A 72,089-nucleotide genomic window follows, 5' to 3' on the forward strand; every position below is an offset into this window, starting at 1 on the left:
CAGGGCGCCTTCCCGCGGCAGCCGAGGTCCTGCTGTCGCTGCGGGGCCGGGCGCTGGCGGCCCCGTGTGGCTGCGGCACCGCAGCCTCCGCAAAGCCGCCCCGGGCGCTGCGGCGCCGCGGGGAGCGGCCGCCGCCCGACGGCAAACCGGGACAGGCGGCCCCGCCCCGCCCCGCCGGGACTACACTTCCCGTCGAGCCCTGCGCCGCGGTAGCGCCGTCCTCCCAGCAGGCCGCGCGGCTCCGCGCGCTGCCATTGGTCGGATTCGAAAAGAAGCCGCGGCCGGAGCGGAGCGCGAGCCCAGCAGCGGCCGGGGCCGGGCGGGTGAGCGGGGCCGGGGCGCGGGGCCGGGGCCCGGGCCCGGGCCCGGGGCCGGGGCCGGGCGGGTGAGCGAGCGGGGCCGGGGCGGGTGAGCGGGGCCGGGGCCGGGGCCGGTGAGCGGGGCCGGGGCCGGTGAGCGGGGCCGGGGCGGGTGAGCGGGGCCGGGGCCGGGCGGGTGAGTGAGTGAGCGAGCGGGGCCGGGCCGGGCCGTGGGGCCGTGTGCCTTCGCCGGAGAGGGGTCGCGGTGGCAGTGGCGCGGGGGCCGTGGAGCTGTGAAGCGGCCTGGGTGGTCTCTGTGGCGGCGGCGCGGAGGCCGCTCCGTCCCCCGGCTCACCCCGCTGCCGTGCCGGTTACGCGGGAGGGGCTGTGGCGTGTGAGCAGTTCTCGGTGGGGCCTGCAGGGCCTGGGTAGCTCCCGCCCAGGGCTGTGCTGCTGCCGAAGCCTCGCTGGTTGTGCCCGTAAGAACGGGCGAATAGCGCAAAGCCTGGAAGTGAAAGGTTGATACCTGCGGAGAAGAAAGTTTTATTTATTTTTTTTTAGGTGTTAGGCTATTGCTCTAGCTTTTATGTAAGCTGCCAGCCTTACTGTGTGGTTTGGAGCTCTTTCTACCTTTTGGTGTGCTGCCTGACAGCACCACGGGCTGGGTGTGAGCTGTGGCCGTGCTTTGCTGTGTAGGTCTCTGGGGATCCCCTTCTTTGAGGGGGTCTACAGCTCTAAATTCTATCGCCACGGTTAGCCGGCTTACAGTAACCCATCCCGGGACACGAGTGCCTTTTGGTGCCTGCAGCTGGGCAAGGCAGTTGTTCACATGTAAATAACTGCAGTATTGTCAGGGCTGTGGGACTCAACGTGGGGGCAGATAAACAGTCTGCACCTTGGGCTTGGCACCCTGTAAGGGCTTGAACCTCGCTGTTCTGACCGCTGGGCTCTGCGAACGCTTACAGCTCTGGCTTTTGTGCACAGCTTAATGTTTGCCTTGTGCTTCTTAAGGAAAAAGGTACAGAATGAGAGCATAATCTTGACAAATCACACTTTAAGCGTAGATTTAAAGCAATTAAAATGCCAGTCATCTAATTAATTTGTTTCCTGTAAAGGACTGGTAAGAGTTTTGCAGTGTGCCTTTGTGTAGCTCATGAATAAGACTTCCAGATCGCGATAGCACAGGTATGTTTCTTTCCAACGGTAGCTTATTCACAGGTTAGTCTTTGTTCAGGCCATGATGATATTTCAGGCCAAGTTTTTGCTGGTTTTCATATAGATGATAGGCCAAAAATAAGTTAGATTAGAAGAAACATTAGATTAGAAAGTAAACATTGGTGCTTAGTTTATGTACAGCTTTATCTCATTTGCAGCCTGGTGGTGTTTGTCTAACTGCTTAAAGTTGTGTCTGGCTTTTACAGCCTACATAGGAAGACTGAGCTCTTAAGTGTTTTGACACTGGAATGCAGACACCTCTCGGGTTTTATGCTGGGAGAGATTGAAATGGGACTGCATTATAGGCAGAAAACCACTCTTCCTGAGCAAAAGAGTTTTGAACCAATCCTACTCTGCCCATTCCTTTACTGAACACTGCATGGTCTCCATTAGTATTTAGTAAAACAATTTATATGCTTTGCTGTAGCCTAGGCATGGCAATGTATGTTATATATGTAAACTATATTATATGTTATATTATCAAAGGGCACAAAACAGTTTTATTTTATCTTGCAGGATGGAACCGATTTTGGATAATGAGAAGTTCTATAGACCATCCTATATTGCTAGCATTGAGCCATCTCCAAGAGCAGGACCAGTAAGTGTGGAAGATATTAAAACAGATCTCTCCTCTGAATTTTCTTTGGTTTCTTCAGGCTCGGACACAAGCCAGGTAAGAAAACTTTACTGTTTAGATATTATTTTTTTAAATACAAGCCTAATCCTTTCATAGGTAGGAATAGCCAGAATTTTACTGAGAAGATGAAAAGCTTCTTTGTTGTTTTTTTAGGATTTAGACTAAGTTGTGTGGCAGTACATTGATGCCTTATTGGGCACATCAGTTTTCTCTGAATGAGGCTGATTGCCAGTTTATAGAATGTTTCTTCTGGCCTGAATGCAGTGTTTGCATAAATGTGCTGCAAGATTAATTTGCCACAGCATGCTTCTGCAGGGGCTGAAGTACTTGTCAAAGCTGATCTAGTGAAGTAGTTTTAATTCCCATATTATCAAATAAATCTGTTCAAAACAGCCTGATCCAATAAAACTGGTTTCATGTGCTAATTATCAAGAAAATAACCAAATTTCTAACTGGTTTTTTTTTTGGTGTTTTTTTTTTTTTAAGAGGAGCAGTTTGGAGTCTAAGGGACACATACAAGTTTGCCTGCGTATCAGGCCATTTACATCGTTGGAAAGAGAAAATGGATCACAGGTGTGACACTCAGTTTAAAAATACTTAAAATATGTTTTGTGGGGGTTTTTTGTTTGTTTTTTTCTGTAAGCTGAGCTCTTTATAGTCTCTTCATGCCTGTATTGCTTGTTTCCTTTTAATAGGACTGTGTTTCACTGGAAGACTCAACAAATATTGTACTGAAGCCCCCCCAACACTATTTGAGTCGACTAAGTGAAAAAACTTCAGGACCAATGTTACAGAAGTTCACTTTTTCACAAGTAAATGAGTTGTCTTTAAATGTTTGTAACTTATTTCTGGTACAGGTTATTTTAACTTACATTCTTAATGCCATCCAAACTGTATTTTTTAACTTCATAGTCTTTAAGACTATAAACTAACAGAATTTAAAAGATTCTTTAAAACTCTCAAGTAATAACTCAACGTATAACTATTTCTTGGTAATACTCAGGTGTTTGGACCTGAAACAACCCAAGAAGAATTCTTTGAAGGTACCATGAAGCAACCAGTGCAAGATTTCCTAGATGGATATAATCGTCTAGTTTTTACATATGGTGTAACAAATGCTGGGAAAACTTACACTTTCCAAGGTAAAAGTAGAAATGAGTTCTTCTTGCAAGCACTTCTTTTTTTTTTTGGTCAAGCTTCTAGCAGAAACAGGATAACTTTTTCCTTCCTTTGAAATGTACTCTCTATCCATTTGCTTCTCTAATAGTTTTTGAAAATCTCCTTCCTTAATGCATGTAACTACCAGCAGACAGTCACAACCTGAGGTTAAGCTAAACACATAGTCATATGACTTTGTAAGGCTCTATAACTTCAACCATGTCTGTGTGATCTTTCTATTTTTCTCAAAGTATCTCATACCCCAGGAGTGAGGGGAAGTTGGAAAAAATGCATATTTTGTATAACAGATTTTGAAAACTGTAGGTCACTGCTACACCAGACTAGCATTTTCTGGAGTTTTATTATTATTATAAAGGTTATATGCACAAATAAGAAATATTTGAGTGCTTCAATTATTATAGGCAGAAAATAAACGTGAAACACATTTGATTATTTTCATGTATTTCTATCTTGGCTTGCGTTCCCAAGTTTAACAATATCCTAGGAAGCTTTGTCTCCTGGTGTACTATTTCTGTTCTGTTAAAACTCCATATCCTTTCTGGTCAGAAGATGTCATTCTTCAGCTATTTTTCAAAGCATTTTAACAAGTGAGATGATTTGATTCACATTGAAGCAGTTTCTCCTATAATGAAATGGCAGATCTGGATGCAATACCAGTTATTTTTTACAAAGAAATAGTAGAAGGACAATGAGTTGTGTGTCACTTGAAACTGATCTTCATTGAAGTGACATTATTTTCTAAGCAGTCTTCTGTTAGTTGGGTTGTAATTAAAGACTACTGCCAGTACTTCTAAGTTATCGTTTGTCTGGGGCAAGAATGGGATGTTCTTTTCTCTCCTAATAAATAAAGGTAAATCACAAAAACCCAACAATTCCTCATGTGTGCAGTCCCTTATGCTTGACTAGTTTGGGGTTTATTGTATGGGGTTTCAAGAGCTTTTGATTGACACTTTTTAGACTAGAAGCTTTTTCATGGTATTATACTTTTAGGACTTTGATAAAAATTGGCAGGGTGGAATGTTGCCTGCTGGGTACCAGGATTTACTCTTCTGTTTTTGCACTTTAACATTACATGAGAACCTGTATTCAGTCAATGGCAAAGGACCTAAGTGAAGGGTGAAGCAGGTTTATAGGACTTTTCCTCATTCAGCAGAGACTATTCCTTTGTTCATGTTAGGTTATATTACAACTGGCATTGCAATAAACAAAAACTTGTTAGAGAGAAGTTGAGGAGAAACAAATGTAATGCAAGAGTACTGGAGTTTAATGTGGTATTTGGCTTCTAGCCAGGGGTCTGAGTGCCAACGAAATTTTATGTAAGTTCTGACTTAGGTGATGCAGCTAGTGCTATTCCATCTGACTCAAAAGCAGGAGAAATTATCAGCCTGAGACAGGACAGTAGTTCCTCTTCCACATTTCCCTTTTCTCTGGTTTAGAAATCAAATATAGGTAACAGCTTTTTAAACTTGCATTTTTATCCAGAAAGATAAAGTGTGCACTGAGACTGATTTGACTCTTTGTCTTTTAGGTACAAAAGTAGTATATTCTGAGAAAAGGGTCTGGGATAGGGAAAAGAGTGAGTCTTTGCAAGGCTTCTAGAAAGTGTTGTGGAGATTCTGTGGAATTAGTACAGGACTGCAGCCAAGAGATCATTCATGAGTTTTATTTCAAGATTACTTCCTTGAGAAAGTGAAGGCAGTTTATGAAATATAGTTGAAAAATTGCAAGTCTTTATCAAATGTCTGTTGGTCGTGGGTGGTTTTTGTTTTGCTTTCCCTTAAGGTTAAGATTATGCAAAATACTCCAGTAGTTATTTTGTTATACTCCTTACTGATACAGAGCATGAACTGTTCCTGAAAGCCAAATACTTTTCATAACTCTCTAATGATATTTCTGTTACCTTGAGAATAAAAAGAAAACTCCACTGCTTCATGCTGTAAGTTGTCTTCAAACTCTTCGTGTATGCCTTGAGATTTATATTATCCTTCTGTCCTCATTTATCTGTATATCTTGCAATAACTGGATTTTTCTTTTGTATGTTCTTTCAGGGACAGAAGATGATGTTGGTATTCTGCCAAGGACTATGGATATGTTGTTTAAAAGTATTCAAGGAAAGCTGTACACAGCAATGGACCTCAAACCCTATAGGTGTAGAGATTATATAAAGCTGACTGACAACCAAGTGAAAGAAGAAACTGCTATTAAAAATTCATTACTTCGTCTAATAAAAGAGGTAGAGGAGCACTTTTTATATTGATGAGTACATGCATCTTTAGATAGCTCCACGCTCTTCATTTGCAGTGGGAAGAGACTGGCTGTATTTAACTGTGAGTGTGTCTATTTGTTGGCAGCCAACCATTCAGATTCGCAGTAAACTGAGCAATAGAGCTGATGACCCCTGTTCCTGGGAATTTTTGTCTTGTGGCTCAATACTTCATGGGCATGTAAACTAAGCTTTTTTGTTTTTCTTGTAGCTTGGACACTTGATAATTATCCTCTATTACATTATAGACTATTTACATTCAGTTCTTATCTGTGGGAATGCTAGTAGCTCTGATCCTTTAAAGAACGTACTTTCAGGATACTTGGAAGAAATTAATAGTTTTGAGGTTGTTGCCCTTTCAGTTGGACAAATATTCTTAAACGAAGCAAAAATTTGTTTGACGCAGCAGAGCTATAAAGCTAGTGGACTTAACAATTTGAATTAAAGATGAGTTTCTGCTGGGCTTTTTTCTTACATTTCACTGTTGAGCAGTCCAGAAGTACGCTCCAGTTTTAGGAGCTGACTGAAATTCTAAAGCTGTTTAGTCCAATTACAGTTAGGGGAATTTTTACTTTATATTACCATACGTTTTTCTTGATGTCTTCTAATTTGTAAATGAGTGGAATAATGCAGAATAAAACTGAGCATATATGAGGATTTGGCACTAAAAGGTACTTTTTTTTTTTTACAAAAAGACTTAAGCATTTCCCTTGTGGTATGCTAAGTTATAATAACTAGTGTTGAAAAGCAAAAAGAATGTATGTATCTGTTGCCTTGGTTTTTATCTATTGGTTGACTGGGCTTCAGTGTGGAAGGTAGGTGGCAGCAAAATTCTGTGACTTCACTTCAGAAGCACAGGAGTAAGTTGAATCTAGCTCTGTCAGCCTTCAGAAGGGACTTCAGAAAAACCTTTCATGTGTGTTTGAATGCACCTTCTAGTCTCTGAAATTGTTTATAAAAACAACACTTAAACTTACGAATTTGCTGTCAAAGTTTGCATCTGCTGCAAGAGGTTTGTATGAGTTTTTTATATGTGTAAAACCTAATACTTAAAATTTTTATTTGTAAAATTTATTATGAAATGTACCCTTGACAGAATACTAAAGAAACTTGAACTGAACCACAACTGGTTTTTTATTTCATATTAGTTCTCTTAAGCATACTTATTTCAGTAGATGGATTTCATTTCTTTAGGCACTTCAACTTGTAGTTCTTTGTCTGAAAAAACCTAACTAACCAAAACCAGGAAGAGAGTGTATGTATGAAACTCCAAAGCTCTAGCTATAGTTAGTTGGTTTACTTTTTTTTTGTAGCAAAAGAAAATTGTCTTTCTCTTAGTAAAGCTTGGGCTTTATTTCAACTCTATCATTTATTTCAAACATGTATTGGGAAGCAGCAAGTTGCTCATTTTAGTTTTTAAGTGAATGAGTGTTCTACATTTACCTCTTATTTCTAAGCATTAGCCAAGTAAGCTGGAAAAAATATGAAATCCAATATTAGCAAAATACCATTAGTAAAATAATTCAGAGTCCCCTGGATTTACAAGGTTAAGACTAATGTTTAAACTGCAACTGGAGTCCTGAAATCATACTCTTGAATCACCCTGTTCATGTGAGGTGTTCCTACCCCTCTTGTTTTCTGTGGCTAGACTGTTTCCAAGTCAGCAAGCTGAAATGCTATATACTGATGTGAGGGAAGAGTGTGAGGTAAGAAGAGCCCTGTCAATAGCAGTGTACAGGTGCTCTAGACCTGGTGTGCACCCAGGGTCTTTCCATTGGCATATTGCACCCATGCTGTATTCCCATCTAGTAATACAATAGAGCTGTTAGAAATAACTTGTACTGTCAACAGTGTATTTTAAAGTTTGTTTTCTTTTGCAGGTAGACAACCAGATTGTCCATAGGGACAAAGCACCTATGGATTCTAAGGGTATGTTTTATATAAAAGTTTTGCAGTTAAAGCTGGCAGATAAGGCTTCTTAAGGTCAATAACTGACTTCTGGTATATGCTAATAAAATGAGTTCTTGACAATTTTATATGCCTCTAAATTGGATAGTGAGCAAATAATCTGGGCAGAAAACACAATGATAAAATGGTTAGAAGAATATCTGAACAGGCATTAAATGAGCTGAAGTTCTAGCAAAGAAAAGTAGTACCACTTATGCTGTGGGTCCTAGTGGTATCCTGACAGGCTTTTAGAGTATCTCTATGTAATTATATAAACTTCATTCTAGCATTTAAAAAACTACCTAGATACTAGTTTTACTTCAGAAAGTCAAAATGAAGTGTCTTGTCAGTTTAGTTTAAAGATGCTGAAGAGATTTGACTAATTCTAACCAAGCTTTATGTGGTTGGTAAAATTTAAAAGTGGAAAAGGAAGCAGTACAGTAGGTGTCTCTTGAAAATATGCAAGTTAAGCATATGAGTTCCAGATATTTAAGAAATGGGGTGGGAACTTAAATGGATTTTTTGAATGGATTTTAGATTTTGAGTGTTTTTTAGAAGGTTTGCTATATCAATTTTTATTTATTAATTTTTTTATTAATCTCACTTTACTGGGTTTATATTGGTTTGTAATATTTTGTACTTGGCAGATTTGGAAGACATCTCAAAAGACTTGGAACAATCTATCACAACTGCAAGAAATTATATCAAGTTTTCTGTCTGGGTTTCATTTTTTGAGATTTACAATGAATGTTTTTATGATCTACTGATTCCTATATCAAATGACAAGAAAAGAAAAACGCTACGCCTTGCTCAAGACATCAAGGGATGTTCTTTTGTAAAAGGTGAATAGAATACCTTGCAAATTGTCAAATTTAATTTGAAAAGTTGGTCTACATGTAATGATGTTTAGATTAGAAAACTCAATAACAAAATTATTACAATCTACATACATAGAAGTATCCTTACTTTTAATTCAGTTTTGTCTTTTCTCTTGACTGGAACTGCTAAAAGCCTCTGCACTCCACTGCCTTGATATTTCTTTGAAACGGCAGAAATATTGGAAACAAATGACAAATTTTTTAGGCGTTTGGTTTTTTCTTCTTAAAAAAAGAGGTCACTAGTTCTTAACAGTATTTACAATTGGCTCAACAGTTTTCTAGGTTTTTGTTTCTGGGATTTTTTCAGTATTCTCTGTAGTGAAGCAGACCTTAGACATATGGTCATCATATTGCAGGCAAAATTCTTCTGATTTTTTTCAGTTAAGTTGATGGTCCTGAAAGATATCCATATGACTTCCCCTTCCTCCCTTCCCCCCCTCAACTGTAGTAGAAACTGAAGAAGCTGTTCTTTGTTTTAGTATTTAGAAGGCAGAATTCCATCTTGCTGAATATGACTATAGGGATTTCTACTCATACTAGACCTGACTTTTTTGACTTGCCTGTGCTCAGGCTAAGGTTGCTCACTTAATTTGAATGGAACATATTTAATGTGCAAATAGAGTGATGAAATGATGTGATGCACTTGCCTTCCTTCCTTCATCACATAACTTCTGTCTGAAGCAGATGTTTCTGTTTCTATGCCTCAAGTAAATGTAGTGTCCTAGCTGCATACATTATCCCCATAATACTTATTTTGGTAATGTTATCTAAAAAAATATCATATTTTTTCTTCCTGAAGATCTGCAGTGGGTTCAGATTTCTGACTCTAAAGAAGCTTTTAGACTTCTAAAACTGGGGTTGAAACACCAGAGTATTGCAAGCACAAAACTAAATAATTGCTCCAGCAGAAGGTAAGAAACATTTTGAGTAGCACTGGGCATAGGATGATGGGTGGGAGGAAGGAGAAACTAAAACATGGCTTATGGTTTCTAGGAAGGGAAGAGGCTTTAACAAGGTCTAGATTTCTAGGTTCAGGTTTGGTGTCCTTTAGCAGTGTGTGGCACAATGGCTTAAGCCAAAGGGATTCAATTCTTGAGTAGGGTGGACATGTACTAAAGCTCACAGTATTTTATCAAATACTATACAGAAGCACTCACCTAAATATCTGAGGAAAAATCAAAATACATGCTACATAAACATCTCTTTAAAAAGTTTGTCTGTTTGTGTATGCTTGGATGTATTGACAGATCAAACAACATTTTGAACAGAAATTGTGGAGGCTAAAAATACTTTGAAAGTCTTGATCTACTTCATCACTTCTCTGCTGATTTTAATTTCTCCTTTTAGCCACAGCATATTCACAGTTAAACTACTAAAAATTGAAGATTCAGGAATACCAAGGGTGACCCGAGTCAATGAGTAAGTTCAGAACAGTCTGTCTCTCATGATGCAGTTGTCAGTTAGCTTCCATGTTGATGTGTTGGTACTGCACCCGGTGCTCACTGGCGGAGCCTCCTGCATGTATGGTGGCTCCCCCTGCCACCCTCATACAGTACTTGGCCCTCTCCCTCAAGCCATCAGGTGTCAGTGCTGTTGCATCTTGTCACCTCTGCTCAGCACAAGGTTCTGCCAGACTTCTTTACTCCTCCACAAGGTTCTCCTGCTTCTATACTCCTGAACTCATGCAAGTCCCCAGAAGGAAAAAGATGAAGAGGTGGTGGGTGGGGTGGAATAGGAAGCATGTTGGGCAAATATTTAGCAGAAAATGGTGGGAAAATTCATTAGGGAAGCAAATTTGAGAAGGATGAGGAAAAGTGATCATTTTTAAAAGCAGATGATTAGTGCATCTTTTAAGGTAAATTCACTGGTTTTTCCTTGTCTGCTTTCAGACTGTCATTGTGTGATCTGGCTGGTTCTGAAAGATACACCAAGACCCGCAATGAGGGTGACAGATTGAAAGAGAGTGGAAATATAAATACCTCTCTCCTGACCCTAGGCAAGTGTATTAATGCACTCAAGAACTGTCAGCAGTCAAAGTAAGTCCTTCTATGAATTGCCAATTGGTTGTGGTTTTTAGGTACTGCTTACAATGTTTAAAAGTTATTGTCTGAAATATACAATAGTAACGCTTAAATTTTTGGCAGAAAAGAATATATAGTTTTCTGATGTCTATACTGGAGTCTTGTTGATAAACGAAAGTTATCTTAAAACTTGCCTTGTTTTGATTTTTAATTAAATTGCTTAAATTATAACATCCTTTAAACATGCTATCATAGATGTTAGTGATTTTACTTCCTTGTTATGACCTTGGCTTATCAAACAAACTTTGGAATAAATACAAATTTAAAGTTTATATTTAAAACACCTTTGTCACTAGTGCCATAGTAAGAGTGAAACTTTCAAGTCTTCAGGCTGGATAGTTATTAACACTGACTGGAATTTACTCAATTTCTGATCATCTGCTCTTTTGTCTTTTAAAGGTTGCAGCAGCACATACCCTTTCGGGAAAGTAAGTTAACTCATTTCCTTCAAGGATTTTTCAGTGGAAGGGGGAAGGTGTACATGATAGTAAACATCAGCAAATGTGCATCAGCATATGAGGAAACACTCAATGTGCTAAAGTTCTCAGCCATTGCACAAAAAGTAAGTGTGTTGTAGTTTATCTTGTTGATCAGTAACTTTGATTTGCTTTAAAGAGCAGGTTCTCTCCCTTTTAGGAATATGCATTTAGTAATTAGATTTTTGTCTTGTACTGAAGTTATATTTTTAATTACACTGGATTGAGCTTTATCTCCTACAGCTTTTAAAAAAGACTTTATTGGTACTTTTTTCCTTTGGAGTGTGGGGGTGGAAGCATCTACTGAAAATCTGAAACTCCTATGAAACATCCAGCCTAATAAGAAACTTACTATATTTGGAAGAATTTTCCTGTGATCTGGGTAAATTTCTTCTGCAGATACAACATGCTCTCACTTCTAGCTGTCCCATATGCTACTGCTATCTTAGCTTGGAATATTGCTCATCTGAAGTACTGATAAAATAGATTAAGCGCCATAGAGTGTGAAAGGTCATCTTTATGTTCACAGAGGCTTCAGTGGGAAGGTGGAAGCAGAGTCAGTAGGAGTAAGTGCAGTGATGTAACTTTGGCAAAGTTGAAAGATGTAAATGTGGAGGATCAATGATGTAGCTTTAATGGAAACCACGGAAAAGTTTTGTTGACAGTTAAGTCCATGCCTTTGGAATTTGGGCAGGCTAAGTACAATACCAGAAGGAACAGACTGTAGTGGTTATAGAGCTGTGAAAGAAATAGATTTTGTGGGATGGTGTTTGTGTAATTCAGCTGGAAACTCAAAGTACAGGAAATGGACAATCTGTTGCTACCTTTTGTAGGTTATCCAGTTAGTGAAACTTGGTGTTCCTGGGATCCAAAGAAGGGTTAGGCTATAATGTGACAACTTTGTACTCTAGCTGGAAACTGATCTAAGTAGTGACTCTGTTGGACAGAGGATAGGTAATTAGGGAGAGTGCTCTGCTCAGGAGACCTATAGGAGAGTGCAACAGGTCTTCAAAGTGTCAATGGAGCTTTAAAAAAATATCAATAACTTTTTGTTCTTGATTTTTTTGGGTAGGTTTTAGTTATGGACACATCTATTCTTCCCCAAGATCAGTCATTTGGCCAGAAATTGCCAGGAGAATCATCACTGCTTAATGTCACTAGAATGCCAATTCCAAGGAAAAGAGCTACTATCCTATGGGACAGAACCTTGGAAGATTTGTATGAAGATGATGATGATGATGAGTCGGAGGAACAGCCCAGTATTTCAAGAGAAGAAGCAGTGCAGGAAAATGAAGGAAATGAAGTTGTTATTGCAAAAGAAAAATATATGGTATGTGCCAGGGCTACTTTAAGAGTAATTATAGCATGGAGCCTTGAAGCAATGTATTCTTCTGGCTTCTTCCATCTCACATTGTTTTGGTTTTTTTTTCTTCCCCCCTCATTGCCTTAGTCTAACTAAATCCAATGTTTGGAACTACAAGTGGGATTACTTATGCCTTGGTGCTTATAGTGGGAAAACTATGAAATGTGTCAAAGTGCAAGCTGAGCAGTAAGAATTGCAGATTTGGATTTCTCTTATTTTGGTATCCTGTGGTCAATACACAGAAGATATTACCTATTTTTGAGCAAAACAAGATTGTTCTTTTGTTATTTTATGCACAAGAAAACTCTGAACACTGATCTTTAAGAAACAGCCATTTTAGTCACTTCTAGGGAAGACAAGGAGCAGGGGAACAGAGGACTAGAGACCATTTTGTGGAGATTTCATTAATACCCAAAAAGGGACATCTGGAAAAAAGGCCAAATGCTGTGATCTTAAGTCCATCTTTAAAGATAACTTTAAGAATTTTCATTATAAACTTGGTGTTATTTGGAAATCCCTATTCTGTGCTAACCTAAATTGCTGTGTTAATACCAAACAGGTAGTGCAATCTACTCACAAATCCTTCTGTTTATGAATAAGCTAATAAAAGAACCAGAAAAAAAATTTTCCAGCTGCAAAGTAAAGTGTTGTAGTGTTTGAGGAATGGGAAAAATCTCACTTGTGGTAAAGTATTTCTTTATGAAAAGCATAATGCTACTTGTAATTCTAGATGCTGGTGAATCTGGTAGAAGAGCTGAGGAACAAACTTATTACTGAAAAGAAAAATAAGTTACTGCTGGAAATAAAAATTCGTGAAGAAGTGGTACAAGAATTTACAGATTATTTTGCTCAACGGGAAATAAATTTCAAGTAAGCTGGATTGAAGTGGTTTTAAAGTTACTTGTTATGAAAGTGAAAGTAAATTTACTTCTTAAATCTCTCTGTTTTAAGAGACAACAATCTTCTGTTAGGTCTGATCTTCTACTGCATCAGTTAATGTGTTGGTTTCTGTTTGGATTATGCGCTGAGGAAAAATGCTCTTTAGAAAAGGCTTTGATTTTTCTGTGGGATGGGTAGGAATGTGTGTGTATAATTTTTAAGTAGTGTTTTTTTTCCTGTAGAACTCTTTCTAAGGGAATAACTGCTTTGGTAAGTTGTAGAAAGAGTGACATTTGCAAATTCTTTGGTTCCTTTTTGTTTTAGTGATACTCCAAACATACTGTCTCAAGCAGCTTGGAAAAAATGCTTTTTGTGTAGTGCTATCCATAATCTGTGTATTTGTATCCCTCTTATTCTTCTGGTGTGTGTGAAAAATACTTCTGGTTTAGGGTAGCAGCAGTGTCTTGTGTATTGTTTTATTGTGCCAAAATAAAGATGAAAGCATCTTTGTTAATAGGCAACTGTGCTAATAATGTTTTAGCCTCTCTCATGGCTAGCTTTTAGCTGACTTGTTTTGTTGGTTTTTTTTTGGTGTTTTTTTTTTTTTTTTTTTTTTTTTTTTGTACTCTAGAAAGTGCCTTTCTCATGAACGAGAACAGCTTGAAGAAAATGCTGAAAAACGCCTGGAAATCTTCAAGGAACTTGTAAATAGTTGTACAAAAAATGCTGATGAAAAAAGTAAATTACAAGATCAGCCTTGCAGTGAGCAAGCTGGACCTCTGGTATTTTTACCTGTTTGCCCCAAATGTCCCTTTTACTAACTACCTGTTGTGGTCATGGTATTTATCAAGAAATATCAGGGATGGTTTCAAGGAATTGCACACAACGTGACTCTGTCCTCAGCAAGATATGTTTATCTTATTTAATAGATGAGGTTGCTGAGCCTTGGGATTCAGGAATTTTTGGGGTTTTCTGCATTTCTCCAGCACAAAAATGACAATTACTTTGTACAAAGAAACTGGGGGGGAATCTGCAAGTGTTTGTGCTATGAAATCTATTGCATTTAGTGCCTTATTTAAAATCTTTGAGGCTGACTTTAGGCCCCACATGTGGACTGTGCTGGAGTAGTCACAGAGACTTCTCTCTTAGAGCAATAGTAGCAACAACTGAAGCAATGAGAATTATACATCCACTTAAGCCATATCTAGACTCTTGAGTCTTTCTCTTTAAAGTTTGAAACTTTTTTTTAGAAAAGAGGCAATATGTAAAATTAGTCTTTTGGGTATAACTTACCCAAAGTTACCACAGACTAATTTGACCTCACAAACTTTTCCTGTCATATGAAAATTTTTAGATGTATTCCCTCTTAAACAGTTTGCTTGCTCTGTTTATTCAATATTCTCAATAGTCTGAAATATGCTAGCTTTTATAGTAAACTTGGAGGGGATGTTTTTGTGGAGATACCAGGGGAAATGTAATAGTAGGTAATTAAATGTTATAAAAACAAAGTTAGCTCTAGCTTGGTACTGGAAGTGTGTGAAGGTAGACAGAAACTGGCAATCAGTGCATATGAGCCCATAAGATGGTTTTGAAGTCAGAATTATAACTGTACTTATATATTAGAATTCCTAACAATCTTCCATATTTTCTGTATAAATAATGGCTTTTTTGTAATTATTTGCAATTTCTAAATGAATCTAAATTCTTTCAGAATGAAGAAAACAGCACAGACACAGATGCCTGCCTTGATTTTGGGGGTGTTATTGCTTCTCTGCAAAATGATATCACTGATATCAAAAATCAGGCAGAAGCAGCACACCAGTACATTGTGTCCTTAGAGGACCCACAGGAAACAATAGATTGTCTTGAAAAACAGCTGGCAAAAATAACTGCTGAACTAGTTGAGACCAAGGAAGAGCTGGAAAAGAAAACCAAAGGTAAGCTGGTTCTAAGTGTGATGTGAATGACACAAATTAAGAAGTTAAGAAAAAAAATAAGTACTGTAAAACAGGAATATTAATCTCATTGAATGGGACTGTGTAACCAAATCATATGTATAATGGTGGTAATCCATTGTTTTTTGTATGTTCTGGTTAAACAATTCTATAGGCCTTGCTTATTTCATTTTTAAGAAGAAACTTAAAATTGTCAATCACAGACTTAAGAATTGTGGGGTAAAACATTAAAGTTATTGATTTCCTTGTTGCATTGTAATCCCTGTACTTTTGCTGATGCAGTGTATTCAGGCATCATGTGGAACTTTGGAGGAAAAACTAGCAGCACCTCATAATGATCTCAGATCTTGTGATGTGATCTCTATTTTGAATGGGTTGCAAGTCTCAGTTGTCCAGTTCAGAAAACGTAAACAGCTTTTGAAATGTCCTAGTAGAAGTCAACTTGAAAATAAACGTATTCAAAAATGACTGAAGTACCAGAAGGCACAAAGACATGGATTACTGAGTAAACTGTGATGGCAGATTATAATGTAGACTATTTTTCCTTTTACAGGTTTTGAAACACAGAGGATTAAATTGGAGGAGTCTGCTGAGCAACTTAAAGAAGCAACTGAGGTAACTTTCTCAAAAAAAACTTGTGCAAAATTGTTTGCTTTAATACAAAATTCAAATAATGTGAAATGCTATTAGACTATGCTTCTGACCTTTTTTATATCAAGCATAGTTTAACTGATTTTGCTTCTAAAAAGCATGATAGAGTTCAATTTAACACTGAACTTTTTTTCTTGATTTCAAGAAAATGAATATACAAAATGAAAGGATTCAAGAACTGATTGACATTGTGAAGCAAAAAGATGAAATTATTATGAAACTACAAGGCCAGATAACCAGTTCAGAAGAAACCATAAAAGACTATGTAAGTCTTAGACATCTTAATTTTCTTGATACAAAAAAAATCTTAATATGTTTATAATGGACTTTGTAAAATTGGCATTTTCTTTAAATAATTGCTATTTACTTCAAATGATAGCAGGTCAATTGGCATTGAAACTAAAGCCACAGCAAAAGTTAGCAGGGCGTGTGTAAATAATGAGACTTTCAGAAGTACTGATCTGAATTTATTATTGGAGGACTCTAGATGAGACTCTGAAGAGCCATTAAAAAAATAAAAAGACCTCAAACTGTGAGGACTTAAAACAGTGAGAATAGAGGAAGTGCATCACTGTCTGAATAAAAGAGGAAGAAAAATAGGTTTTCATACAACAAAAGGTCAATTTTAGTTTAAGTTAGAATTTAAGAATGTAAACAAAATACAGTAAATGTGTAAATTAGGAAAAAACAATCAGTGTGTTCCACCCACCGCCAACATGCTGGCACATTTTCAAGGGAAGAGTGTTAATGTGGATGTATTGAGCAGAGTTTGAATTAAGAAGGTATGACATGGGTATCTCCGTTTTTGATGTGATTAATGAAACTTGAAAATGTATAGTCTAATGATATCTCCTGAGTGCTGGAAGCTAGCTTGACTAAATGTATACAGGCAAGACAAAATCAAAACGCACAGTGAGAAGTTGTTTTTTTTTTGAACCTGATGTCCAGTAACCTGAAGTAGTTTAGAGACCATTTTAGGTGAAACTTAGTTGGCATTCTGATCCATTTCTTACACTGTGAACGCAAAGCTTTGGCCATACTTTGTGTCCTCTCTGCCTCACAGCTGCTTAACTTGTCAATAGTATGAATGCTGCAAGAGTGAGTGGAGGGTGATGACTTACTATTACTGCTACTTCCAAGAGCAAGGCTTTCACTATCCAGTGGTTCCATGAGACTGTGGCATGAAATTTTAAACATGACCACAAACTTCAACCCTATTTTAATGAGTACTTAGAGATGAATAATTGACAACCACATGGCTTGCCCCTTGTCATCATGCAAGTAAACAGCCTTTTTCTTAGTCAAGTAGATATTTGATGTATGTATTGCAGAGCTGACATGGCTTTCAAATTGCATCAAATGTGTCATGACAAAAATGGTTTTTGCTTTGCTGAAGGCTATTAAAGCTCTTAACTCTACCAACCAAGATCAAAAAGTGATGAATTTGTAGAACAGACTGTGTGCCCTTTAACAAATTGGAAATTTAATCAACTCTTTTGACACTGGAAATAGTTTTCGCATGGTAAACTAAGTCCTCTTAATGAAAGCTGTGTGTTTTGTAGTTCTCTAGTCTCTTGCTCTGATTCCTGTACAATGCAAAGTATTGTGTTTCTTAGTATCTGAAGTTACAGGAGCTCTTGGTTTAACTAACTGATCTGTCACTGACTTTTCCTCTGACAATCCCTATGCACCTTACCCATAAAGGTTTTTGTGAAAATATTTGTGTAGAAAAAGTTACTAAGACTTTTAAGTGTTCAATTCGTACAACTTCAAAGCAATTGATCCTATTTTAACACAGGAGAACACTTTGACTACCAGTAAGAGAAAATTAGCAGAGAAGAAATCTAACAAAGTGATTGAAAACAGCCAATTCAAGGATTGTGAGGAAACTGTATTGGAAGTGGGAAGAAAACGTTGCTTGGAAAATAAGCCTACTGCAGAAGAAGAGCCACCTACAAAGAAAGGTACAATTTCTACCATCACTCAACAGGGGGTCTTCAAAAAAAGCTTGGTTACTATTCCAGAACAGAAGAAAAAAGCTGGGAAGCGTAAACATTATGCTCTGAGGAGGAAATCTGTTATGTTACACTGTAAAAGGAAGTAACTGTTCTCTAAATGTAATCTCTTTTGCAGAGGACTGGCCTATATCATTTACTCCTAAATGATTTAAATAAAATTTTAGTTTTTAGACTCTTCTGCTGCTTTTTCTTATCTGTGTATGTACCTGCATACCCAGCTGTAGTTCTTAGGCAATATCTTAACAGTTGTTGTACTAAATTTTCTGTTCCTGGACTTCTGAGAAAGTAGTGTTTCCTGCTGAAGTGTTTGAAAATTTCCTAAGCAACCATCAAAGGTGTCAGTGACTTACTGACTGTTCAATCATACAATATGTGCTGTGAACCTTGACATTTTGGTCTGTATGCATGCTGTGAACACACCAGCTCTGGTCAAGGTGACAGGGCAAAGAAGGCAAATTAATTTCACTCCCATTCAAATGAAAAGCTTAAGTCCACAAATGGCATATTTTGTGCAGCTCTCATGCTTGCACTTTCAGTCTTTTTGCTGTTCTTGCTTTATCTGTGAACTTATCAGGTAAATAAAATCTATTAATAAGTGAGACTGAGCTATATGGGACTTGTGCAAAATTATATTTGCAAGAGCTGTCTGCCTCTAACTTCAGGACCCAGCTTAGCTTTAATTTCTTGTAGAACTATGGAAAGCATACTCAAAAGGAAGGTGAGAAGTCTTTCCTTTCCTTTCCTAAAGGAGAATGATCGAATTCACATGATCACAGAAAAATGAGGATACAGTGAATAAACTGAATATTGGACTATCATTTGTTACACTGTGAAGTAGATCAGTTTTAAGTTTACAGTGCAAAGAATTCTAGTAAATGGAGTCACATCAGGCTGGCATCCAGGCGCTAGTGGGGCTGCCCAGAGCTCTATAATGGGCCCAGTTCTCTTCAACATCTTCATAAATAACTTTGATGCAGGACACAAAACTATCCTAAGTTTGCCAACGATAGCTCTAGACTCCCTCAAAGGGTGGGAAGCCCTGCAGAGAGATCTAGACAAATTACAGAGCTGGGCAGTCACAAACCTCATGAAGTTAACAAAGACAAGTGCCTGACAGAGCACCTGGGACAGGAAACCCTGGCTCTAAGTACAGACTGGGGAGTGAGAGGCTGGAGAGCAGCCCTGCTCTTGATGATCCTTGAGGGTCCCTTTGAATTAAGGATCTCCTATGATTCTAGTAACAAAGCACTTCATGCTGAGAATATTGAACTGATGTTTGGTGCCCAAGAAGGTGGGAGAGGCATAGGTATTCAGTTTCTCAGATTGCAGGCATAGGTAGGTAAGCTAACAGCCAACAGGTGCATATGTGGATACTGAAAGACTTAAGCAGGGTTGTATTGTCTCAATTCTTCAGTGTCGAGAAAGGTCCATAGAAAATGGCTGGGCCTGCCAGTAGTAGCAAAAGGAGGTATAAATATTAGGCTAAGTCAGCTGACGCCATGTCATCCAGTAGGGCATTTCTGTTTTTGTACAACTTCAAGCATCATTTGAAGCCAAGACTAGGGACTTTGACAAACCCTATGTTTAGTCACCTCAGCACCTCTCGCTTTTAGTGAAGCTTGCAAAACTCCAGTCCAGGGAGAGGAATATGTAGTATTTTGTCTGATATGTTTTCTTAGGACTACACAACTGGGCTTTCAGTGAAAACCATTTCCAAATACAAAATTTTTAATCTTGTAGGATTTTAAAATATGACCTTATATTACAGTAAGTAAGGCTGCTGTTGTGGTTGAGCTAGCAGAAGCACTTGATATATCTTGTAACAGGAAAACTATGGACAAGCAGGAGAAAAGTGTCCTGTTGACTTTCAGAAGCCGAAACACTATTGCTAATGCTTCAGAATAACCTTTGCTAGTGACTCAGATTGACTGTACAACTTATTGAATCTGTTCAGAGGATGTTTCCATGCAGTGCACCTTAATGTGCTTGATGATCCAGTGGTGAGACTGCCTCACTCTACCTTACTGTAGGTGCAGTGTTCACAAGAATCCATAGTATTCTCCCTGTAATACATAGTTGTGATAATCTAATCCTTAGAGATAGTCAGGCTGGATTTAATAATAAAATATATCATGCATGTTACTGCTGAAACACAGTTGGATTCTAAAACACTTGTGTGAAATAGAGCTGGAGTCAGTTTTGAAGGTGATGAAATACATGTCATTTTAATTTAAATGGCTCATTACTTTGGGGAAACAGTCTTAAGTTAAAAAAGCATGGAAATTTTGGGTTGGAATGACATGTTGTAAATATTTCTTGGAGAATCTTACATGCAACATATTAAGTGTGGTCATTAGTAGTTATCCTTTTATCTAGTTTAGAAATGTATTGAATACAGAAGAGAGGAAGGTTCCAGACACAAAGCAAAAAAAAACTTGTCCTGGATTTTAGCTTTGTTTTAAAAGTAAGGTGATACAGAGCATGCATAAAACTTCTCAGAAAGGTGTGTATGGTATGACAGAAAGGTATGACACCATTGCTCCCCTGCATGGAGGATGGGTATTTGCTGGCTCTATTTAAAGAGATTGTTGAATCAGTGGAGGTGGAAACTGGTTATCACTGTGAATGTTACGTAGCTTATAGGTGTTGGAAATACTAGTGAAATTAGCTAGCTTTTCTGCTAGTGGGGCAGAATAGAAGGTTGGAATTGAAATGCAGCAAATTTTTTTAAGTCTTCTGAACACCTCTTTCAGCAAATTATGCCTAGAAGCCCAAGAGGCATTTTCATGCATATAAAATGTCTCAGAGGGTTCTAACAACTTCAATACTCTAAAATGCTATGAAGGTGTGGCTTTCAGGTGGTACGAGTTTTCCACACAGCAATTACAGTTTGGTATTGCTAGTGACTTGTTGATTTTAATTAACCTGAGCTGTAGGGGGATTTATGTGTTCTTGATGTTGTTTTGGTTTTGTTTTTAGGAGATAAGAGAGAGAGTTGGGAAAACTACTGTCTTGATCAAAAGAAAACTACTAATTCTGAGACCTACATGGAAATACTAGCACTAAAGGAAAGAACTGAAACCTTGGAAGGTCAGATAGCTGCACTTGAAGAACAATGCCAAAGAGAAAAAAATGAAAAAGATGAATTAAATCAGCAGATAGCAAACTTGCATCTGAAACTCTCTGCCTCTGAAGAAAAGGCTTCTGGCTTAAGTGGAGAACTTCAACAATGTCAGGCTGAATATCAGGAGACTGTTTCTGAATTGGACAAACAGAAAACTATAAATAAGGAACAAGAAGAAAAGATTATTCAGCTAAATAACGAAGTAACAGGTGCTAAACAAAATATAATTGACAAAGTGTCACAAATTAAAACAATGCTGTCCCAGGCAGATGAACTGTATAAATGTCACTCAGAATCTTATGCTGCGGATATTGATTTATTTAATGTAAAGGATTCCTTAGACCCTCAAAAAGATGAACCAGAGACAGCTCCAATGAGTCCTCTATGCATGCAGTTCCAAACTGCTTCTACAGGAGATCTGAGACAGGAGAGCTCCTTTCACCGCAGTATTGAAAGCATTTGGGAAGAATGCAAAGTTATAATTAAGGCTTCCTCACAAAAAAGTCAACAGATTCAACAACTACATCAACAAGTTGGAGACTTAGAGAAGAGACTTCATGATAGTGAAAATTACAACAATGAACTAAAAAGAAAATTAAATGAGATTAAAAATCAAGAGCATCAGTCTGTAAAGGAAAAAGATCTTGTGAATCAGTTACAAGAGCAAATTCAGAAGAAAACCCAGGATTTTGAAAAACAGGCTGCAGAAAAACAGAGAGTAATTGTACAGTTTCAGGAGAAAGTTGCCAGCTACGAGGGAGAAATAAGAGATCTTAAATGCCTATTGGAGGCTTCTAGGACTAAAGATGACAGGCTGAAAGAGTTAGAAGTAGAACTAAAAGAAAAAGAATCTACTATTTTAAATCTAGAAAGTAATACAGTAGCTCTGCAAGAGAAATGTACCAGTGTAGACAAAAAACTGAAAGAACTCAGTGATCGAGAAGCAAATTTGAGGGATGAAGTTGTGCAGTTGATGAACAGTCTGGAGACCATGAAACATGTTCTTCAGGAAAAGGAGAAAAATGAGTATGAGCAAATACAGTCTACAGAACTGTAAGTAAATAATGAGATTACTCCTAACCCTTTAAGAATAAAATTAAGTTGAAACTCCCTAAAATAAACATCAGTTTGACATACCACACTTGCATATTTATAAACATGATTAACCAAACTGCTTCTTTGAGAAATTTCTATACACTGCTCAAATTTTACATGTGCATATTCTGCTGTCTATGTTTTCCTCACCTGTTTGTATATTCTTTCAAAAATAAGCATCTAAATCATGTGGAACTATTGTGCAGGGAAATAGGAGCATACAATAAAATTAATTATTTTGGTATTTCTAATAATTTTGTTGCAGACCCTTTCTGAAAGAAATTACATAGTGCAATATTATATCCTGTAACTTGTATAAAAGTAGGACATATTTTCTTTGGAAATGACTGAAAAGGAAAAGGGAGGGGAAAAAAGCCTGGGGAGTAAAGAGATAGTTTTGATAACAGCTATTTTAGATGAACAGTCTACTAGAAGACTTGAAGAAATAATGGGTGTAGAGGGCAGAACTTTCCTCAGCACCTTCTACTTTTTAAATCTGTGAGAAATAGGAGATTATGTGGATCTGAAAGAGTATATTTGCTATATGGGAAGGAAATTGCAATTATATAAAAGATAGCTTTAAGATGCTTTGTAGCCCTTCACCTGACTATGGTTTCCTTAGTACCTTATCTGTGGGTACTGCACATACTCCAGAGTACAGTTTAGCATGAAGGTCTGATGATCTCCAGCCCTGTGCTGGTGAAGCTATGAAAGGATTTCTTTTTGTGAGGCCTTGTATTGTAATTTATAGGACCTGAAAAAACCTTCCTTTACTTAGTTTAAAAGTCCAAGATGTCCTGCTGGAAACTACTTGAAATAAATGTAATCACTTAAAAATAAACCCATCAAACTTATTCTTTACTTTGCATAACTTGTGATGGCAGGATTTATTGCAGTGTATTGGTTTTTTTCCACTATTCTTTTTATTCATCTTGATACTTACAAGAACTGGGATGTAGTTATCAACTTTAAACTTACTTTTAACCTTGGGCTTTTCTAATTTGTAAGGTCACCTAATGATAATGATTGCTCTACTGTGCTTAAAAAGATAATATTTTTAAAAAATTGAGTGCTCAGAAGTGAATCTCAGCAGTTTGTTACTTCAGGCTCATATAGTAAGACATTGAAATCTAAATGTAAAATTATGAATTATAAATGTAAAATTATAATGTCATTGGTATGATAGAGCTGAGATTCTACTTGCTAATAAAACCAGCAAAAAGCCTGAGCTAACATGTAAGACTAATGTTATTTGTCTCTTAATTTCTAACCCAAGGCTACGTAAAGATCTTTCTGAAAGTTCTGCCCTTGTACAAAGTTTGAAAAAAGATTTGCAGAGGAAAGATGAAGAATACACAGATTTAAAAGAGAAGTTTTCTGATGCCAAGAAACAAATTCAGCAAGTACAAAAAGAGGTTAGTAACTACAAGGCAAAATGTTTCTTCTGCAAGTTTGGGCTTCTTTTACTAAAACCTGTTTTCACAAACCTCAATCTATGCATGTTAAAAGATATTCATATTACAGCTATTTTGAGTGATACATTTAGAGTATCTTCCCTTGTGCACTACTAGCCCCTGAAATTTAATGAAGATGCTTGCAAAAATTTAACTCTAATTTAAGTAGTTGATTAGCTAGATAACTTACAGAGATTGCAAAAGGCTTATAGCTAAATGTAAGTTTTGCTTCTTCTCTTGTTGCAGGTGTGTACAATGCAAACTCAGGAGAAATCCCTGAGGAAACAAGTTAATGAACTTGAGAAAATTAAAAAGCAGTTTAGTGAAGAATTAGAGTTCAAACAGCGCACAATCTTGCAACTTAAAAAGGTATTTTTTTTATAAAATTTTACTTGCTCTTAATTTTTTTAAACTAATCTACTCATGAGACAAGTTTTCGAAGCAACTGGAGAAAGCTTACAAAAGCTGGGGTAAAAATAGGAGTAGCCAGCTGAAATAAGTTTTAACAGATGAATGAAAAATGTTTAAAGAAATTCTCATGCAAGACTTACTTAAAACAATTTGACAATTGTTCTAGTAAATAAATACTTAATACCTGCAGAGTTTCTGATTAGTGACACTTTGGTATGTTAGTAGTAATGTCTCTTTATTTTTTGAACAGCAGGAATGCTACTTTATGAAGAACTCCTATTTGTTGGGACTGTTTGTCTTAAATGCCTTATTTATTATTTATTAATTTCAAAATGAAAATCTGTTAATTTCTAGCATATGTATTTGTTTATTTCAGCATGTTCTAATTTCTTTAATTTGCTTCCAATGTCATATTTAGGAACAGTTGGATAAAGAAAAGCTGGAAGAAATCTCCAAACAGTATGAGAAAACACATAAAGGTCAGAAAGAACTATAATTGTTCCAATTTTTTTGTGTGTGTGCAATGACAACATAATAAGTGATCATGTCAGTAACAAATTTGAAAAGTCTTGTATATTTGTATTTTAGAGTACCAAGGCACTCCAATCTGGACATTAAAATCTCACAGTCAGAAAGTAATTTTTATTGAATTGTTACTAGATATATTTGTAAGGAAGTAAACAGTCTCAGATTAAGAAACATAAGTGGAGAAAGTATTAGTGTTCATTTAGTCAATACTGGGATTTACTTGGTTTTATTTTAGTTGTCCTTTTTAGCAAAAGCATGAACTAGCACGCTATTGTGTATGGTAGCACAAAGTTTCTGCAGATTTGATAAAACATTTAGGGGTTGAACAGTAGTTAGTTTCTCATAGCCATACAAACCAGAGTCTGATATTTAACACCAAAACACACATGTAAGTTAAACTGGTGAGAATAGAATCACTTAAGAATTTGGGAAGTGGAAAGTTCAATATAACTTGTAATAGAGCTTTTGACCTCAGGGAGTGGACAAATGACTTGTAACTAAGGCAGTTTGGGAGAATGGTGGGAGCTAGGAGGAAGCTCATCGGTAAATTAATTTTCAAATTTTCAGATCTGTGTGCAAAGGAAAAAATAATTGAAGATATGCGGATGACATTAGAAGAGCAAGAACAGACTCAGATTGAACAAGATCAAGTGCTTGAAGCCAAATTAGAAGAGACCAACAGATTGGTTTTGGGTAATCTCTCCATGGAGAGGGAACAGGGAAGAAAAATTGTTTTGAACGTATATTATGATAGCTACTTTACACTTCTGGTTTTACTTATCAATTGCTATTTAGGTGTTACTTTTACGTAACAAATAGCAATTTCCTAAAAAGGCCTCCGTTGTCTATGATCATAGCTGATAAATCAAAGCAACTTCAGTAAAAGGATGGGAATGTGTTCAAATATGTGCTTAAAATTATACACTATGTAAACTCATTTTGTGTTCTACCTAGAACTGGAAGCGTGGAAGCAGAAATATAGAGAGCTGAATAACCAGTGCAATAGAGACTGGCAGGAAAAGATGAGCAAAAATGAGGAGAAAACCATAAATGAAAATGAGGAATTAATAAAACTGCAAAAAGAACTGGAGGTAAAGCATAATGATATAATTCATACATAAATCTAAGGCCATAATGCCCATTTAAGGAGTCTTAAGTTTTTTTTGTCACTGTCTTCAAGAGGCTAGGGCACGATATGGCAAGTTATTACACTCATAAAGGAAAACTCCTTTGAAGCATCTTTTCCATACAGCATCACTGATGCCCCATAATGGAGTGCACCCTGCTCTACATTGTGCTGCTGCTATGCACAGGGCTTCTGCAGCTGCTTTCCTCTTACTGCTGTCTTAATCCAACTCTGGATATCAGTTCCAGGGATCTCTCCTGTCAGTTGCTAAATCAAACTCTCTCAAGATCTTGTGCTTGCTGCATGGCCTGTAAGCCCTTTCTGTAAGGCTGAGGATTTTCCTCTAACTCTCCTTGGATTAGAAAGTAGACTTTATTTTCTAAGCAACTTTACAGGTGCTTCCTGTCTTATGTGGTAAAATGTCTGACAAGAGGTTTGATTGTGATATAAAAGGAGACAAAGTTGCTGTGGATAGAAATGACATTCTTAGGTACATGCTGTCTCTGCCTACCATTCAAACTGTACTGCATTGTTTCCCTTTCAGTCTTGAAGCAGAGATTAGTTTTCTGACATGTCCTTTAAGGCAGGAGAAAAGCTTGGGCATTTGTAAGGGTAGAAGTGTCTGTTTACCATTACTTTTGACATATGTGTCTGTGATTGACCCAGAATGCTTTGAGGGGAAAAAAAATTCTATTCCATGAAGATGTGCCAGTCTGAAAAAGAAATGCTGAAAATTGATAATTTTTTGCAATACAAAAGAACAAGTATTATATAGTGAGTATAATACTTGTACCTGGGAGTAGGCTAGAATAAAACTGTGCTACTGTTTCTGTTATGTTTTTGAAATTAATCTGTTCAATGGTATTCTAAATTTTAAGTCCTTTTTTTCCCTCTACTTATGGTTATTTTTCTGATTTCATCAAATTAGGAGAATGAGGCAAAATATCAAACTGATAGAAAAAAGTGGCTTGAGGAGAAAATGGGACTCATAAATCAAGTAAAAGAAGCTGAGAACCATCGCAACAGGGAAATGAGAAAGTTTGTGGAGGATAGAGAACATCACATGAAGCAACAAGCGGAAATTGTAAGTGTCTTTGTCTCAGCAGTGTCCTGTAGTATCTTTTGTACAGAGTAAATCACATAGCAAGGGTTGAACAGTGGGGGCACATGAGAGTAGCTGGCCAATGTCAGTTCCCTTACTTTCTCACATGACAAAGCCTAGACGAGATGTTCTCAATATGAAAAAGGAATAATAGGAGGCTCATAAAATGAAAAATCTTAACACATAATGGAAGTCAACATGCCTGTTCCTTCCTGTTCCATCGCATTATGAAGTCTTCAAAGTTCATATTATGTGTTAAATACCAATAAATAACCTACATGTAAATTAATTGCTCCTTAAAGCTAAGAAAGCTTACTTTGGAAAATACTTATTCAGCATGCTGTGGTAGTATGTGCTTGCACTGGGGAGACTGATAGTTATTATCTAAGGCACCTTACTTGTTCACTGAACTGCATCAAGGCTGTAATTTTTTAATCAGATGAAATTATTATATGAACTTCTGCAATCTAAAACTACATTTGCATCTGGAAGTAGTTAGCAATGCCTTTGTGGACCTGCAGTCAGTACAGGAGGATGTTAGGAGCTTACAAGTAATTTTACTTTATCTATGACTTTTCTTGACTGAGAATTGTAATTAATAAAATCTTCAAGTGGGCAAACAGAAGCTGTGGTTCTCAGAAAATTCTCTTCACAAAGAGTATGAATACAGATTTCCTCGTTGAAACATGGCTTACTTTTGCATATTTGTACTGAAACTAGTTCTGTATGAGCTTTATAGGATCTGCATAGGCTCTTAAGTTTACTAAAGCTATAAAATAGTACTAACTGTGCAAAACAAAACTAGCAGAAGTGTTCAGATACCATGTAGAAGTGGTGTTCTATTCTAACCCACCTTTTTTTAATATTTAGGAAAGACTTGCTGCACAGCTCGTAGAGAAGGACAACAATCTTCAAAAGTGGCGTGAAGAAAGAGATGAACTAGTAGCAGCTTTGGAAGTACAGCTCAAGACTTTGGCATCTAGCACCATACAAAAAGATGAAGAAATAGAAAGGCTAAAACAGGCTGCACTTACGGCTTCAGAAAAGGTCAGTTTTCTCTTTCTTCTGTGTGAATTTTTGAGGGGTTTTTGGTACCCATTAATTCTGCAAAATACTATAGTTGCTATTTGCATTCTAGCTCTATTTTTTGTTTTTAAACACTATCATATTGAAACTATTTGCAGTTGATTTAAAAAGAAAAGCTTTACATTTGTTTGCAACTGAATTTGTAATGGTAATTGGAGTTTGAAAATATTTAGTAGTTCAAGTAAACACTCTTGTGAATTTGGACTGGGTATCTGAAAAAACTCTCCCATTTGTTGTCTTTTTCACAGCACCAAGAACTTCATGAGCAAATGGGAGGTGAACTTAGAATTCTAAAAAAGTGTAGTAAAATAAAAGGTTCTGTGTTGTGTTTCCTCAGATTCTTACAAGACTCTTCTTCACTTTACATAAAGGCATTAAATTATTGGCTTTGTATTGGATACCTGACTGGTTTAGCCTGCAGTTATAAAACTGACATGATCAAGTAATCACAATGATGCTCGTGATATTTTGCTTACTTTTGACAGTCCTGAAATTTGTGGCAATTTTGATGTTTATTAGGATAAAGAAACTGACATAGAAGATCTAAAAAAACAGCTGGCAGAGAAAGATGACTTTATAAAGGAAATGAAACAGCAGATTAACCATGAAAATCCTCAGTCTTTGGCAGAAGTACCTTTGCCTGAAGAAGGACAAGATAAAATTGATCAGTCTGTAAACAAAGAGGTATGCTTGTTTATGTATTAAAGATATGTTAATACTTCTGTTATTTTTTTTCAGTGTATATTTCTGTATATAGTTTTGGAAATCTCCCAAATCTTTGTACTTTACCTATATCCTCAGTTCTGAGTTCTTATTCATTCTTTCACACTCACTCTCAGAAAATAAGTACTTTAGTTAAATGAATATTACCTGTCTATACATTAAAGGACCTTTGCACCTGAGGCAAAAACTAGTTAACTATTCCAGGTTCTAGATATTTTGGATACATGTCATTGGTAGTGTCATCTCAGTTTGATTATATCAGTGTTAAGGGGATTTCAACTCAAACCAACTTTAATGATATCACCTATTGTGTAGTGAAATGATTCTGTGATTAACCAGCCCATTTGGGGGTTCATAAGAACAAAACAGTATCTTGCATCCTACTTAAAACAAAACCAAACCAGTATTTGAAGTGTACCTAAAAGTAGAAATAAAAGCTGTATAATCTAATCATGTGACTAATTATATCTGACTTCAGCTGTGTGCTCTTGAAAACTTACCTCTCAGTGATGCATATGAAGCGGCTGATTATTATGTAAATCATCTGGGAAAAGAATACAAACCCTTTTTAATATGTGACCAATAGCAGGGCAGACTAGGGTTTGCTTCCTTCCACTGTAGGAAACCTGTATGAAGCTTTGTTAGCAAATGACACTGACTGTACCTGGGCAACTTTATTAGTCTGCTCTGTTCTGGGAATGCAGTGCTGCTGGGATTCTGGGTGGGATTCCCTCTCAGAATCCCAGCAGAGCCTGTTGGACAACTACCTTTTGGCTTTCCATGAGCTTTTATCACTTTTCTTTTTAAGAGGAAGGAGTTTCACCCTTGAGGGTGAACCAATGTAAGGAGGAATAGCTGGAATTCTCTAGAAGGGGAAGAAAGCTCCCTAAAGATAAGCTACAGAAATATACTTTTCTCACAAAAGCTGCTATTACTGACTAATTCCTAAGGAGCAGCAGAGTTAAGATGGAGACAATCACTAAGGGCCTCTACCCTTGAGGGAAGAATACTTGGAAACAAAATATCAGGCTGAGGAAAATTATGTGATCATGGATACAAAAAAGTTCAAAATTTCACAAAAAAGGTTTTAGGTAATAAGGGTAAAACTCTGCTGTAGTTGATTTCTTCACTTCTGTTGTAAGTGTTCTGAAAGCTAACAGCTGGAAAATAGAACACCTACTTTGCAATTCAGTGGGAGATGGGGGGTGATATGCATTATATAGTATTTAACTCATAGCTAGTTTAAATCTTGTTTTCTTACATTTTCCACATACCTGCAGGACCATTCTGAAGTTGTCCTTGATTCTACTGAAGTGTCCACAGAGGATGGAAAAATGAGTCGGTTCCCAAAACCAGAGATGGAAATCCAGTTCACGCCTCTGCAACCCCATAAGATGGAGGTGAAGCACCAGGGCAGCACCTCACCAGTTACAGTTAAAATGCTCAAGCCAAGAAGGAAAAGGAAGAGTGTAGAGATGAATGAGGTGTGAACTCGACCAACTGACAAAATCTGTTGTGCAGCTTTTCAGTTTATTACTCTGATCATTTATTAAAACGCTAACTTCTTATTTTCTGCTGCGATCCCAGGGATATACATATCTAGGGTATTATTTAAGCCCCATGTTTCCATATTGGTGGATCTCTGGCCTGTGTTGAATAAGGCCAGAAATCATAGACTTCTGCTGATCCAGACTCTATCTCCTTGTGCTTGATTGGCACTTTCTCTTTACCTTTTACATTTCTCTCTCCCAGATAGTGCCATTTCTTGCTGTCTCCAGCTCTGATCTGTGGCTTACAGATCAGTTCTATAAAATTGTTTCTTTTGGTTTAGGCAGTCACTGGTATCAATTATAATTTCTTCTAATTCTCTTTAGGATTTTGTGAAGAGTGAGAACAAGAGAAATACAAAACCTGCTATGGCTGACTCACCTTCTACAAGCAACAAAAAAATGGTTTGATTTTGTTCCATTTTTGAAGTTAGTTTAGCCTTTTTTGTAAAGGTAGACTTGTGAAAAGAGCAAATATTCTTATGCAGAAGTGTCTTATCTTTATCTATGTATTTCAACAGGATTCTTTAACATTTATGGTGACTTTCTACTAAACTCTATAAGCCAAAGGGTCTGTATTTTCCAAGAATGTGTAGTGTCCCAGCTGCAGTGTGCAGTGATTCAAAGGGGAAGGATGTTGCATACTGAGTAGTTAAAAAAGACTAGCTTGAGCATGTTATTAAAGTGTGATGTTATAGGCAATCCCTTTGAAGTAAAACTACAGTTTATCCACATATATGGCAACTACAAAAAAATTATTTTAGGCCATAGTAGTAACCTGGGATGGTTCAGAGGGTGAGACATTTATTTGCCCCATCAGATTCTTTTATTTATAATTAATACAATATAATTATAATTAGCTTGTCTAGTAAAATACTCTACAACTTTTAATCTGCCTTTTTTTAAAGGCAGATTAAAAGTTGTAGAGTATTTTCCTCTGTTTTCTGTATGACTCACGCTCTTAAGTGTATTTTGTGAAACTTTGGTGATTTTCTTTCTTCTAGGTATAAAATGAGGTTGTCCACATTACGTGTTGTAGTGATATTATTACTAAATTGAACAAAGGTGACAGTAGCAAAGCTCAATGTGTCAGCTTGAAAATAACATTGAAGTAAAATAGAATGAAATGAAACTTGAGAATTAAGTCAATTTTCAGCTTAAACAACGATCCTGTATTTCTGTACAGATGGCTACTGCACAATCCCTTAGAAAAGAATACTCCTTAAGAAGGCAAGAATCTACTCTGAATAAAAAGTCAGCTAAGAAGAAAGATGGGACATTACAGAAAATTGGTGATTTTTTCCAAAGCTCTCCTACTATTATTCACTCTAAAGGTTTGTACAGTATAAATAAGGCTTATTTCCTATTCTCTAGCTGTTGTAGAATGGCAGAAAAGGAAAGATTGTCTTGGTTGTGAGGATCACATAATTCTAAAACTTAGGTTAACTGTGAAATATAAACCAGGTGGAATGAAAGATGCAGTGTGAAATACATGCATATTTATCATCAAATCAATGGGCCTTAACTTTTAGGCCCAAAATATTGGTAGTTACTCTGTACTTATTTACATGTAAAGGCAGTTTTAGAAACTTGCCCTGCTGCTGTGAAAAAATCAAGCATTGAATCCAAACTCCAAATCTGATCTTGTTCTATAAGCAATCCCTTGTTGCTGTGGAAACTTTGTTAATGTTTTTTGATGTATGTTAATTTTATGAAATCTGAAAGCCAGTGACTTATGAAAATATTTGGAAGACTTCATTAAACTAAATATAGAACAACTAATGGGTTTTGCTGAGTTTAGGTATAGCCTTGGGAAGATTAATTGCTTGGCCTTTCCGTTGAAGGATGTTTTTATTCTTTCCTACGATAAATATTATAAGAATCTCTGAGTTACTATGCTTTTAAAAAATATAAAATTAGCAGGGGACACAAGGAATCACCAGTGTTTAATTCTAAAATACACTGTTATTTGTTTAAAACAAAGTTGGTCATTTATTAATGTGGACAGTCAAGCTTGTCTTGCTACAGAGTACATCTTAAATTTTCTGATGTAATACAGTCTAGATAATAACTGTGAAATTTTTTAAATTTCTGTTTGTGATATGGGTTCCAGGAGCACAGTATTTATTATTATCAATGGAAGCCAAACTTAGACTACTAAAAATTTCATCCTTAATTTGAATACTCAATTTGAGCAAATGAGTTCTGTTTTGTAACCTTTATTACCATGTCATGTATGGTTTCCCTCTTTGTATAGCAGTATTGCATATTTCTTATTTTTCTTATTTTTTTCTAGTACATATATTCATCTCTTTATAGAGCTAGTATTTGTTTGATTGAACTATAAAAAGGTATAGAAAAAATTGACTGTACACTTTGCTGCTCTCAGCACAACAGTTAAGCCAGTTGTTCAACTCACTAGACTTTGAGATCTCGGTGAGATCTGAATCCTAATTGATTTTTAATGTGCTATTTAAATGTGTCCTTTAAGCTTTTGCACCTGAAGCTACAGAAAATTGCTTCCAGCTACAGAAAACTGGTAGTCAAATACCAGTTCGGAATTTTTATATTTGAACTTTGGTGTACACTGGCTTAATTTTTGAACTATTTAAATAAAGCCTTCTTTATTAATTAATTTTGAGGCTAACAAAACCATGATATGTATTTATGATAAAATTTGTCTTCTAGCAAAGAAGTTTATTGAGACAATAAGCTCTCCCAAGTCTTCAGAACAAGAAAATGTCAAAGAAAATGAGCTCAAGCCAAAACGAGCTAAGAGGAGGCTGTATTCAACTGACATTTCTTGCCCTCTGGATATCCCTGGTTCTTCAGTAAGTGATTCCTTTTCTGCCCACTGTACTGTTTTTCTGTAATCTTAAATTTAAATTAACTATTAGGGAAAAAAGACAAATCTGAAGGTCTAATCAAGTTGCAGAAGAGGTTTGAAAATACCAATTTATATATTTTTCTACCTAACTATTCCTTTTGGTCTTTTCTTTCTGCTGATTTATTTATTTTTTTCTGTTTTCTCACCTGTCTTTCTTCGCTGACTGATTGTATAGATGATACAGCAATCATAGAGATACCTTCACATCTGGATTCACAGATATCTTGTAGTGTGTGCAGGATTACTTTTTCTTTGCTACAGCAGTGAAGTCTTAATTTGTTTTTCTAGTAGTTGCAGTTCATCTAAATGTGTAATAAATATATATATATATATATATATATATATATATATATATATATATATATATATATATATATATATGTGTGTGTGTATATATATATAAAAAATAAGTAGCATAGAGGGAGAACAGAAATAGAGACCAGGAAGGCATCCACAGATTTGGAATGACATGATAGAAACACAATAAAGGTCTGCATGTACAATTAACTTCACAGGTGAGCACCAAAGGTATTTTTCAATTCCATTTATGCCCTGGTGATATTTGGGCCATAATGGCATGTGGATACATCCATGCTTTTCAAAGCACAGGCTAAGTAGCCTTCTGGATGCATTTTAATTTTGTGGCTCTGTCTGAGCCAGTCTAAGAGTCTTGAAGGCCAGAGTTTGATGTATTTTTTCAGAAATCCAACTTTATGGTTTAGACAGTAACGGTAGTGCTGAGCATTCTTCTGCTCTGCTGGAAGTACATCTCTTCCTTCTGTTCCATCCTTTCTCCCCTATGCTATGGTAAGCATTTGCCCATACTAAAGTAGCTTATTGAATTTTCTGTAAGTTGTATGAATGGATGCAGCAGAACCCACAGTGCTGTCTGTAAGAGGAAGAAGAACATGGCAGAAGTGCTCAACAAAATGAGCTAAAAAGCTTGGAAGTGAAACAAATTGTGCAAGACTGAATCCTGGGGAAGTCAGAGAAAGCTAGAAAAATTTAAACTTAAAATGTTTTCTGGACACTTCCTGTATCAGAAAATGAATATTAGATTCTAGAAGTAAGAGCTGCATGCTGATATTTTTTTCTTTGGACTTTGGTATTTGTTCCAGCAAAAATGGGATTTTTTTATGTTTATGGAGTTTTTTGCTTATCATGGTGCACTAAGATTGTCTCTCTATCCTGGAGACCCCTGACAAAAAAAGGTAATAGAATCATACAATTGTTTAGCTTGGAAAAGATCTCCATTGAGCCCAGCTGTTAACCTAGCACCACAAAACCATTAACTCCTCAAAACTCTATTCCCAAGGGCCACATCCACACATTTTTTTGCAACGCTTCCAGAAATGGTGTTTACGCCACTTCCCTGGCCAGCCTGTTCTACTGACTGACCACCCTCTCAGTGAATGGGTAAATTTCACCAAAGTGACTCAGGCAAAACTCTGGAAACAGATTCTGGGAAAAACGGTTCTGTTGGGCACACAAGTCTAAAAGGTGAATGTCATTTGTCTATGAAGAAATTCTGAATAACCATATTTTAATCAATTTTTTTCAGATCCTTATAGAACAAAAGAAGGAAAGTGACCATCTAATCATCAAGCGACGGCTGCGATCAAGAATAGCAAAATAACCTTGCAAAAGTGTTTATATTTCTTAGCTAGGACCTATTCCCATTGTATTATTCCAGCTTGTTGTATGTAGGAAGCAATAGATATTTAGTCATGCTTCAAACTCTGTATATAGTTGTATAGAATTCTTCTGACTCCATTAAAATTGTCAAGTTCAAAAAACCTTGTGTGTGAAACATTTTTTGTTTACTACAAAGAGGTCTTTGGAAGTGTTCATAACTTAATCATCATGCAGTAAGAGCTATGCCCGTGTGGAATGGTGTAAATTGCTTTTTTTAAGGCAGCCTATCTACCTTGACTTTGAGTAGAAAGAAATGAGTACACATTGATGCTTGTATAGCCTTAAATTCTTCTAAAATGTTGAAAAAATTGCTTGCCTCAACTTCAGCTCCTTTTTGGTGAACTTTTTTTTTTTTTTTTCATCCTTACGGCACTCCAGTTACAGACAAAGTGAAGGCTTCTGGAAGGAAAATGTGAGGACACTGCTTCACAGAAGTCAAGCCTTTATCTTTGGCTAAAGAAAACAAGGCGGTACAGAGGGATCCAAGGGGCTATCATTTGATCAGAGAGCTGATGAAGAAGGGTTACTTTCTTGAGTTAAAGTGTGAAAAAGGGAGCAGACTTTTTGGGATGATCGTTCAGTAATAGGACAGCTTTCCGTAGACAATACAAGTATTTGAACACGGTTGCCACCTGATTCGTGCTGTGAAAGAGGAAAAGCCAGAACTGCTCTTCCTGGCGGTGGCCGCGGGGTCAGTGCGGGCGCAGCGAGGAGCGTGGCGCCGGGACACCGCGCATGGGAATGCGCCGGAGGGACGGGCTGCGCCATGTGCTTTGTTTGGCGCTAACGCCCTGTGATCCCGTTCAGCCGAGCTCGCTAAAGAAGCTTCAGAGCGGGGCCTTGCAGGCCTACATGCTCTTGGCCAATTCCTCGCCCTGCAGATCTCTTCCCCCACTGCTGCCTGCCCACGGCCGCAGTAATCGGCGCAGAGGCCGGGCACCAGGGCGGGTGGTCAACATCCCTTAAATGTTCCTGCTCTGCCGTGGGCTGTACCTCAAAGCAACACCAGACGTGATTGCACGGGCTCTGTGCAAAACCAAATACTAATCCTCCCCTCAGCCACCTTTAACACTTCGGCTGTAGTCAGATGAGCCAGTTGAAAGGTTCTTGGCTGGCAACATGTTCCTGGGCAATCTCCTACAGATGCCATTTCTTAAAGAACAGAAGCGTGGAAGTAAGCTGACATGAGTGAGTTAATTGAGAGTGTTTGACAGGAGCCTTAAAAGCAGCTGGAAATAAAACATGGTTTTATTTTCAGAAGAAAAGAGAATCACAGTTGCTGTACAAATTAGTTTTTCCTTGCTTATAGGCTCGTGATACCTAGCTTCGTGTTCTAAGGAAAAAGGATTGGTGAAAAAAAAGAAGTTATAAATTTATATTTAAATACCTCATTGAGTTTGACTGCTTGGTGTTAATCAGGTACTTCTGCATGCGGATATCACTGGGGAAGTTAGTACTGATCTCAAGAGGGATCATAGAGTCACGTTCCCAGGGGATACAGGCAGCTACTACGCAAGTACTAAACCAAGGAATTTATAGAAGTAGATGCATTTGAAATTAGCCATACTGGAGGTTTTTTTAACCTGTTCCAAGCATAACAGTTACAATATAACACTGTTTGAACTTTGTGAGAAACACTTTTCAAATGTTTGAATACTGTAAAAGGATGCATCAATGTTTTATTCTACTGTGAAAAGTGTGTGCTGCATCTATCCTCTATAACTTATTTTGATTTGGGTTTTAGGACAGCACTGGAAAGGAGGAAAAAAATAATACTAACATGTGAGGCATAAGTGCATAGAAAAAAATAATCTAATCAGATAAAAGCTGCTATCTCCTTCCAGTGTTAATGAGACCTGGACAAATGCTTCCAGTAGACAGCAATGTGACTCAGGACCAGATTGAAAAATTAAACACTGTAACTTGAAGTGATCACAAGGCCATTGAAACTGACTCTGATGTACTGCACTCTGTAAATGACTTTAAGCTGATTTTTCCATTACAGAAATCTGAAAGTTGACTATGTGACATTGAAGGCAGGGCCATAGTAGTGAACAATCTAGAACAAGACATGCAAGTTGGGTTTCACCTATATCTAATATTTGTTTGTGATTATATCACAGAAGAGTTGTTTGGGTTTTTTTGTAACAGCATTTTCATCATGGGAACAGCCTAATTATTAATTTCCACTGTTCAACACGTTCCCCCCTCCCACCAATAGTGTATTTACTTGTGCTCTGCTGCTACAAAATTGACCTTTTAAAAAGGTCAGTGTTTGGTGATTATCAGACTTGTGTGCATTTTCATAATGCACAACAAGCAGGGAAGGTAAGTTCCTTCACTTAAATTGAACATTTAACACAGCGGTTTTATCAGTTTGACACCCTCTGACACTTAACTGCTGTGACAATAGGGTATCATCCAAAGTTATTGGCAATTTTTTGAGACACCGTGTTGTCAGTGAGTTCTATCGAGGCTGACTCTTTGTGAGGTGATGAAAGCAAGAGACTATCACTCTACAAATTCATTTCAGCACTGCTCTTTTTTTTTTGTTAGAAGTTCCTAGCAAACAACAGTACTGGCTCCTCTCTCTCTCCAGCCCCCTGGGCTGCTGCAGTGTTCCTGCAGAGCCAGGCTGTGGGCACTGTGAAGCAGTTGGCTAAGGAACAGATAAACTGACTGGCTTGTCATTTCTACAAAGTCTCTCAGCTCTCTATTGCCCTATGATAAGTGGAATAAAATTACCCACATTTATTCCCAGATGCATCAGCCTTTTGACATTTAACATGTTACTTTTCCTGTTTTAATGAATTATTTAGACCATGATTTCATTGGAACTGAGATTTTACATCTAAATGCAAGAAGTGTTTGAAGGTCTCAAGCTTTGCTCAGCACATATAAGGTCACAACTTCCTACTCTGAAATAAATATTATAATCACGGTCCACGTATTTCCTTATTGGAAGAAACTTTTTATGGTCACCTGTGGGAAATAAGGTTTCAGCGATTTTTGAGATGCTGCTGCACTGGTTGACATTCTCCCTCCCCCAAGAAGCTCTGGCTTTATCACCATGATAATTTGGATGTGTTTTACCTCTGTCTTTGTATCTGGGATTTAAGATCTTCATGAGGAAGAGATGAAAAGGACCATGCCTTTACTCACTACAGAAGGAGCATGCTGCTTCTGTAATAGGCAAGTCTTTGAAAAGTGGCTTTGAAGGAATCTTATGCTTTGAGCATTTCTGAGTTTTGAACTCAAGGCAGTGACTGAATTCCTGAGGAAAGTGGTTTTACAGAGACACCTCTGTGCTCACAGGTATTTGAAATAGTCACTCCTAATTTGGCAGGGAGGAATGTCACTAGCCCTGATCTGATAGCATTAAATGTGATGCTCCTGTGGGTACTTGAATGTGAATAAGATGTTCCTCTTTGGAAAAGCACATAGCTGTGCCTCTTGAATGTCCCAGGAAATCTTCACTTGTAAAGTGTTTCTATCTTTCCATAGTTGTACTGAGGTCAGGAGAAAGACTCCCTCTTCTAGTGACTCATTTAAGTTTCCCTGTTCTGAAGTGCGAATCACCCAGCATTCAGATTCCAGAGCACTGGGCTTTCTGCAGCCACCAAGAAACAGTCTGGAGCAGCTTGCTTTAGGTGGTCCAAAGAATAATTTTGAAATTAGGGAAGTGAAGACTTTGTGGAAACTCTGTGAGCAAGATGTTCTGGATATCTTTCTTTCCAAATGGTTTATCCAGCTAAAACCTATTATCCAAATAATAAATTTGAATGATCCTTGTTTTCCAAGCAACAATTCCAACTGTTTTGGAAAAAAAAATCTGGAGATAATTCTTTGAGCTTAATTTATTTCATCTTTTTAAGCATATAATGTCCATGTGTGAAATACTACATGGTATTTATTTCCACTAGCATCTCTTGGTAATGTCAAGATGATCAGATAGATGTTCTCATCACTAATATTGACTGTTTAATTTCTTCCTTATGAAAAAACACCCAGAGAAATGCTGACTCCTGCAGACACTGCTTATACAAAGCTGGAACACTGATTTCCCAGCAGGAAATCACTTGGACAGTCTCACACAAAGTAAGTTTTCTCTTCTTTGTAGATTAAATTTCATAAACATAGTCAGACTCTAATGATGCAAATAAGTAATAAAAAATTAAATATCAAGTACAGACAGTCTCTTTGATTCTCATGACAGCTTTTGAAAGAAAAATCCTGGAGTTGAATGTCCCTTGAGGAGTAACTCTTGTTTACTAATGCAATAAACATAACTGATGAAAGAAATATCTGTTCTATAGATATTGCCAAAATACAAAGTTCTTCGTAACTTAAACATTTCAGTCTTGTGGGAGGTAGAAATCTATGTTCCAGTAAAAGATATGCAAGCCATACTTCATGCAAGATGTATTTGCTTATCATTTGTGATTTACAGGCATTAGATGTCCTGCTTGATTCAAACACATTTAAAATATTTAAAATAATAAATAATAATAAATAATAAAAATAAGAATAAATAATAAATAATAATAAATAATATTTAATCCCCAAAGATATTAAAATTCATTTTTAGTTAGAAAGAAAGTTTCAAAAACCTGACTAAAATGACCTTTCTCACCTCCTCATTGCTTAGCATTATAGCTACTAGGGAAAGTGTAAATTAAAGCTGCTACAGCATGGTCGCACCTGAAGTTTTGCCAGGTGAACCTTTGGTTCCTGAGATCACAGGGCTGATTTTGGTGCATCAGAGAGGCCAGTCCCCATTCAGCCAGGCTGTGGCTGCACTGCTGAGCTTGTGCCTCTAAGCAGTTCCTGCTGTCTGCTCTGAGTGGCAGCAGCGCCCTGGACCCCTGAGCCTGGCTGATCTGAATAACCACGTTATTCAGAGCCTCCCCTCTGCCTGCTAGAGCTGTCCCGTGGGTCAGGTGCAGGTGTCTCACCAACACAGATCTCAGCCTGGGCTAATGTTTCCTGAGTGGCACCTGAAATTGCTGCAGAGGCTGACTCGTTCCATGCTGAGGTTCTCCTGCTCTCGTAGATGCTTGTGAAGTGCTGAAGTTATGCCATCCTGAGAGCACACAAGTCTCAGTGGACATCTTCTCTACCCTTCCTTCTTTTCCTCTCTTGCTCATTTTCTAATATGTCACAGCATTTGAAGTAGAAGCAGTGTTATTCTGCTGTTTATCTATTCTCTTATAAAGATTTATGTTCTTTATCAGTATTTTGGTTTTACAGTTCAACAAAGTATCATCTATGGTAAAACAGCACTTGAGGGTCCATTTTACTACAGCTGGAATGGGCTGAATATTCTTAGTTCCCTTTTGATCTAACGTTATTTCACTTCACTCCTTTTCTCTCAGCCTACGTACAGAATCAAAATATCAATCTTGTTTTTGTTTTTAACTTTACTGAGAGATTTTATTGCTAAAGCATATTAACACCTCTCACTTTTTTTAACATCTAATGTTTGATATTTTGAAGATTCTGTTAGTTAACAAAATTATCTTATTGTTCAATGCAAAAACTGGGTTCCAGATTCAATAAGCCCTTAGTCAACACACAAATGACTGAAAGCTGATTAATTTATTACCACATGCACAGCACTGAATTGAATTAAAAGAGTAGCCAGAGAACTTCAAAACTACCTTTTACTTTTTCTTTCTTTAGACATATTTTTCTCTTAGTTGCTGTCAGTTTTTTTTTGCATTAACTGAAGGCACTTTGCACAGGACACTTTACTGAAACTAAGCACCATTGGTTGGGAACAGATCATGACAGATGCAGTGTTGGACAACCACTAAAACTACATTCAGAACTGAGATTCTGGAGACCACTAATCACAGAATGGAACAGGTTGGAAAGGACCACAGTGGGCCACCCATTGTGTCCAACCTCCCTGCTCAAGCAGGGTCATCCCAGAGCACAAGCCACAGATTGTGTCCAGATGGTTCTTGAATATCTCAAGGGAGCGAGACACCACACCCTTTCTGGGCAATCTGTCACCTGCACAGTAAAAAGGTTCTTTTTCCTATTCAGGTGGAACAGCCTGTACATCAGTTTCTGCCTGTTGCCTCTTGTTCTGTGGACTTGGATATCCTAGGTACTTGGATGTCAGCCAAGCACCCTGGGCTGGCAGAGAATACTGATATGAGAATGTAGCAATTGTAAAACTTCAGATAATGGAATCATTCTTTCATACCTCACAACTTTGCTTTCCACTGCTGCCATTCATGTGTGCACACACTAAGGACTAAAGCAGAAAGAGGAGACCACATCATTGTGTTGGCAACATACATCCCTTCATGTTAAAAAATCCTATCCCAGCCTGGAAACTGGTTTAATTTGTAAATCAAATTGGAACAATTTGCCTGTGTGGTAAATAAAATATCTGTTTTAGCTGCTATATTATTCCAGCTGTTCTGACTGCTCACAGTGTGCCAAAATCTGTCCTTCAGTGCAAGTTTATGTGATTTGTTTGGCTTCCATGGACATATGCCTGCAAGCAGAATTTATCCCTGTGGTTTCATGAGGAATTGTAGTAAGAAGAAAATACTATAGGAGACACAGCCTATGAGTTCTGAATGGAAAGTAAAGAATGTGTGGCTTGGAGTATGCCAAAATAACAAAAAGTTATGGTTTCATGGATGCTGATAAAAAAAACGTCTCCTGAAGTACTGAATTACTTGCTGGTGTTATCAGAGATTCATTGGCAGGCAAGTGCTGATGAAGTGATTTTATTTAAGTGGGGAGCTGGAGAAGCTGTTGGCAGCTGCTATGAGGAGCGGAGCCTCAAACCAGCAGACTGAGGTTAGACTACCTCAGACATTTAAAATAGTTTTTCATTGATGATGCTTAGTCTCTGCAGTGCTTCTTTGTAGAACTCCAAACAATGAAGGGATGAAAACTAAACAAATTAAGATAAACTAGCACATTTCTAGCCTTCTGCCTTTAGTGAACATCACAAACCTTTGACAAAAAGCAGTTCTGCAAGTCTGTCTCCACAATTTAACATCAACCTTCTCTTGCATACAGTTATGGTGTCAGTGCCTTTAGGACCAGAGAAACCTCACAGTGCTCCATTAGTAGTCAGTGAGAACAAAAATCATCATGGTAGAAATCTGAATTTCCACTTCTCCCCAGTTTGATCTGTGTTCTGTCAAAAACATTCCCTGAAAGCTGGGAATTTATCCATGAAGCCAGGAAAGATAAAAATGTGAGCTATACATCTGAGAGGGAATTTATCTAAGTTGCCCATCAGCAAAAAGACTTTCTAGAGTCAGTGATGTAATTTTCCTGTAATAGAGATTAGCAGTGTCTGCAGGCTGTCAGGTGGTCTCTGGTAGAGGGGTGCAACAAAAGCACAAAAGAATAACACATCTCTGGAAAGGATAGAGCTAATTCTCAATGTCAACAGTAGCTGCAGTCAACTTTTGTGGGAAACAGTCCTCAGAAAATGCCCTACATTGCATATCTCTGTGAGATTTATTTTTTCCTTTTAAACAACACAAAATTCAGAAAACATTCAGGCATAAACATTTCACATTTGTTTTGATCTTGCTGACTTCAAATGCCTTTCATGTACTTTTAAATTTTGACTATTTCAGTAAGATATGCAACAGAAAATTAAAGGGGAAATAGGGTGGATTACCTCCATGAAAAGTTAGGGAAAGGATTAGTGAGTGGAATCAAAATGTCTTGAATAAAAGAAAAAAAAAAAAAGAGCTATAGGAATAAGGGACTGGAATAGGGTTTTTCATGAATCAGGTCTCTCTGCTGCATCCATAACAGACAGTAGCCCAATTTGGGATCAAAGCCCTTCAAAACTAGAGTCCTGAACCTTCTGGAAATCTAGTCCAAGAACTCTTTACCCTCTCAATCTCTTTGCTGCAAATATCAGTTCATTATTCCCTTTATAAGTACTTCAATGCATTTAAAGATGATCTTTTGTGTTCAGTGATGTTCAGGCTTTCTTGAAATGCCATGTATTCTAGATGACTGCTCATTCCCTGTGCTCTCCTTTTGTTATCCCCAGTGTGGGGGGTTCTCCTGGTCACCATCCTGCCCCAGCTCCACCTGCCTCACCAGCTGCTGGCTGGCTCTGGCTGGAGGCTGATTTGGAGGTGGCTGCCAGCAGGTTTCTCCCCAGGCTGCTGTAACCCTGTGCCTGACACACTGGGCTAGAAAGGGTGAGGAGGGTCAGGGTCTTTGGCCCTGAGAAAATCAATGTCTTGCCCTGTGCTGCAACAGGGGCACTGCCCAAACCTGGAGGGCGTGAGAAGAATTGGCCACTTCACAGGGGACGGGGGTAGATGTCATTTAGCTTAGATGTCATTTTGGCTCTGTGTAGCTTCTCACTTTAGTGGAGCTTTTATAATCTCAGGGGAGGTTTAAATCTGTTTTCTCTAGAGACAAATATTTGCTGTATGTAATGAGATTTATGTGCTTCTAAGGAAAAAGCTAACAAAGTAATTTTCATCTGCTTTTAACTATGAGACTTCAGGCTCTCCAGGGATAAATAACAGTAAATAAAATACATAAATGAACATAAAAATTCTCTCTATCAAGAGGTGGATTTTTACTTTGTGTAAACTGGAGCATAATTTTGCTCTCTAGAGAGAATAAAAAAGAATTGTTGCAAGATGTGCTCCACCTGTAGTTTTCCCATGTTGGCACATAAAACTTAAGGTACATTTTTTCATCAGAAAAAAGGATCAGTTGTCAGGAAATGCTGTCATCAGATTCCTCTAGGACAGAGGAAGGTTATTCTATTAATTATAATTCCAGTCACTTGTCTTACTAATGCCAGTCTTTATCCACAACATTCCACCTCAATGAACAGCTGAAGACAAGTGATGGAGCAGCATTACAAGCTTGTTGTTTCTGCTTTCCAACACAGAACACGGAATGAGCTAACTATGGATGTGTCTCAGCAGCTGCAGTGTGTCCTCCAGAGCAAATCCTGCTTTCTCCCTGAGATTCAGGAGGTTTCATCTCAGGGCTCCTGTGGGCACTGCTGCAGGAGGGGGGGTTCTGCTGATGCAGGGAGTAGGCTCAGGTGGTGCAGGGCCCACAGGTGATGTGAGAACACAGGGGCTCAGCAGTGGGTGCAGGGAGGGAGGGAGGGAGGAAGGAAATGTGCTCTGCTTTTTGAACTAAGGCTGGGGTTTCACAGAGACCACTGTAGTCAGAGGCACATCCAGCCAAATTCATCCAGTCTGTTGGGGGAGCAAATGGTGTGAAATGCAAAGAGGATGAAAAAGCCAGAGGTGAGGAGGAATGTAGGGATCACCCTGTACCAGTCATGTTTTTGGTGAAAACTAACATGTCCCTCTAGTGTTACCAGACTTTTCTTAGCATGGTGCATCGAGCATAGTGGGAAGAATATTGCCCTGAAAAGCTATTATAAGGCTGACCCATTATGCCTGCCCTTTCACATTTTGCTTAGCCTTATTTAAATTCCTGGATTTATTTTTCTGTCTGTATATCTCTCTCGATGTATCTGAATTGACTCACACTAGATTTTCAGTACCATTTTCACATAAAAATGGCAATAAAATTTTTGGTCCTTATTTCTTGGTGGTAGATGGCTAGTTGTGCCTTTGGCGCCTCAGGTGTTATGGGAAGAGTTGGAGCTATGGAAAAGAATCCTAACAGGACATTAAAGTGCAGGAATTAATGTTTCTGAAGAGCTAATATGCTTGTGGTGTACTTGGAACTGTAATAACCTTTTGGAGGTGGAGGTACACACCAGCATGTGTACTCACAATCTTCAGGTGAGTTCTTATATATTGATAAGTTATAGAAACACCAGAAACACAGGAGTGTAACTATGAAACAATGAGAACTAGATTTGTGGTAAAGGATACCTCTGAATAGCTTCAGACAGTTTATTGTGTGAGTAGAGTGTTTGTACTGCCCTTTATAACTCTGTTTTGGGGAGAAGTCTCACAAAACCTGTGGTTTGCTCAGTTCCTGCAGCATGCTGAAATCTCAGAATTCACACAGCTTAAGCTTCTGTCCCTCTCAGCCTCCCTATGGAGACAATCTGAGCAGTTCTGTGAAAACACAGCAAGCAGCAGCTGATAGTATCTGAGAATTTGTCAGTGCTGAAGGCACATTCTTGTCTCTGGGGTAAGTGAGAACCGCTAATCTCCCAGTGTTCAGCAAACCCTTCTGGGGACCCCAGACAAATCAGTTTCTGTGCAGCCTGTCATTGGTCCCTTCATAGATTTACACTGGCCATAAATCAAGAGCTTTCTCTTGTGCTTCCTTCACCACAGCAATGCAAAAAGAGGGAGAAATTGCACTAAATTCTGCAATGAAAAGCCTTTCCTTCAAATGCAGTTTTTGCTTTAGATGAAGTATCTACAAGGCAAAGAGACTCTTGCTGATTCTGCCTGATAACTCTGGGCTGAGGAGTTCCTTTCTTACAGTGCTTGGGGATGGGATAGGCACTCCTTTTTCTTCCTGGTTACAGGTTTTCTTCTCCTGGTTTAGACAGAGAGCCAACAATAAAATTTATTAAGTGCAATGATCATTCAAATAAGTTGATATGACCAGGTAAAGGTCATATCAAAGTAAGACCAATAGGTATGAGACAAGTTTTTATCCATTTTTATATCAATAGAATTATCTGGTTCCATTTTCCACATAATTAGGGAGACTTTTCTAGCAGTTTAACTAGACAAACCTTTCTCTCACCTAGCTCCAAAAGCCTATTCACTGTCCAATTAATATTCTCTTCAGAGTAACAAGGTGTTGTTTAAGACCAGGTTGCAAGTAGAAAAGGCAAAATTAATAGGTGACAAAAACCTTCTGATTTTCATTTTCACTGCTTGTCCATGGCAAGACAGCTGTCCTTACTGAACCTCACTGGCTAACTCACCAAACTTAGTGAAGAATTATGTCCTTAGTATGTTATATGATCCTATTAGCTCGCCCTCATTTTTTGAGAAAATGATAGTCTAGTTCCTTTATTTTCCTTAAGATTTTTACAAGTCATTTAACATCTTGTAAAGATTAATGTCTCAGAAATGTCATTTTGTTCTTTGCTCCAATGTGATAACATCTATTTTCATTTTGCAGCAAGAGCAAATTAGTGATTTCAGTTAATGCAGCAATTTGTCTTCCTGGATACAAATTTGCCTTTGAGGATTTTCTTTTTAGGCTGAAGGATTTTAACAGTAGTAAATATTAGTGTTGAAGGAAAACAAATTCAATCATATTATTTCTCTGCCTGGAGTACTCCATTACACAAGTTACAAGAGGTGATTGATTTAACTCTTCCATTAACTCTGAAATATTTCAGTGCACACTCCATTGGATTTTTAAGCTGAATAATCCCCATCAATTTGACAAGCTCCTCAATGCTCTTAACAGATTTTCATGATGTGGGAATTTATTTCTTGTTTTGAGTTTTCTTTGTTTTCAGAGAAATCTAAAATACTGATATGAATAAAACTCATTCACCAACTGGCTTTAGGTATACAAGACATAAATCATTAAAATGTTATTCACTGTCTTGAAATAATTGTGATGCCTATTTTGGCCCAGGCATTAATTTCAGATGCCTTAAACATTTTGTCATTCTTAATACATGAAATTTTTTTGAGGGTTTTTTAAATCATATTTTCATGTATAAAATCTGACATTTTCCCCTTAAGACAACACCTTACTCATAGACATGTAGTCATGCTTTAATTAAAGGGACCCAAATAATTTCTAAAAACCCTCATTTGTTTTTCCTGTCCCTGTACATGGATGAAATCCTAAATAGAAGAAGCAGATGTTGCCTAGGTAACTGCAGTACTCACAGCTCTGATTCTAAAGGATACTTGACCTTACTGTTTCTACTTATCATTTATACTTCTAATTGACTCCTAAAGTTAATGTTTCTGGTTTGGCTTGGGTTTGGATTTTTTTTAACATTGCAGTTAGCCTGAGCTCTCTGCCTATGTCCTTTCCTTTTCACCTGGATACCCATATGCATCTAAATGTGTGTGACCGGAGTGCTAAAACAACTGATGGGCTAAAGAAAGGTGTCTTCAAGTGTGCTGGTGGGGCGGAAGAGGACACAGAACTTTAACTTTCTGATTATCACAATGGATGTATTTAATGTGCATATGGTTTTGCTGGGGATTGTTAGTGAGAATTAAGCAGGTGCACTTTTAAAATATTACTACTAAACACAAAATTAATCTCATTAAGTTTAGGAAATGGTTGCATTTCCTTTTGGGATGGAGTTGCTCACATCCATATCAGTAACTCCTTTCTTGCCTCCTTCTATCTACAAATTAGTACTGTGTAAGAACACTCATTTTTCATCACTAGCACCATTTGCAATAAAGCTGGAGAAAAAGCTGTAAAGTTTATCAGCTGTGTGAGGTACAGGGAGCTAGAATGCCAAGCAGCTGGTGGCCAGTAAAGATCTAAAATGGAGCAAGTCTGAAACTTTCTAAATGAGGAGAAGCAATGCAGAGGGGAATAGAGGGTTGCTTTGCTTCTCCTGCTTGTGTCTTACCATAATCTCCTGGTCTTCTCAAGATCAAAGATGAAGCCTATGTGCATTAGTCTGTGGAAGAACTTGTAGGTGTTCCACCAGTGTGATTCTGCCCCTGTTCCTCCTGCAGCAGCACCTTTCTACTGAGAGACCTGGTGTGCCAGCTTTTGAGGTGTGACAGCTCTATACTGCCCTGAAAACTTCCTCATTGGATGTTCATTCTTCCCCTAAAATATAACTCTCAAAACTGAGTTTTATCAGCTTGATATATTTCTGGTCCAGAGGTCAGGCAACAACTTCAGTTGTTCTTTGTGTTCTCTTCCTCCTAAGTAATGTTATGTTCCCTAAGGAATCTGGTGTAAGCAACACAGCTGGTCTTCATTTACATTAATAAAATGTCATATAAAATAAAATGAAACCACCTTGTACTCAATGTATATTATTTAACTAGTTATGAAAAAGTAATAATTTGGAGTGTATCATGAAAACTGCTGAAGTAAAAATAAAAGCTCCCATTGAAATTTGGAGCGTGATTAAAATAGTTGGCAATTTTGCACAAGAGTGGTTTATGCATTGAATACTCTAGCATTAAACTCAATCACCACAGATTTTCAACTGGGTCTTACTTGATTAGTTTTTTATTAATTTTTATTAAACAAAGTGGAATTTTGGTCTTATTAAAGTGAATGATGAAATAAGATACTTCCTTTTTGTTTCATGCCAGGAATAGCTTTACCCCATATCCTTAGGGACTTCTGCTGAAGATCCTGTGCATATCAGGAGAAAGTGATGAGGTAGTGAAAAGGGAAAAAGCTGAAGGGCTGAGGCTGTAGAGTCAGGTAAAATGATGACCCCATGTCACCTATCAGTGTCCAGAGCTCAGTTCCTTGGACGTTTGTCTCACCAATATTCTGCTCTGCTATTTCCAGGTATTCTTAAACTTAGGACCCCTGCATGTGAGAGGAAGTGCTTCTTTGCCTGCCAGTAGCAAGTGTTTTCTTATAATCCTTTGGGCTCCAGACATGTCATACCAAGGGACTCTGTAGTGATGTTCATCTCCTCTTCCTGTGAAGGGTGCTCTGTATAATTGTGTAACATATTACTTGACTTATGTCAAGCTTTCAATTAAGTAATTTCCTATCACAGCTCTGGATTTTAGCCCTGTTGAGTAAGAGCAGCTCTGTCAGCCAAGTAATACCAATTTATAACATGGTGGTTCAATTTTCTTTTGGCCTGGAATTCTCCTGGTCTTCTCCAATGTATACCCAGTCTTTGCTGTATTGAACATTACTCACAATCCTGTGTTTATCAGTCGGAAACTCACCTTTAAATCCATTGCTCCAATGCCATGGCAAGGGGTGGGAATGTTAGCCCCAGTCAGGAGACTGTAAATTATGAGTTACTACTACTCTATGTAAATTTTTTGCTATTTTTTCAGATAGCAATTGCAACAATTTGTACCACTTGTAAGATGAAGCACTGGAGTACTGTTGTTTTTTTTTTTTTTCCTTTAGCCCTGGAATGACTCATGCCTTTGTCATGCCAATAAAATTATTGCTGTTTACTTTACTCTGCAAGACCCACAAGCTGAAAAAGTAACACTGCAAACATAGTTCTGACTCAGCCTGAGGCTTTGTGTCCATTTTCAGCAGGCTGGTAGGTTTGTACATTTCTTGCTGAGCTTTGTTTTCAACTTCTCTGAGAAAGAAAGGAACGGGGGAAAAAAAACAACCTAAAAATATCCTCTTCAAAGCTCTTTTACCTCAGAGTAATTTGATGCACCACATTGCCCACTGAATGGGGCATGCTGCTCCCATGCTGCCAATGCCCTGCCAAGAGACTACGGGGATGTGACGTTGTTGGCACCAAGATTTGACACTCAGCATGCAGATATTTCAACATTTTGCCACTTTGTCAATGTTTTCCATTCTTAACCTTAACAGAAATTTCCACCACCTCTGCTTCATCTTTGTGTAGGAGACAATAGCACAAAGCCAACTAGCATAATTACCATTAAATGTGAATACTCATTTATTTGGTTCTTTCAGCTTGTTCTAAAGCACTTATTAGAGGGGCTCTGTGACTCAGTAAATAAGTCATAAAATCATAACCCAAAAACTTCCATTTTTGTGTGTACCTATAAAAAGTAGAAATGAAAATAAGTTGTTGTGTTACCTATTTTTAATAGTTTTTAAGTATCAATTGCACTAAGATGTTCTTAAAGCATTTGTCATATTGCTGTTCCAGACTCCCTTTTTTTCACCTCCCTCCTACACATCTCATTATTTTAAGTCTTAAATCCTGGCAGTGAGAGTTAACTCTTTGGTACAGCTCTATCACTTCAAGGACAAACAAACCACATCCATGAAAACTGGAAAATGAGTGCAAAATAATTAGGTAGAAGAATACTATCAAAGATGAGTAAAGTAATAGGGCCAAAACTTGTGTGAGTAATCACTCTCAGATAATAGGAAGGTACTACAGAATTTTTTCAGCTGTAGACAAGTCCAGAGCCAGCTGGCTCTGTCTGGTAGAATTGTAATTGTAATATGAACCAGAATACTAATAATAACAGGAAAAAATCTTTCTGGTGTAGTGGTCAAACCTCTAACTCTCTGATTTCCCTGAGAAATTAAAGGGAATGGTGTACCTCTTTGTGCTGCTTGAGTTCAGGGAAGTAATGTCTCTGTTGTGGGGAAAATTGACCTTTTTTTTCCCAAGTATATGACACAGATATTAGGGCTGAGCTTTTATTAAGTTTTCTAGTTACAGAGACTATTTTTTTAAAAATCACACGATGAATGGAAAAATTAAACATGAGAAAGAAAACATTCAACCAATGGAGCTCCATATACAGCAGGCAGTATTGGATGTCTCAGTATTCCATCTTAAAATAGAGGGTCTGATAATATTCTTCTGCCTGCCTGCAGCAAATTTGTGGAGCTCCTGTAAGGTGGAAATAGTAATACAATTGCCATTTGGGATCAGTCTTATTGTTTCACCTCTGTGCCAGCCCTATTTTTCACATTATGTCATTTCCTTTGCCTTCTCAGTGGTTTGGTTCTGTCATCTGTTCTTCCACCTCTCTCCTCCTGTTCTCCTCCTTTTGTCTCTTTGTGAGGCTTGTCTCCCACCCAGAATACTCTGTGATTCTATGAAACAAGCTGCTTTTATTTTTGCCATTGCTAACTCTCCCTTGTTGCATTTTGGTAGCTCTGAGTGAGACATTATTTACCCGGACAGTTAGTTTTATGTTTCCTTGGAAACAATAGCTGAAAACACAGAAGAATGTGACAAACTTACTAGTTTCACTTTTTCGGTATTTATATTTAAAGTAGGCCTGGAAATACACCTTTTCAGGAGGCAGTGAAATTAAGATTATTTCTCCTCTAATCTCCTGATTTTGCTTGGCTGTATTAAGAATCTTTCCCAGGCATTGTCCTGGGGAAAGCTGTGAGGAGATCAGAATGGTAAATAATTCTTATCTTCACTTGCTACACCTGTTGTTGTGAACATGTGGAATGTGTTATGGAGATTAGTTTACCAGAGGGTGGTTTCTTAATTGGCCAATGGTGATGGTGTTTTAATTGAAGGCTCAGTTAGGTAGAACTGTATCAGACTGTCTGTAAAGGTGATGGGTTTCTGAGTAAGTAGAGAACAATAAAGCAATTGAACAGCCTTCTGGAATCATGGAGTCAATGCTAATTATTACCTGGCCAAGGACACCGTGCTACAGCAAGAACCCAATAACAGGACCTTTCCAAGAGAACCTACTCAGAGTGAGTGTTAAAACCTGAAAGTTTAAGTCTTGCCTTAAATCTTTCTGCCTTCATCCTCTGTGACCAATATAACAGGAGATCAAAAGTCTCTGAAGTTATTGTTCATGAAAAAATATAGGGAAGGTTGTGACTCCAGGTTTAGGTTGCCTACAATGAACTTCTCTTTCAAGAACTAATAAGTATATCTTTCTGCCTGGCTTGTGGTGGTGTGAGGTTTTTTGTGGTGAATTTTGGTTTAGCTTTTTTTATTGTTGGCTTTCTCTTCCATCAGTCAGTCAGGAACAGAGTGTGATGCCATCTGTGTTCCATGGGGTATAGAAAACTTGGCCTGCTGTCAGTGTGGGCCAGTGTCTGTAGTTTATAGTCGACAGGTGAGATGTCAGATGTTCTGAGGTCGGCTGGGCCAGTGAACGCATATGTGCACTGCTATGGATGGCAGCAGTAAAGTCACCTCTGAGTCTCTTCTTACCTCTTTCACAGTGGAACCTATGGCTATTGGAGAGCAGGTTCTCAATGCTGTAAGAGAAAACTTTGCAGCTTTATGAATATAGAAAATTGCAACCTATTTCCCACTGAAATAATTTTCGAAGCTACTGTGATGTTATCCTGCTTTTAATAGCTGTTTTGACATAGGTATCTCTTTTGTCTTTAACTCTGAATTTTCTAAACAATTTGTGCAGAATTGGTATGTCACATTTACCTCAGATATCCCAGTGTCAGATTACTACAGTCATCTGGAAAGTGTCAGGATGTACCCTCTGATTAGTTAAATTAATGGCTCAGAATGCTTTAGCAAATGAAGTTTTTCCTTTTGAAGTGAATGGGAAATACACTTAAGATTTTCATTATCTGTGATATTAGATGAAAGCTTAATGCTCAAGAGTTGGGAGGTGGAAAAAGATCATGTCATCATCTTGACAAATATTCTCTGTCAAACACTTCCCAGCCTCTTATCTGGAGGTATGAAGACAAACACAGAATATTTCTGTTGCTGAAAATAACCAATGAAATACAATAGATTTGCACAGCTGAGCTGAACAAATGGTTTCAAAATTATATCCCTTCCAACAATGCAGGAGAAAGTGCTTTGGAAACATAGTGTGAAAATGAGTCAAATCTACATGAAGAATTTGAAGAAAAGAAAAATAAAGGGGATTATAGCCTATAGAACATTTTTTTTTCTGGATTCTGATTCACTGATGAACAGAAATCTTAGTTCCATGCAGGGGTATATCTTCTACCTTTGAATGTGAAGACTAATTATGTGTTTGTCCTGGGTAGACACTTTACAGTCAGTTTTGGAATGCTTTTGTTAGCTTTTCTGGTCAGTGTGAGTATATTAGTGTGGTGGTTTTGTTTTTATTTAACAAAAAAGCAGTCTACAATTGTGCTTCCTGATGTAAAAGAAAGGACTTCGGGGGGCTGTATGTGGCCTTTGCTTTTCCCCTGTTTGAGGACAAAAGCTGCCCATGTATACAAGGCTTTGCAATTTGCAAAATGAATATATAAAAAAAGTAATAACAGATGTTCATCAAAATAAAATGATAAGGAAAGCTTTGGTTGAACACCAGAGCATCTAAAAATAGATATAATCAGTAATAATCCTGTTTAAAAAACAAAACAATTATTTTTAATTTAAGCTATCGTAATTATTACATATTATAATTTTAGAATATTATCAACTTTTGAACATTTTCTAAGTTATTGGTCTGTGACAAGGCAAGAGTATGACAAATTATAAAATGGCTGACTTTAAACTTTCATAAAATCATCAAAAAACTCAAAAATATTACAAGCCTGAAAAATAGAATGAGAAGTTTTAACATCATAATCAACATCTTCAGTCATACAGTCCTGGAAAAATCTGCCATGAAGTATTTCACCCTGGTTTATAATAAGCCTTTCATTTGTCCAAATGAAAAATCATAAATGATGATGGATTATCAATTCATGGAGCAGAAGAAGGAAGGTTCTTGGAGGATTAATTAGTAGTTAAAGTTAACCTGTGCTGCCTAAATAAGATTAACTTTGAGTAAGTTATTTTCTGCTCTATTGGGATTGTCTCTAAGGAGATGGGATTATAATAGCAAATATCACTTGCTATCTTGCTTGGATGTCTGGTCAGGATATGCACTCTTCTGCAACTCACTGGAAAATTATTTTCCTTTTCTGGTTCAAGTTTTCTGCTGAGCCTCATTGTGACCTTAATTGATTATCTTAAACTCTATTACATAGCACTATTACCGAATGAGTTTTTTGATTAAGTCAGATTCAGCTGAGGCGTTTGGAACACCAATGCTTTTGGTTGTGAAGAAATTGGTAGTTGTAGTCTTAGAGGATTTTGACATGGATATATATCTTTGGTATTTTAATGGTACATAAATAATGCATATGTAAAAACAACAGCAGCAATAAAACCTAAACCAATCAAACAAAACAACCCAATACCAAAGCAAACAGCAAAATAGTAACTCTGAAGGCTTCAGCCAAGTTTGTGCACTTCAGGAAAGTAAACCTGGGCAAGTCTAGTTTGTTAAAAGCAAGAGAAACAAGCTTCAGAGTTAGCTGTTGTAAACCTGATCTTTCAAATTATTTCTTTGGTTCAAAAAGTAGCTTGTTACTTAGCTTTCTCTTTTGCTTCCTTGATTTATATTTCAGCTTTTGTGTGTTCTGGATGAGAATGATCTGGCCTTTTCCTCTTAGTCATTGTGTGTGTGTGTGTGTGAAGAGCAGTTAACTCTGATGAGTTATAAACCTTCCCTGCTTTGAAAAGGTGGACAGTAACTTCATGTAGATGGCATTCCGTTGAAATAGGAAGCACCAAACAGAATAATTCACGTACCAAGTAAGCAGAGCAAAACTTATGTCCTTAGATGACTTTTTCCTGACTTGTCTGCTAACTGTTATTTCTGAGGAAAGGCTAATGCAGGCAAGCAGGTCTTGCTCACAGATGTGAAACTAGTTGGATTATTCCAGTCCCTCCACTGGGAGCTGTAGAATAGCAGGTTGATTGCAGGAAGAATTTTTTACCATTCTCATTCAAGCTTTAAAATTGGCATAGAAAATACTTTAATCACCATTTCCATTCTCTAGCTCTTGTGCGTGTGTAGGGTTTTTAGTTTTCATTCTTTATTTTATTTAGTGTTTTTCTCAGCAAAGACAGCAAAACAATGTTTGGGGTTTCAGAATTTAGGCACAAATGATTCTTTGTCTCTATTTAGTACTATAGGCTATAACCTGTTTACAGTTCTACAGCTGTAACAGTGAGAGGCCAGCAGTTCACATCAGATAAGAAAAGAGTCTTCATAAGGGAAAAATTTGTGGAAACTCTAGCAAAAATAATTGCTAGATTGGTATTTAAATTGGTTCTCAAAGATTCCTAGTTTGAACAAATATGCCAAGCGATCACAGATGCTGTGAATAAACACACCAGTGGACTCTCAGTGGCAGCTCAGCAGAGGTGGGCTCGCAGAGATGTGGAGTGAGATGAGATTAATATGAACTCTGGATCAAATGAGATTTAGCTTCTGTATGCAATCAAGTTTTACAGCCACTATTTGCAGTTTTATAGCCCATATGTTTATGAGTTGAAGAATTGCCAGGAGTTGAACATCTCACCTTGGCTTCACTTTGTGTTTCCCTGGCTCCCCATTTCCACCCAGCTGTATTCATTTCCCATGACCATCATAGCTCTCAGCCACATCTAGCCCCTAGCAAACTCCAGTCTTGCACGTGTCATTTTTCTTTGTATTTGTTGCTCTGAGTTCCTTTCTTTCTGTCCCATTCCTCCCATATGCTTCTTGTACTGGGAGCACTTAAATATTATTTGCTGTTCTGTCTGTGATAGCTCACACCATAGAGTTCCGTTTGTGGTTGATGTCTTGCCACTCTTGGAGTAGAAATGAAAAGTAACAGAAGCAGCAAAAATGTAGTTGGACTTAAATAGAAGTTTATCTTTAAAGAGAACTACAGAGACAATGTAGTTAAGTGGACGTGAGAGGGAAAAATAGGATAAAATGTGTCTCTTTACTGTGCTGGCCCCAGTCATGCCCTTTCCCTCTAAACAGAATACACCAGACTCTTCCAAAATACTTTCACTTGTCTCTTAGTTCTAAATTTTTAAACTACTTTTCATAGCTATGCTTTATCAGATCCATGTTTTCTTATGAGCTTTTTAGTTTTCTAATGTTTTTGGTACTTTTCTGAGAATGTATTTTCTATGGTAGTGTTCAAATACTTCCACAGAGACTGCAAAACTAAAGTATCTCTTGCTGCTTTTCCATTTTGAGCTTTGGCCTGACATAACTGCAGATTATTTCTACTTTTGTTGCTGGGAGATTTATTCCTGTTTTTCTACCCCAACTGCACAGTGCTTCACACCTCTCCAAGGCTGCAGCTCTAAAATGTGTAGATTCAACCTGGAGAAAATTTTCTCAGAGCAAGAGCAGCCTCGGGTGTGAACAAAACAAACGGGCACACAAAATCAGAGAGATGCTGAAGCATTTATGTACACTTTGCCTGTGTTTCTTTCTGTTTTAAGCAGCAGTGGCCCCAGTTACTTGGGAACTGTTTGCTGAGACAGTGTTTGTCTGCTCTAATGGCACTGATATTGACTTTTCTGTAATTCACTGCTTCAGAGGGAAGCAAAGGCAAGATACTTGATTAGACTATGAGTATGCCTTTTTTTCTTTTTTTTTTTATCCCCCTCTGTGAAGGGGAGCTGCAAAGGGAAGCACGACAATAGGCAAGGGAGATTGCCAGCCAGCTTTCACCAGTGCCCCAGACAAATTGAGCCTGGCCTTGAAGCCTGAAATAACCTGCCTGCTTACTACCACTAGACTGGAACGTGAATATTTGTATTAAAAGTAGGTCAAGACCTCAGTGAGGACACAAGAGAAGCTCTGCTGGCTCTGTAAATCTATTAAGTAGGCTTATATTTCTGCTTAAATAATTTTGAAATTCTAAATTAATCATGGATGTTCTGAGATTTGATGGAATTTTGCCTTCCTCCTCTGCCTGTTTCGGACATCAATTATGGAATCCCAGATCAGTGTCTGGACACCTCTCTGGGAACAAACATAGGAACTTCAGACAAGTTGTGACAGCGCTAATGACACAGGTGACATTCGCCAAGGGCCATTTCAATATGGTTTGTTTGCCTCTGATAACGAGTCAGGATGTCCAGACTAGACAGATGAACCCCAAATTTCTTCTACTCTTTTCTCTTCACCTGCCTTTTCTAGGGTCAGATTCATTTACTGTGGAACCTTTGCTTGCTTGGTCCATCCCTTGTTTTTGTCTGGAGATTCTGCCATAAATTGTTATGGTACAGAAGGTGTGTTGTTCTTGCCTCCTTGGCTGCAGTGCTTTGACCCTGTGCTCAGCAGAGTCCATACCACTGGCCATGGTGCATTTTAGGATAGAATTAGGCTGTGATAGAATGGGGATCATGCACTAGAAAATGTGCAAACACATTCACTGAATTAAAAAGAAAATGTATTTTAAAAGTGTATCTCCTTATCATGCTAAACTAGTTCCCATGCCAAATAAACCTTGGTAATTATTCTGAAGTAGTCATTTTGGTTTCAATCAAAGCTGTTATTCTGGGATAACTATTCTGATAAGATTCCAAGTGTAGACAAGTGTTAATAAATACAAGTCTGTCATTTTGTTCACAGAAGTTACACTTCCACAATCAGTGTTCTGTTTGCCTTCTTGGCTGCTTTGTTCTATGTCATTATTGTTGTCATCCAAAAAGGCTTTTTGTACTTAATTTGCCATGGTCTTTTGCAGACCTGTTGTACAAATGTTATGAGAACTTTCCTCAATTTTTGGAAGGGAAAAGAGTTAAATGTTAGTAGTGAAACTAAAAGCAAAGGAAACAAACAAAAAACCCAAACACAAATGAGTTCAGTGACATCTTCATTTATGTTAGAATCCAGATATTCTGTGAAAGATAAAATACCATCTAGAATTTAACTTCCATGTAGCAAAAGTATCCTGGAAGTGTTTTCTACAGCTTTAGTGATCACATAATGACAACAGATGGTTGAGATGGTTTTTAAAAGCTCTTTTGAAACAAAAAATGTCATTTTAATTCTGTGACTAATTTCTTCAGTATCGTGTGTAATATTTCAGATTGCTGAGAATGGAGCATTTTTCTATTTTTCCCAGTTTTTCCTTAATTGATTTTTTCCTTACATGTGTGTATTTTCCCCTTTTGAATTGTGTCCTAGAATGTAACTTTCAAACTGCTGTCTTTCTACCTCAAGTGTGGTGTGGCTGTGGTGCAGCAAATGAAGCATTTATAATGTGACTTTAAGCAGGTGACACAGGGAGAATTTATCTGAGTGTGTGTGTGTATATATATATATATATATTTATAATTATCCATATTTTTGATATATTTGCCTGTGTTTGTTGGTATTTCCTACAAAAAAGGAAGTGGAGGGGAACCCTGAAATTTCTCCCATGTTTGCTTTGCCTGCTTTTCAAGAAAGAGAGAAAATAATTTGAAAACAATAGTTCTTCTAGATTAACACTCTCTTCCTTCTGAGAAGATCTGAGCCAAAGAGCCTAAGTTGAGCTTCAGAATCAGGCAGAATCAAGCAGAAGTAAGCATGGAGTGAAAATTTACTCTTCAATAAAATCTTTCAGATGCTTTCCAAACTGTGAATGCGTTGCAGGAGTTGTCAGTCTCAATATGACCATGTTTCTTTTTAAACACAATCATATAAAAGTTTTACTGATCTTGGACAACATTTAGGTTTTTTTTAAACTGAGTTTAAAGGAAGAAAACTCACAGCAATTGTGACAAAAGAAAAAGCTCCAGTATCTTTGTTAATGAAGATAAATTTATGGACTTGCTAAAACAGGAGAGGTTGGCAAAGCTGAATTCCAATCAAGACAGTAATCATGGTATATAGAGGGCTCTTTCTCAGGAAGCTGATGAGTCAATCAAAATGCAAGTAATTTACAATCTGCATAATATTTTGAAGTCTTCAGTTTATGGAGAGTTCTAGCAAAGTTCCCCTAAAACATTCACTGTTTGCATTTGAAAGCATGTGGTTTGTAAAAGGATTAGTCAACCAAAGCAGTGTGATGTGATTTGTCTGGTAGAGGGCAAGCTGTTTCTTTGAGCCTTTGTGTAGCTTCTGTGTGGACAGAACTTTTTAGCTCGCAGGCTTGTGCCTGTTCTTTCACATAAAATTGTATTCACTGTGCTTGGAGTCCTTGGCTCACAGCACTCCTGTGAGACCTCATCAGACTCAACTGGGAAATCTTTTTAGGTCCTGTGAGTGCATCCATGGGAATAAATTAATTTATTTTCTAATCCTATCACCACCCCTAGGTCTGTTGTGGGGTGAAGAAAAAGGAATCAAAGGCAGTAATTCAAAATAGATTTTAATCAATCTATGCATGTGTCCAGAGCTGGTGTGAAAAACACATTTTATAGCATGTGGGACAATTTATGTTGTTGCATTTGCAAGAAAAGACCACTAAAATCTGCGTTTGTTATGCTGGAGGAATGGGCTGCTCTGTTTTATAATAATCTGGCAGTGAAGGTGACCACCTGACAAGTGGGAGACTTGAAATCATGTTCCACTGCCTGGGAGGATGCCCTACCTTCCTGTTAGACCTGTCCTATCTTGTACAAAAAAAAAAAAATGCAATCAGATGGAACAAGAAAAGAATAGCTCTCCAGCCTGCCGGCAAAGATGTGCTCTTCAGCTAGGACACAGAGCTTTTATTCTCTGCTCCAGTAATTTTATTACTTATTTCATTTTTTCTCTACAGACCTTGGCTTGTGTACAGGAGAAACATTTCTCATTAAACTATATTGTATATGTTTGCAGAAGGTAAGCAAGCATAAAGGCAAAGCTTTGATACTGAAAGGATACTTTGCCAGGACACCTCACTGCATTCCTGCATTCAGGGCATTTCTAGGGTAAGGAAGGTGTGGGACAAAATCCAGACAAATGCAGGAAGGAAATGAGCTTGTACCTCTGTTGATAATGCATGACTGCCTCATTCAATGAGCTCCATGTACCTGGGGCCTGGTGTCCTCTCTGGAAAAAGCCACCCCATGTGTTTGGAAAGCTTGCCACTGGCAGTGATCAGTGCAGGATTATGGTGAGCAAGGATTGTCTGCCCAAAACTGACCACTGCCTATTTGTCTGTGAAGCAAATGAATTTATCATACAATTATAACAGTACAAGTATAATCCCTTGTATGTTTTCCCCTGCCTGCTTTTTCTCACTGAATTAGGTGCACTTTGTCCCTGTGTTTTCCTACAAGGGTAGTGACTGTATACGATGGGCACTTCCCTGCTGCTGCGGGGGTTTCTCCCTGTGCCTGAAAGTCAGGGCTGTCAACAAAGCCCATTTGTTTCTCTTTTCTGGGAACCTTTGTGCATCTCTGCAGCAGCCTTGTGACAGGAGATGAAGTTAAGCAAGCAACATAGACTGGATTGAGGCCATTATTTACCTCTATAGGCTTTGGGTTGATTTTTTAAAAAAAATTAATATTTAAACTGGAGTTTAACTTTTTTAGCATATCATTAGTTGTAATGCACAAGACAAGTTCTCTCATGTGCATTTTGTGGTTTGAAGCACATAAGTTGGAAGCTAATGAAGGGTGTAAGTTGCCAGTTTAACAGGATGGACACTAAACAAGCCAGCCAGGCTGCCTCTGAGGAGCACTATCTACTCCTGAATGCTCTCCCAAGTCCTGTGCGTAGGCACCAAATGCTCTCCTTTATATCAGCTGTATTACTCACTAGGCAATAATCAAAATGATGCATAGGTGCATATGTATATAAAACAGATGTAAAGCATGAAAAGTAATAGAAAACTCTTCTTCAAAAATACCTCTAACATGAGCTAACCTCAACCCTTTCAGAAGTGCCAGCTTCTCTTTATTCCATCTCATTGTACAGATCACTGCTTGAAGGCTTTTGAAAATTGACTCTGGTGGTTCATTCATTATGTTGTCTTCTCTCTTACTAACAATGAGTTCCCATAATGCTGGGAATTACTGCCAGTAAAGTGCCTGAAACCCTTGCCTACTTCTGCTGAAAAGAGAACTTGATCAGACTCCCCTATACTGTGGGCAATATCAATAATTTCCTTGCTCTGTATGTCATAATTATTTATTTGTGTTAGTATGGTGGAGAGAGGCACTAAAAGAAGCCAAAGTTTGGGGAAACTTATATAATCCCACTAATGAATGCTGGCATCATGAATCAAACCCCACATTTGCCTGAGTCACCTGGGAATTTTGCCATTGAGTTCTGTCGGGTTGGAATTTCTGTCAATACTTGAAATTAGAGAAAATTTGTTTGAGGCTTTGTTATAGCAAAGGATCTCTTTTTATAAATAAAAGAAACCGTATTTTAAATTCTTCTTGGGAAGATTGGCAATTGTTATTCTAAATATAACTAATTGCTTAAACAGAAACCGCAGTCTAATGAGCAGATAAATGAGCATGAACAGAACAGTTTATTTGGACAGTGCCATCTAGTTGTTGTAAAATGTAGCGTTTTTTTCTTCAAAATTTAATTACTATTGCAAATTACAGCTCTATAAAAAAACCTTCAGTGTAATTTAAGGCTGTTCTCACCCATTATCCAAGTGCTTATTTCTTTGAAAAAGGACTACTAATGTAAAGTAATGACTGTCCTAATTAATGGAATTTGTGGTCCTGGCTGTAATGTGATTTTCCTGTGGTCCTCTGCATTGGGAAGACTTTATTTGCAATGTAAAAGGTAATCTATGAAAAGATCTAATGGCCTTCTGTTTCTTCCAGAGTGTCTCCCCACCTCTTTTTAAATCTCCCCAGTAATCTCTCCTTGCCACAGTTTTCAGTGATAAAAATTGACAAAACCTAACTTATGTGGATATTCTTAATATAGCTGTGTCCAGACCAGTCAAGGTCAATGAACAATGTAGATTTTTCAGTTGCACAGTAAGAGGCCCAATATCAATGACTTCTAGGGAATTTTTTTTAAACTTCATTGGTATTTCATGCTACTTTGACACTTGCTTTGTTATATACCTTATTCTTGATTTGATTATTGAGCAAATATTTAACATAGTGCTTACTTGCTGCCAAAGATTGCAGTCCTCTCTATTAATAACTGATCATTTTGTTATTTATTAATAACTGAGCATTCTTGCTTGTCTGAATATGGTGCCAAAGAAAGATTAGGGACACAACAGCTATTTATTGGGAAAGTATGCCCTGTGCTGGTGGAACAATTGTTATGGAAAATGTCAATATTATTGAATGTATTGGAAGACTGAGGCCGCTAAACTTTACTCACTGTTTATTTTCTATCACACCGTAACCAGATGCTTTCTGAACATTGCCTTATGGTTGAGACTTTTACACAGAGTAAGTCTGAAATCAAGAGGTTGGTATTTAGCAATATCATTAGACCATCTTCACATTCCCCACTTTCTAAAGCATCCACCTCATGCTTCTATAAACCCCTTAATTAAAAAAAAGCAAAGAATAATCACCATCTATTCATCCATGACAGTCATCCTTTTTTCCCCTACACTGTAGATGGAACAATTTTTCTTGGAGTAAAAACTTCAGGTTAAAAAGTTTCAGCTATAACCTCTAGTATTCAAGGGAGTAATTGAGCAGAAAGATTTCTGGGATAATAACTGCTTAAATGAAAACTTCTTGCTCTTAAAAGAAGCTCTTGGTGTACCACTGTGGGCTTGGAGCAGAGGACCCTGCAGTTCCCTAAGGCTGTCTCCAAGAGCAGTCAGCCATGGATATGCCAGGCAGAATGTACTGCAGTCATCAGCTCGCTGCCAGCAGGTTATAAAATTATGATTTGAGTTATGAATATGATAGAGGGCAGACTGAAAAATGGGACTGGTGGTGAGATGAATCCAATCCTGAGTTGGAAGGAACAGCAAAGATCATAGAAGTCCAGCTCCTGGCCCTGCACAGGACAGCCCCCAGAATCGCACCAAACACCTGAGTGTTGTCCAAGAGCTCCTTCAACTCTGGCAGACTTGGTACTGCTCTTCCCTGTGGATGCTGTTCCAGTGTCCAACCATGCTCTGGGAAAAGAAATTTGTCATAGCATCTAATCTAAACTTCCCTTGACACAGCTCACTGCTTTTATATAATGTGGGCTTGTTTGTTTGGGTATTTTGGGGGTGGTGCTTTTTTGTTGGGTTTTTTAAGGAACTTGAATCACAGTAGCATGCTGGGAAAGGAAATCCATATGCTAAGAAATGAAATCATTTTGCAGCAATTTTATTCACACAGCTTTGTTAAGATTGGCATATTCTTCCCTGAAAACAGTGTTTTTCCTGAAAAACAGTGTTTTTCCCTGAAAACAAAACTCTGTTTTGCAGGGCTGTTGTGTGTAAGAGATACAGGTTTCATCTCTTGCTTGGCCTTGGGGTCTTGGAGCTCAGGGCTGAAAAGGTTGTTCTTAGGACATCCCATTGAGAATCAGAGGCGAGTGCAAGAGTCAGCAGACATCCTTACATGAAACTGCTGCAGTGAGTTCTGCAGCAACAGTTATCCCTTCAGCCAAGAGAGCTATCTGCACGTGTGAATGAGTCTGGGAGAACAATGTTGCTCTAATCTTTAATTTCTGCTCCCAAGGGGACACAGTAAATCATGAGCAATATTGTCGTGCTCACAGAACTCCTAATGAAGCTGCAAGTATGCAGACAAAACTGTTATTACCATAGCTTGGATTCTTTTTGGTGGTTTATTTTTACTAAGCAAGCCTCTGCCGCTTTCTTTATATTCCCCTCAATTTAATTGAGGGGACACTATTCCTGTCCCAGTATAGAACTCTCTCTGTAATGTAATTCCAGCCTTCCTGGTTCTGAAATATTGCTTTTATAAGCACTTAATTTGCAGTGATAGTTCCTGGTATTTGTTTAAGATGCATGGTCAGAATTGAGATGTTTTGCAGGCTTTTAGAAGAGCCCAGAACTTACTGGGATAAATAAAATAATTAGTCTGCAGTAAAGCTTGAACAGTAAGTGTAGTTTTATTGATGTTAATCAGTTGGAAGAAGTCTGGGACAAAGAATCATTGTGCACAACTATTTTATAAGTACAAACAGTACTTCTTTAGTACAGATAAAAATTGTAAAGGTATAGGAGCAGTTATGGCTTGAACTAAGTCACTTTGGTGGCTCCAAGATGAATTTATTACAGTATTCAGTCTTCAGTGTTTAAGAAGGTGATTGTTCCTATGCTGTAATGGCTTTTAGATAAAGCATAAATCTCCAGTGGCATTGCCCAAGAGTGTCATAACAGATTTCTCAGCTTGCTCTGATGAGATGCAGTCATAGGATCATTTAAAAAAAATCTGAAGTATAAATTTTGTTGTGAACTAGGGGCAACCTAAGGTTGAACAATGTTTTCTTCACACATCAGAGAATTTGCCAGCTGAAAGCTATTCACAGTGTAATATTTTTTTAGTCTTATGCAGAACTTGTATAGGAAGACATAAAAAAGAAGCTATGTTGTCATAGCTGAAGCATATGCAGAGAAATCTAGTTGCTTTACCAGAACATGCATAATAACAGCTGATGCTGCAGAGTGCGTGGGTTCCACAGAGGCATCAGTTGATAAATTCTGAATCTGATTTTGTATTTTTAGTTACTAATTGATTTATCCTACTGCGAAGTAGCTATGATGATAATTTTTCTTGTGGTTATTAAAAATACAGAAGTGTCAAACTGTCTTACAGCAGGATTCAAAACTTCTCAGTACGTTAATTTTTGGTTATTGGCATGAAGATTGCCAAGTTGGGGAGGGATTCAAGGTAGGGCATAACTTTTTTTATGCATTATTCTTTCCCAGAACTGTTTTTGATAAGGAGCATGATAACCCAGAATATTTAATTGTTCCAGGGTCTCTGTGCCTATTTAAATTTCAGATGTGGTTTCTGTTCCTAAATAATTCAGGTAATTTCAAAAATTTTATTTTCCATGAGGAATACCAAAAGAATAACTACATACAAGGCTGTGTTTGACTTGGGAGTTGAGGCTGCTTCTAACCACTGGAGATGAGAAAAGACAAAGTGTCTGGAAAAAGGAATGTTCGAAGTATGAATAATTCATTTCTTGTTTCAAATGAATGAGCATTCATCGTTCTATTTTAATTGACAAAATTTGTTTTCAATACAAGGCACTACGAATGTGCTTGACAAAATTTGTTCTTGGCTTCTCGGCTGCGAGGTGAGCGAGCCGTGCAGCCAGGGCTCAGTTTCTGCTGGTCCCAGGTGACCCTGCTGTCATCTGGCCCTGCAGATGGCACAGAGCTCCAGATGATGACAGGCTGCCTTATGGAGTGGAAAGTGTAATTGCTATGTTAACAATGCATAATGTTGGATTTACTGTTGGTACTAAAGCAAGGGAAGTGGAATTATACTTCACTAAAATCTCTCTCAAGGAAAGGCAAGTTTTTAATGCAGGGAGAATGGCTTCACTACCATCCTGAAAAACTTTCAAGTGCTTCCAAAAGTGTATTTTCTTACTTCCTATCCATCAGCACAAGCAATCATGCCCAATGAACAGAAGCAGATTCTCATCAATTCTCCAACCTTTTCGTTACCTGTTTTAAGTGTCAGTTTTGCACACAGCCATCTGAATGGCTGCTGAAGGAATAAAGGTGGCAGGGGAATGTGAAGCATGGTTCCAACGGAGACACATCCAAAACCACTTTAAACCACTCTGAGGTACTGACAGCATGACCCAAGACTGCAAAGGTGACCTATGACTACTGCTAGCTTAGGTCACCCAAGGAATTTCTAAATTCTTTTCTAATCTCCTCAGCAATTTTTTAAGTCTATACAATGTAAAGCAATGCATTTCTAAGGTAGTACAGTATTTTATAACTATTTAATTTATATATAATAAAAATATAGACTATAACTTATTTATTACTGTAATTTCTATCTTACATGTGCATATGATGAACACACATATATAAATACATCTAAATTTCAAAATATCATGGACTTCTTACATAAAAAAACTAAATGTTCCTCTGAGACAGTTTTTAAATCATTATATGTTATTAAGAGTATCCTCACTGAAAAAGTTTAGCAAGGTTTTTGAAAGTAAGAACTGACATAGATTGCTTGGATTTTGAAGTCTTAAAAATTTTTAATTAAGTGCATGTGGAAAAACAAATGTATTTGGGAAGCCTCTTGGTTTATGACATCATGTCTACATATTTTGATATTTAGGGCTTAAATAGGATAAATATTGAAAATAATAATTATCTGTCTAAGGCAGTAGTGTCTATAGCTTAGTGAAGAGAACAGTGAACAGAACCTCAGATGGTAACATCTCTTCAGTACTAATGGAAACGTGTAGTCCAGGCTATTCTTGGTTATCAATTTGTACCACTTGTTGCCTATTGGAAAAGCTGAATGCATTTTTATATTCCTCCTCTACAGAAAAAGGCAGGCAGGTACCTTTGAATTTACTGAAGTAGAAGGAAGATGGGCAATAATATAAATTTCATCTGGGTACTGAAAGCTCTTAACTAATGCAAATGGATGCTAAGTTAATGTGCCATGTTTACTGCATTAATAATGACTGTGATGATGAACATGGTTATGGAGATGGGTTTCAATAGTCAGGGCTCAGCCTGATTCATGTCTTCATATCTGTATTTGCTTGTTTTTCTGCACACACCAATGAGACATGGCTGCACAGGTGGTAACAAGACCAGCTGTGTGCCTACAGGTGTATGCAGGACTGTTGCCTGAGAGCCAGCACCAAACTGTGTTATCACTGGAGTTACATTTCCAAATACATGGAGTTTTTGCAAACTTTGTGGACTCATTCTTCCAAGTCATGGTCCTTCTTGGACTACCTGTTCTGGAGTCCAGAAGACACAGATTTTGAAAATGACTACACCATATGAATAACCAGGGTCCAAGTGATGCTCCTCTTGTTTTGCCTTCAGGCAGCTGAAATTGTGTGCACTGTTTTGTTCCTAAAATACTACTTGGTGTCAATTATAAGTAATGAATCTTTGCCACAGTTGTATTTTCAAGTACACAAATTCCTTACACTGACTTATGGGAACTATGCCTCTCATGGTTATGAACCTGGCGTCAACTAGATCCTGTCGGTCAGATATGTTTATCTCTTAGTGTGTTGTGTGTGCTTGTACTGAAATGGAGAGCAGAAAGCTGCCTGTTTTCAGGAATATCCTTAAGATTCTCTTCTTATAGCTCCTCAATTTTATTGATTTATGTTTGCTTTCTGAATGTTTTCTCACTGCAGCACCTTCCAAATCTGTCATTATTCAGTGTGCAGGGTAAACTGAGTAGACAGAAGTAAAATTCTGGGCAGGAGGTGATGAGCGCAATTGACCTTCAGCTTACCGGACATTTTTACAGCACTTTACTTTTTCATATGGGTTTTGGAAATGCTTTTGGAGACTATTTTCAAGTTGAAATGGCAGAATAAGAAAAAACATAAAACAATTCTGACTATTACATGTCTGGTAGAGTTTTATGGCCAATTTCAAACCGTAGCTGCTCAGTGCCAGGAGCTCTATGCCTCAGCATATTGTCTATTATCTGAACTTACCACTGCCTGTAGATGCATAAAAAATAGTGAGCTGTAAAGCAACCCAGTTGATATTCATGAATCATTAACAACATGTGTATGAAGAGGATACTTTAAAATTATTATTTTGAAATGCAATGAGTGTGAACTTGGCACATCCAGGGTAACGTAACATGGGCAGAGTGATGTGTCCCACTGTTGGGGAAACACTGATTAGTTTAAACTTTGAACATGCTTGGTATGTGAAAACATTTCCTCCTTTTGTAATTTCTCTCTTCTTCCTCCTACTGGCCTTTCAAACAGACCATAATCTTAAATACATCCAGAAAAAAAAAGAAATCTGCAAGTAGGGAGTTTGTGTAGAAGCTTCTATGCAACTACCTAGAAGTATCTAGGCTTTGGTATAAAAGGGCTAGTTTAGGTTGCAGAAATAAAAATCAGTAATCATGGAAATATTTAATAACCAGTGTAGTTAAAAATACTTTATAATCCTTTTTAGTTGATTGTACAGATAAGTTTGCATTGATCCGCATAATTTTTTTTTCCTTGTCCTTCTCTCAAAAGAAAAAGTATTAGGGGCTGCACTTAGGAGGTTTGAAGTAAGAAGGCATACTTGTGCTTTAAGTAGGAAATGAATTGCATTTTCAAGCCAGGCTATAAGTCTTGAAACCTCAATATAAAAGCATTTATGATGTATCCATGGGGCAGAACAGATGTTGCCTTATGAAGCATGTATTGAATATCTCTGGCAGTGAGGCAGTGGCAGCATCACTCTGGCAAATGCTGCATAGCCTCAGGAGTTAATAACTATTATCAGTGCAAAGCTGAAACCCTGTACAAAGGGGCATTTTAACTTTTACCTAATTTTCAGCACAGTTTCTAGCACGATATAAGAATGCAAAGGATAAATTCCCAAAGCCTGGCTCACTGATACGTATCTCAGGGTAATGCAGTGTTTGACTAAACAAAAGGCTACAGGCATTAGTGACTTTTCTCTTTCTCTTCTCTCCTCTGGGTGACATCTGACAGGCTTGGGCATCATTTGCATTTAACATAGCTTCTGCAGTTGACTGAAAAACAAAACTGAAAAGAATGCCTGTGCTAGTTAGTGCAATACATTAAAACCATGCTGTGTTTCCTTAGCTCTACTACACTTGAGCAAATTCATTTGGGATGCTTGTTTGTCAAGATCTATCCTGACTGTGTGCCTATAAAATAGGAAGAAATTAAGATCACTGTTTTCTTTGGCCAGAAAAAGAATTTCTTTAGAATGTTTCTCTTATGTCCTTGTGCTCCATGTGTCAAGATCTGCAAAAAATATTGTTGCGTTTTGCTTAATTATACTGAGATACTTTTGTAAATTCACCTCAATACCTTTACTTCAACATTTTCAGTATTTCCAATTTGCAGTATTTCCAATTTCAGATCAATTCAATAGAAACTCCTGCTGATCACTTCAATACGAATCAGCATTTCCTTACTCATGAGACAATTACCTATTTTTTATTTGGAATTGAATATTTGTGTGTTTATGTATATGCATTTTCCCCAGCTGCTGCTTTGCTACTAAATCCTCTGATTTATGACAGTCTCATAATGGCTCTGTTTTCCCTACATAAAACAGAAAATGCTGTTTACTTTCATCCTTGATGACTCTTATTGAAATAAACACATATAGACATTGCCGGAGACAAGGGAAAATGATGTTCTGTAAATAGCAGTGACCACAATAACTGCTCTAGTAGCTGACAGGCAGACACAGCCGTGGCAGGCACATTATGCAGGAAGCAGAACATGCCCTTCAATGTAATAATAACATGTATTGCTAACATTGAGGTCTAGTTCAAAGATCCAGTCAATCTCCAACTTTCCACTGGGTCCCATGCTGACTAGAGCAGTGCTGTAAAATCCAGCACAGATGTAATGATATTCCATGTTTTCTTTGTAGGATAGGCCCTGTTCCACCTTGAATATTTGGGGAGTTCAATCATAACAGAATGTGACCTTAAGGAGTAGCAGGACTTCTGTCAGATGCTGCTGCAAGCTGTGGAGTGTCAGAGAAAGCTAAATGTGCACTCTATTTCAAAGGCTAAGAAGTGCATCAACTATGAAAGTGCAGACTTAAAGCTCCAGAAATCTCCTTTTTCCAAGGCCTGCAGTGGGCAAAACTTTCTATCTTGAAGTAGTTAAAGATTTTCCATTAAGCTGGGTTTTCATGTGAAAATACTAAGAAATTGTTGATTTCAATAACACGAAGCACAGATATGTTCTTAGAAAATGTTTTTCGTCAGACTTAATGGAAACTATGATTCAGTGTGCTGTCAGATTAGAAGTAAAAATGTTTTTTTTCCCAGGCTGCATCTTCTAGAAATGCTTGTTGGCCAAACTTATCTGGAGTTAGATTTTTCCAGATGCTTAATGTCTGTTAGAACTGTGTGTGCGTGCTCTTTTCCAACATCTTAATTATTTAGAATTTTATAAGGAAGCTGAGTTCTCTGGATTTCAGATCTGGTTCACTTCTAAACTGATCTGTAAACTTCTCTATGCATTCTTGACCAAGTTGCTTCATCCCTGTATTTTGATGGTGGAGAAGGAAGTGATACGTGTTTCATTTAGAAAAGTCTAGATGCCCAGGACAGACACTGGCAGAGAAGTTGCAATTGTATTTTTTTCCACAGCTGAAATTGTCCTGTAGTCAAGGACTCTGAAGATTTCAATCTCTCTAATTAATATCTAATTAATATTGCATTACCCTTTAGTCTGTTTCTGAAATCATACTTACAACATGCATTTTCAAAAAAATATTTGTTTATTACTACATATTCTGTTCTAAGGCAAAATATCTCAATGCTGTTTTTCATTTCAATGTCATTGATTTATTTTGTGTGTGTACAAAGTGTACTGCATATTGCTTAGAACACCCACCTGTATTTGCAGTCTGTAGATGTGTATTTTGACTACCCCATACTATTGATACCTTAAAATGAAGCTGTGTTTCCTGGAGAATGGTGTGTACAAACTGGCTAGGCAGAGCTGTGCTAAGAGCACGGTCTGGAGAGGTCACCTAGTATGTTGCAAATATCCATATACGTGCAGCTGTTTTGATAGGGAAGTGAATTCATAAAGTGTTCTGCTTAGCCTCTTTTGTTTCACCTCCCTGAGCTGAAGCAGGGTTATCTGGTTGATGGGACTTGTGCAGAGGACTGAGATTTACAGTGGATGAAAGGTTGAAGAGGAACATACAACGCTGTCCTGTTGAGAAAGATAAAGGGTACATAGAACTTCTAGAAAATGTTTTATGAAGAAAGGTTGCAGGAATTGGTGCTGAATTTGTCCAGAGAAAAAAAGACAATTTTGGTCTATGGCACTACAGTTTTCAGACAAGTGAAAGGTGAGAAGGGATTAAACCTCTCTCTCTGTGTACAAATAATAAGCAGGTGTTTGAATTACAACAGGAATAATTTTATTAGGCCGTGAGAAAAGCTCTAAGGAACAAGAAGAAAGTGCTTCATTTTCCAGCCAAGGGAGGCTTAAATCACAATGTCTACCACATTCTTGAAGATCATCATCATGCATCCATCTGGAATGGCATGGTGCTATTGATTTCTGCTTTGTGACAGAGAGACAGTTATCTTCTGTCTCCTATGGAGGTGGAAAAAACTAGACAGGTTAAAATTTCAAAGTGAAAATAGCTGCAGTGTGGTGAAAGTGGAAGAAAGCAGTTATGAGGAAATGGGCAAATCTGCAAATGTGTGATATGCTAAATCAGTAAGCCCTTGTAGCACCTGTTTTTTTTTGTAAACCTCACACCAGATCTGCTACTGAGGCAACAAAGCAGTGAACAGAGTATTCCTGTGGACATGCACAGTGAAACCAGGTCAAAATGTCCCAGATGTTGCAGTTATGCCAAGTAGCACACATCCTGGATTTGTATTATAGAAAAAACCCTGCAGAGTTCCATCAGATGCCTGAAAACTCGAATGCTGAAAAGGTGGCAGTTTGATAATCTGCTGCAGAGCTGCATTAATTAGTGTCTTAGCACCAAAGCTGTTGGGGGAAAGGCTCAGACTCCTGGACCCTGGTGCAGCAGTCAGAGAAGAGCTGGCTGAGGATGGCCACCGAGTGTTGGTCTGACAGAGACTGCAGCACACTGGGCAGGCCTTTGCCCAAGCTGCCAGTGTGTTGAGAAGGCTGTGAATTCAAACTGCCCAGGGAGTTGTGCTAATTACTGCGTTACATTTACTGCTACAGTGATGGACATTAATAAGGACATCCTCTGCATGCAGGCTCTTCCCTAAACACAAAGGAAACCAGCCCCCCCATTTTCAGGATTTCATTCCACTAGTATTCAAAAAGCAAATGATTTCTCAACTTTAAACGGCTAAATTCATCTAAGAAAGATCAAATGCTTTGGCAGAAATGGACCTTAAAATTAGCTCAGATTTTAGTATTCTCCCCGTTGATTAAATCCTGCATATGCTGTTGAAAAGGGACTTCCATAGCATAACTCTTTAGCCATGTATATTTACTGCATCTTGAGATAATACAGAATCTGTTTTTCTATATAATAATACAGGATGAATATCAAAAAAGAATCTTTCTTTAAATCCTCTGCTCAAAAATGCAGAACAGGCTTAAACATTCTAACAACGATTTTGTCACCAGAGGACACGAAAAACGACGCACCACAGCTTTGGTCACCATGAAGAGACTAATTTATTTTTTCTGACTCCAATCATTTATAGTTCTCAAAAGGTGCCAGTGGATTGGAAGGTGAACGTGCCACCTCTCCAACGACACTGGACAAACTACCAGTCTATCAAATTTCTCCGCCTCTATGAAAGAATGCAAAACAATAGGTTGTTTACAGAAAGTTGCGTGAGAAAGTTCTCTACAAGAATGTAAATTCAGAAGGCTTTAGAAAATCCTAAGAAATCAGGGCGACAGGATTTCATGCTGTCAATAACAAAATCAAGAGATTTAGATTTTGGATAAGGACAGCCTTTCATAAGGGAACCTCTTTGGCACTGGAGCTGTATCTGGAACTGGTGGGGAAGAACTGAGCAGCACAGTCTGCAGAATTTCACATATTAAAAGGCCAAAATACAGATTAGACTGGGAAAGCTACTAATGATTTTACTTTGCTTCAGGTGAGATTTGGTCTGTGAAGATTTGCAACACATTTGTTTCCCTGGGATTATTGTGCATTCGTGCAAGTATTATTGACCAGCTAAACATACAGTGTTCACAAGACTGAATTAAGAATGTCCCAAAGAATCTTAAGTCCTTACTTTAAACAGACAGTGAACAATGGTATGTCTCTATAGTTACCATTATCAGTAGTTACTTTTTTTCACACTTTTGCTACTCATTTCCTATGATAAATCAGGAGGAAATGCACTCTAGTAACCCCCTGATGTTAATAATTGCAATGCCAGTGACAAGTTTTTATATTTGGAAAAAATTGCTGCAAGAAGAAAATGGTAATTACTGCAGAAAATCCAGAAATGCTTATACTTGATGGGCACTCTGATTTGTGAGATAACTAATTTGCTAACCACACACAATACAGCTACAGCAACTTTCTATAATT

General features: G+C 37.7%; 1 protein-coding gene across 4 annotated transcripts; it reads left to right on the forward strand.

Moving 5' to 3' along the window:
- Window positions 1-228: 228 nt before the first annotated feature.
- Window positions 229-34,720, forward strand: KIF20B (kinesin family member 20B). 4 transcript variants are annotated; one of them, XM_068197615.1, is made up of 33 exons: window positions 229-323; window positions 2,031-2,187; window positions 2,638-2,724; window positions 2,847-2,963; window positions 3,155-3,293; window positions 5,379-5,563; window positions 7,474-7,522; window positions 8,188-8,382; window positions 9,218-9,329; window positions 9,766-9,837; window positions 10,308-10,454; window positions 10,899-11,061; window positions 12,048-12,305; window positions 13,069-13,208; window positions 13,849-13,999; window positions 14,929-15,154; window positions 15,726-15,787; window positions 15,969-16,088; window positions 17,622-17,787; window positions 20,821-22,018; window positions 23,337-23,475; window positions 23,761-23,883; window positions 24,344-24,404; window positions 25,021-25,146; window positions 25,408-25,544; window positions 26,508-26,663; window positions 27,552-27,728; window positions 28,287-28,451; window positions 29,771-29,974; window positions 30,365-30,442; window positions 31,224-31,371; window positions 32,726-32,884; window positions 34,499-34,720. In XM_068197615.1, coding segments are annotated over exons 2-33 (5,418 nt in total). In that variant the 5' UTR covers window positions 229-323; window position 2,031; the 3' UTR covers window positions 34,501-34,720. The 4 variants fall into 4 exon arrangements, with proteins under 4 accessions (XP_068053716.1, XP_068053717.1, XP_068053715.1 ...); XM_068197616.1 differs by lacking the exon at window positions 229-323 and adding an exon at window positions 467-495; XM_068197614.1 differs by lacking the exon at window positions 229-323 and adding an exon at window positions 1,361-1,484.
- Window positions 34,721-72,089: the final 37,369 nt, after the last annotated feature.

Source organism: Anomalospiza imberbis, chromosome 8 (assembly GCF_031753505.1).
Source record: "Anomalospiza imberbis isolate Cuckoo-Finch-1a 21T00152 chromosome 8, ASM3175350v1, whole genome shotgun sequence".
Taxonomy (NCBI): domain Eukaryota; kingdom Metazoa; phylum Chordata; class Aves; order Passeriformes; family Viduidae; genus Anomalospiza; species Anomalospiza imberbis.

Excerpts from the sequence above, each read along its gene's own strand:
- KIF20B (XM_068197615.1), top strand. The coding sequence starts at position 2,032 with ATGGAACCGATTTTGGATAATGAGAAGTTCTATAGACCATCCTATATT. Across the intron at positions 2,188-2,637 it reads CAGGCTCGGACACAAGCCAG|AGGAGCAGTTTGGAGTCTAA; the intron begins GTAAGAAAACTT and ends TTTTTTTTTAAG. Across the intron at positions 23,884-24,343 it reads CAATCTTGCAACTTAAAAAG|GAACAGTTGGATAAAGAAAA; the intron begins GTATTTTTTTTA and ends TGTCATATTTAG.